This window comes from Natrix helvetica, assembly GCF_964273705.1.
Source record: "Natrix helvetica genome assembly, chromosome: Z".
Taxonomy (NCBI): domain Eukaryota; kingdom Metazoa; phylum Chordata; class Lepidosauria; order Squamata; family Natricidae; genus Natrix; species Natrix helvetica.
The window spans coordinates 65,203,205-65,275,293 of NC_138554.1; the positions used below are offsets into that span (position 1 = coordinate 65,203,205).

The window sequence follows — 72,089 nt, forward strand, 5'->3', positions numbered from 1 at the left end:
TGATACCCATTTTATTACCTTTTTGGCTCCACTCCAATTTGTCTTTATTTTCCAAGGGATTTTAAGCAATAATTGATGCATTAATGTTTAATGTTCAGGTGTTTTATGCATTTTAATTATTAATACATTATATTGTTGTGTTAGAATTTTTTGTGATAATCAACCTGGGAAAATAGTGTTTTGAAGAGCAGCATATGAATCTTTTGAAGAAGGTATAAATGAATCAATATATAAATAAGATAGAAACTATGACAACAATTGTTACCTTTACCTTTACAGAAGCATTCCTACATTTTCTGAAGCATTTCCTCATTAATTACTGCTTTCTCTTTGGAATCTGAACGATTCTGATACAACTCTTAATTTGAAGTTCAGGACAATTAATAAATGGATTCTATCTTTTAATATGGTCGATATGCAATGTTATCACAATAAACTTAATTGGAACCACAATATGTAAACTGTGTTCATCGATTAGGGCCATACATTTAATAAACTGAATACAAAATTACATAAATTGAAAGGAAAATGATCATACTGCAAAATGTCAACATCATCATTATTTTATGACTTGTTGCTATTACTAATAACAATAATTTAAGATTAGTTAAGAGAATTACTGAGAATGACTGGAATGTCAGGCAAGCAGACAGTTAAGAGCTGAAGCATACAGGTTATCCTTGAGTTACGAATGTAATGGAGACTGCCAATTACATTTATAAGCCGAGGATTCATTAATGGGATCACATTCATTTAATGTGATCTCTCCCTGCTTTACCCAATGCACTCACTAATTGCGAGTGCTTCCGATCACCCAAGGCCTCCCTGACCCACATATCTCATGCTTCCCCCCTCTTCGCCATGTTTCCATAGGCACTGGGCCTGTGGAGATTCATCTACCTTTTAGAGAACTTGATGATTAAGCTAATATTCCAGAAGATAAGTTCAAGATCTAGATCAGTGGTAGTCAACCTGGTCCCTACCGCCCACTAGTGGGCATTCCAGCTTTCATGGTGGACAGTAGGGGTTTGCTGTAACTCTGCTTTATAAATTTTATAAAGGAAAGTTACTTCCCTACTGTATAAATCACCATTACTGTGGAACCGGTGGGCGGCTAGAAAATTTTACTACTAACGGAGATACAAAAGTGGGCGGTAGGTATAAAAGGGTTGACTATCCCTGATCTAGATGGATCCCGAAAGATTAGTTCACTGAGTCCTATCCAATAAAATGAAATTTAACAATCAAAGTAACTTAGGTAAGAAAAAAAGCAAAAGTTCAGGCACAGACTACTGTAGGGGAAACCTGGCTTCACACTAGTAACTAATAATTCCTTTTGGGGCCAGGATGAAAAAAAAAAATCCTCTAGGACTGTGTAGTTCTTCAAAACTACAGAAAATGTAGTTTCAGAACTACAGAAAATGTTCTTCGAATTATGAAGACTGCACATGTTGCATTCCACTCTTTAATATAGCTGTACCTTTTCCCTACAATTACATGGTTATGACATGTTCTGGAAAAATAGAGGTTATGTATGTGTTCCTATGAACTCCAAAGTGCTCACATTCTTTTTGAATGAGTTTGAAACACTACATACTTCAACTTTTACCACATAAAACAGCTTTGTTAGGTGAAATAATGGAAAAACAATGGAGGAAAAAGTAAAATGTCCTTCACTGGCACATAGACTGTCAGATAGCTGTTATTTGTACTCAGTTGAGTTCAGATTCCTTTTCCTCTTTTCTAATAAGTGGCCCATTTGCTCCACTGTTCTTAGCTCAAAATATACCAAGATGCTAATTTAGTTATGTCTAGCAGAAGAAGATATTTAGAATAAATTAGTGTCCGGAATCAATTTTGTATTTGATAGTTTGGTCAAAACTTCAACAAATCAATAGTGGCAATTACAGTATTTCAGAGCTCTCTGAAAACCACTGGAATTCATTAGACTCCAGGAGCAAAGCTTTCTGATTCTTAACTCTTGCAGAACAAAAAAGCTGTTTAATATGCTAGACCAAAGGCTACTTTATGCTTATTATTGATCCATTAAATCATGAGCAGGTCATGTACTTAATACCTATACAGTGGATGATTGTACTTCAAACCTTTTAGGGAAGTATAGCCACTTACCCAAAGAAAAGGCAAAGATAAGCTGAAGTGCTAGAAAGCATTCTAGGGTAGTAAAAAGATTGATAAAGAACATTTATTTTTAAATGTTCTATGCCATGCTTCAAAATCAGGGGCCCCTCCACGGTAGCCATTTTGAGAATATGACTACAATTACATCTCAAAATTCCAAATGTACTCATAATCCCAAAATATATTGTATTTGAAAAATACATTAACTCCCATTTTATTACACTAAAAAAAATCAAATAAGTTAAATGTCTATTGCAGTCTGCATAATCTATTTTGTGAGGCCCTACATAAAATAAAAAATAAATTCATAACATAAAATAAAAATTTCTATACACACTTGCATGTTATGATTGCGCTTCTAGAATAAGGAAAATAACTTCAGGAGGCATACATGAAAAAAAATAGTTATCTTAAAATTATATAAATTAAAATATTTGTGCTGACTTCTAGAGGATTAATTAGAAGCAACAGGAAAATCTGATATGTACACTTTGCTACTTCAGCTAAATAAAAATGAAACATTCCATGCTTTAGAAACCTTGATTAAGCAGATTGAAGAGCTATAATTCAAAAGACTATTTACATATCATATGAAATGTCAGATAGGATGATTTAGTTAGGGATCAATGATTCATATAAACCCTGCAATCTTATTTTTTACATTTCTTACATATTTGGTTCAAATACAGCGTAATTGTATCTGCCATTCAGATGCTGACTAATACTGCATTAAATTTTATACTCTGGTTTCCCTTTACATCATATAAATCTTTATATTAAATAATATTAAAGTATCTTGGAGTCCTTGTAGACAATCACTTAAATATGAACCAACAGTGTGGGACAGTAGCCAAAAATCCTATGCTGCATTAATAGAGGGATAGAATCGAGGTCACATGAAGTTTTAGTATTGCTTTAAAGGTAAAGGTAAAGATTCCCCTTACACATATTTGCTAATCTTTCCTGACTTTAGGGAGCAGTGCTCATTTCTGTTACAATGCCGAAGAGCCAGCGCTGTCCGTGGTCATGAGGCTGGCATGACTAAACGCCGAAGGTGCACGGAACATGTTACCTTACTACCAAAGGTAGTTCCTATATTTCTAGTTGCATTTTTTACATGCTTTCGAACTGCTAGGTTGGCAGAAGCTGGGACAAGTAACGGGAGCTTACTCTGTTACATGGTGCTAGGAATTTGAACCGCTGAGATGCCAAACTTTCTGACCCACAAGCTCAGTACCTTAGCCATTGAACCACTGCATCCCTTAGTCCTAATATTGCTAGTACTAATACTAGTACAGTAGCCTAGTACTGTTTTACAAAACCTTCATAAGAACACACTTGGAATACTGCATCCTGTTCTGGTCACCACAATATAAAAAAGATGTTGAGACTGGAAAGAGTGCAGAGAAGAGCAACAAAAATGATTAGAGAGCCAGAGACTAAAACATACAAAGGACAGGAATTGGGTATGTTTAGTCAACAAAAAGGACTAGAGGGGACATGATAACAGCATTCCAATGTTTAAGGTGCTCCTACAAAGACAAGTTCAAATTATTTTCCAAAGTACCAAAAGGCAAGATGAAAAACAATGGATGGAAACTAACTAAGGAGAGAAGCAACCTAGAACTAAGGAGAAATTTCCTAATCAACCAATGGAATAATTGGATAATCATTTATCTGAAATGATATAGGCAAGTGATGGCAAACGTTTTTCTGCTCGGGTGCCAAAAGGGCAAGCATCCGCATGATAGTGCGTGTGTGAATGCCCGCACCCATAATGCAATGCCCACCCCCCAGCGCATGCACACACATACACACCCTGTACTCCACTGTGCATGCACGCAGGTCTCACTGAAGCCTCGGGTAGGCCTGTTGGGCTGTTTTTCACCCTCCCCAGGCTTCAGGAGAGCCTCCAGAGCCTGTGGATGACGGGCCCAATGGGCCCACCGGAAGTTCAGAAATGGACTTCCAGTAGGTCTATTGGGCCTGTTTTTCGCCATCCATAGGCTTCAATAGGCCGAAAATCAGCTGGCCAGCGCACACATGCATGCTGGAGCTCACATAGGGCAATGTCTCGCATGCCCTCAGAAATGGCTCTGCATGCCATCTGTGGCACGCGTGCCATAGGTTCATCATCACAAGTTTAGGTTCTCCTGTTTGAGCAGGAGGTTGGATTAGAAGACTCCAAGGTCCCTTCCAACTCTATTATTCTACCTGTGTTGTATGGATTTTGCCAACTTCTAAACAAGATGTAAGCATACCAAAAATGATTGATGTGCTGTCCCAGTTATCTATTTTTTTTCAGCGTAGTTATATGTTTCTTAGTATAAGAAAGGTACATTTAACAATAATCAAGGGCATTATTCTAGAAATATAATTGAACATATAAAGCATTTTAACTCTTACGGTCTGTTTTGCTGTGGTTGCCTTAAGTATTACACAATGTGGTTGCTATATCTCTAGAACCAAATTTTCCATATTTCACAGTACAATTCTTTCCAGAAATCATATTTTATATTCCTTAAGAGGATTAAAGTTGGAATCTTTATTATAGAAACATAATAGGTACAGTTTTACCACTTAAATATCTGAAACTGCTGCTTATTTCATTCATTACAGAACCTCTGCTCATATTTAGAATACAGAAAAGTAGCTTTTATTTTGCTCAGGATGCATGAACCATCTCTGTTATTTTTGCTTTTTTAAAAATAGATGCCAAAATGAAGCACAAGTACTTTTTTTAATAACTGAAATTGCACTTAACTCTCCATTAGATGGTGACCATAATTTATTACAGAATCCCAAAGCTATTCAAAGTTTTTTTAAAAAAACCCAGAACACTATTCTGCAGTAGTATACTAGTAAGAAGGAAGTGATCAATAGCATCTTTGTAAATCAGTTCAATCACATTTGGTCCCCTCATCTCTGGACTAAGCAATTAGCGACCTCTGTTGGCAAGTTCTCAGAATAAGAGAAACAAAGAAAGTATTTCCTGAATAATTCTGGAGCACTGACATTCATTTGTTATTTCTTCATCATACTTTAAAAGATAATTTCTAACATAAGCAATAATAATATAAACCAATTTGATATTTTCTCCTTCATAGAATGGTATGAAATGGTAGTTCGAACACACATTTTAAGATGGACTACTGTCATTCACTGAAAAACTGACTTCTAAAATGGCCTGTATAAAATTGCTATTTAAAAAGTAAGCTTTTAATTAAACAAAAGATCAGCAGAGATGCTATATCAAAATATTATTTTTTTAAAGTTAAAATGACTGATGAAAAATACATCAAATTCTTAATCTGAGGCGTGAGCACTACTAATTGATCTGGTTTGGAGATGAAACTAAACAATTTATTCATTCAATAACTACTTGTAATATTGATTTTTCAAACATTAAATATTACCAATACCAAACCAGAGCATTATCTATGCAGAAAGAGATGATTATCTTTCTTTTATAAAGGAGATAGATCTTTTCCTAAAATTAAGAATATCGTGCAGAATAACCATGATCAGTGTTTTCTTAATTTAAGATAGGAATTGGTGCTTAATTGATATAATGCTTAATTGTCTCCCGCAGCTGCCAAGAAGAAAGGCAGACTGGCAGGAACATGTATATAATCTTGCATACATTTCAGTTTCTTAAGGAAGTACAGATATCATATGAGGTGATATCCTAAACATTGGCTGCCATTAAAAAAAAAAAAACTGGCCTCTTGGGTTTAATCTCTTCTTTTAGTCAGTTCTACTGGAGACAAGAATTGAAAAAGAATTTCCTATTTGGAGCTCTTTTTCTTGAGTCGAGAAGCGGACGGGGCATTTTCCCTGAAACAAAGGCAAATGGAAAGGTTGGGAGGGGAATCGCGAGTCCCCTCTGCCTTCCCCCCCCCCAATACAAAAGTATCTACTTTAACAAAATTTCTAAGAAGTAACCTTATCATTATGAATCATTCGCCGATCCTCCCGCCTTCTTTACTTTCTTGACCGAAAGTCTTCCCCCTCTTTCTATTCGGCTGCCAATGGTATTCATTATTCATAAGTCCGGGGCGTGTCTTAAGGAGGGGATCTATATAAGGCACTAACTGCGGCTGAAGAAGAGATCAGAGCGAGCAAAGTTAGGAGAGCGAGAGCGAGTTGCAGGCAACGAGGAGATTTAAACGACAAAAAGAAAGGACATTTATCTTCTTTATATTGCTATTATTTTGCATCATCTTTCCTCTTCTGCGTTTCTTCTCTCTTCTCCCGTTCTCCAAAGGACATCTTATTTTATTGTTTTGCGGGAGGGACTCTTTAAAAAATTGTGCGGCAAATTGGGGGGGGGGGGGGGGATAATTTCCAAAGGAAGCAATTTTTGTAGCTTTGAAAAGGAAGGAGCTTTGGAAACAGACAAATCTATACCTCTGAATGACTCTATTAATATTAAAGGTCAAAATAGGGGAACTGTTTCTGCGGCAAAACTGGAGGGACTGAGACTTTTCTTCTAGCTTATTTCTGCGAAAGAGGTTGGTCTCTTTCAGGCTTTGAGTTTGAAGGTTCAGATCTCTAACCTCCTGCCACCTTCTTTAAACTTAAGGGGGCTCCCGCAGAAGCTGCAAGGAGCTACGCTTCTTGTCCTCCCTCTCCCCAGGCAAGCAGGACTCGTGCTTGTGCTCTGTCCTGGACCTAAAGAAGCGTGTGTGCAAAAGCGGGTGAAGTTGTGCGTCTCTTTTTGTGTTGGTGCTTGGTTGTTCTTGCCCTGGGCACGAGGAGTACCCGAGTCGGCCAGCGCACATTGCTCGAGGCTGCTTGCAGACCCTCTTTCCTCTTTGCCTGCCGCTCTTGATCTTTTCGTCCCTCCTCCCTGTCGCTGTTGCTATGGTGTCTGGGCTCTACATGCTACTCTGGGCAGTGGCGACGGCGCCGGCGCTGCTGAGCCGGCTGGCGGTGGCGGTGGGGCCGGTGGTGCGATGCGATCCGTGTGACACGCGGGCTCTGGAGCAGTGCAAGCCCATGGTGCCGGAATGCCCGGAGCTGGTGCGCGAACCGGGCTGCGGGTGTTGCTTAACCTGCGCTTTGCAAGAAGGACAGCCATGCGGCGTCTATACAGAGCGCTGCGGCTCCGGGCTCAACTGCCGGCCCCGAGGCGACGAGCCGAAACCTCTGCAGGCGCTGCTCGACGGCAAGGGGCGATGCAAGATCGTGGACGTCGACTCGGCGTCCGGCAGCAATAGCAGCAGCAGCAGCGGGGTCCGTGACTTCCTCCTGCGCGGGACCCACCGACCAGGTAAGAAAACAAAGAGCGGGTCGTATATGATTCTGTAATCGGGGATCCCGGCGGCGGCGGCCGCAATAGTGTGGCCTGCCTGCTTAGAAGATCGTAGTGCGCGTGCGCAGCTCGTAAGGCAGGTGAGGTTTGTGCAAAAAAAGCAGCGCCAACACTCCGCGGCTGGGTTGTTGGACTAGACTCGCCTCTTCCAGAAGATCCAGGCGAATGATGCAACCTCCCCTCCGATTTCCCCCCCCCCCCGGCGACGACCCGCCATTAATAAAGGATGGGAGTGAAGGCTGTCCAAGGTCACCCAGTAGTGATCTGTACTTAGCCGATACACGGCACTGTGTAGCAGGAGGCGAGACGGTAAGGTTGGTAGGATTTGTTGCTTTCGTTAATGTGTACATGTAAGTGCATATGAAGTCCAAACTATGGGGTAATAATACATTGTCTTTAGATGTTAAGTGCATAGCGTGAATGGATACGCGTGAATGGATACAATGAATATTGATATTCCTTATTATTAGCCCCTATTAGAAATAAGTATTGATACTTTGTAAAGTCCAACGCTTTGTGTTAAGTACGCTAAGAAAAGACGAGTCCGTGTTTCAAATAGTTTGAAACCCAAGTGAGTTCACTAATAGATGACTTTCGGTTTAGTCTGATTCAGCGTGTGTCTGCATGTAGGAGACTATATCTTAGTTCTACGTGCAAAGGCAATTCCTATATAGCAAACCAGCTGTGTGCCCTGATGGTGCCTGATTCCCATATCTATACGTAAATTTCCCTGGGTAATCTTGGTGGTTAAGTGTTATAAATATATAATATCCTATGAACTTCAAGTCTCTCTTGATCAGGAGCATTTAAGGTTTACTTGGCTATACATTGGCCAATGTATAGCAATGGTTAATAGCCATTAGCCAATATATTCTGCTGCCGATTTTTTCATTGGTGTTCCTATCTGAAGTAAGCTATTCTTGTTATAAAACAACTTGATTGTGCATAAAAAGTGCATTCTTGTATCAGTTTTATTTAAAAGTTATTTAAGTGAAGTAACAGTGACAGTTTCTTTTTGTAACACAAGAAGCCTTTACACTGAGACCCATGAATTATGCCACTTTGTATTAAAGTGTTATTATATGCGTGTATGGTTGCATGTGTAATAGACATATCCATCCTTAATGCTTCAGAACAATTCTTCTTAAATTAGTAGTTCTCCAAAATGATATCCCTTTGTCTCTTTGATTTTCTAAAAAGTGGAAGACAAAGAGAGGGAGTTGCTGCTCTGTCTCCTGTAATCAGCAGACTGACCAAGGCAATACAATTAGCTTATCTGATTTCAGAGATGGGAAACAAGAGAAATTTAAAATGGATAGACCCCAGGCTGCTTCTCTCCATTGTAGAAACAGTGCAATGTTTCATTGGTCACATGGTCAACTTCTGTATATATACATATTTTATTGGAGCACAGTGTAGGGATTTATTGACATGAAATATTAAGATAAATTTCACTGGAAAGCATTTGTAAGGTACTGATGTAAGCAATATTGTCCATCTCTAGCTTCCTCATCACATTCAGTTTGTGTACTTTGTGTATTTACTTAATGTCCATCTTTAGTTAAACATTTTCATCTCAGAACTTGGCTACAAATCAACTTGTATATTGTTTCCCAGAATTAACTCAAAATCTGTTTTGATAATTGCATATTTTCGATTCCCAACAGTCTCCGCATTATGACCATGGGATGCTGCAAAGGCTGGCCAGGTGTCAGTTGCTCAAAATGCAATCCCATTAGTGTGTGTGTGGGGGTGATTATTGGAACTTGGAATCTGGATTGAAAGTATCCATTTGGGGATCTGGCATAATCTAAAACAGTTGTTAAGTGACTAGTTGTAAATTCAAGGAGTATTTATTCACTCAGAATAAAAGATAAATTCAAGGACTATCAGTGACCAGGAATGGAAGAAATTATGAAGGGATTCACTCAAACACCTCTTTGTCAATGGGATTTAATTAAAATGCTCATTTAATCGACATAGAGGATAGAGCTGATTACAGATCTGTATCATAGTGTTTTCATTATAAATCAAACTTTTTAAAAAGACTGATCTACTGTGCTTGGAGCATTTAAAAAGAGGCCTCTAGAAGTGACCTTTAATTTAGCTATCCTTGATGGGAAATTAATAAATAAATACTATAGTCTGCATTGTTGTATATCATAGGCAGTTGGGCTTCAAAGTGTGCTCTCTGAATATTGAGATTGATCCAGGATTTTCTTAGTGAGAAGATCTACAATAACTGATAAGCTACCATGGGCAATAGAGTACTATGAGCAACATTCCCCTGTTCAGCTTCCCCATACAGCAGCATTTGCTATGTTTAGGACTCTCTTCTGACAAGATCAGATAGTGCTCCCCATCCCGAATCTTAGCAGACATGCATAAACCACACATGTACTATAAAATATGCCATACAAATCTCTGCAATATACTGAAATATCCCAAGTTCCTTGATAGATATTTCCATGAAAACAGAAAGCTGTCAAATTATTGTATTAGATGCTATTGTCTACTGATGAATGTGAACAAATGAAGGTCAATTCTGGGCAGCATTTGACACATAAAGAGAAATTAGGTAACAGACTTCTTGCTGAGGTGTGCTTATAGAACAATGTAGAACATAATGTTTATTAATTTATGAAGCTCCTAAAGTGGAAAAATGGTGAATACATTCCCTGTTAATCATTGAATATTGTGCCTTTTTTGAGCTATTGCCACAGGTGTTTTTTTGGCTGAAATATAAATATCCAATGAGCTTGGGACATACTAACTTTAATAAAATATACAGAGGAAGTGTAACCAGGTATAGTAGCAGCTGGAGAGAAATTAAGTGTATAGCTCTTAACTGTATAAGAACTGTTTGCCACATATTTGAAACACTTCCTTTATGAAAGTGACTTTTTTTTAAGTCCTGGGAAAAATCAAGTATGCATATTTGTTTTTAGAACGATAGTTCAGTATAATATTAACAACCCTGAAAGGAATTGCAAGTTCCTTCAAAATAGCAGGAAATATGAAGTAATAATCATTTAAAACAGCAATCCCCAACCTTTTCTGCTCCACACCTGGCAGCAGTGGCAGTGGGAAAAAGGGTGGTTTCATGCATACAACCTAATCATGCAGATGTGTAAATGGAACTTTATGTGCTTGCCCGCTGCTTGCGTGACACGGTTCTCAATGGGTTGTGGACCAGGGGTTGTGGACCCCTGGTTTAAGAGTTTTTTTAAAAATACTAATGATTAGTAATTACTATTTAATAATCCAATTTTATTATTACAGATTGCACTATGTCTACATCCATTTAGGAAAAACTTTCATGGCAAACTCAAAAATAGATACTCTTACAATAAATCCTACAAATAATAAATAGGCAAACTATTTCAATCCTTTAAAAGTCAAGATAACATCCCAATAGATTCTTGATGTAGGTCCAGATTTAAAGCAATTGAATCCTGGTACAATTCTGCCCTCTTCTGGTGACAGTTAGATATTATTTAAATATAGGGAAAGCAGTTTCTATCTATACAGGTAGTCCTCAGCTTACAACCACAATGGAGCCCAAAATTTATGTTGCTAAGTGAGAAATTTGTTAAGGGAGTTTCCCCCCATTATACGACTTTACTTGCCACAGTTATTAAGTCAATCATTGCAGTTGTTAAATTAGTAACACCATTGTTAAGTGAAGCTGGTTTCCCCATTAACTTTGCTTGTCAAAAGGTTGCAAAAAGTGATGACAGGTCTCTGGGACCCTGCAGCCATCATAAAATATGAGTCAGTTGTCAGGTGTGTGAATTTTTATCATGTGACCATAGAAATGCTGCAATGGTCATAAGTGTGAAAAATGGTCATAGGCCGCTTTTTTCCAGTGCTGTTGTAACTTCAAACTGTCACTAAGCGAACTGAGGACTACTTTGACTTAGGGTTCAAAAATACGACTGGGAAAACAAATTGATGTAGAATATTTCTACATTTTTCAAACATTTAAATATAAATGAAAGGTGCATAAGCCTTGCAACCCAATAATGATGTTGAAATTACCAGGTTCCTTCAGTCCCTAAACTCTAAGCAGGTGCTATTACCTATATGATGCCTAGGGCTGCCATCTTAAAATGATGTGCTCTGAACTATGTATTGCATTCAGGACACAATAAGTAGTTGTTTTTAAGTATTGTGGCATCAGTAGCAGATCATTTTCTATATGTAATACTTAAACTAAATATATGCACAAAATTTATTTAGATTTTTGCTTTGTTATGCTTCCTCAGAATTAAACTGACCTGATTTTTTGTTTGTTTCCTGTTCAGTAATGTTCTATGTAAATGATGGCAACATATAAACTTAATATTCAATATTCAAAAGCAGTACATAAGTTGCTATTTATTAGACTGTGATTGGCTAACAGCTTGTTTAACTGGTTCTTTCTTTAAAGGGAATTCCAGTGAATCAGATGAAGACCAGACTAGTAGTAGTTCAGAAAATCAGTCTGCTCCCAGCACCAACAGGATGTTAGATTCCAAGGCACATGTCCATCAGATCAAAATAGATGTCATAAGGAAAGAATATGCCAAAAATACCCAGCGTTATAAGTACGATTCGCAGAGCACAGACACACAGAATTTCTCTTCTGAATCTAAACAGGAGACTGAATATGTAAGTATTTAAGTTTGTTATATACTTGCTTGCTTACAAATATGTAAGCTTTTGTTTAACAATATTATGTAGATAAAATACTGTTTAATAGTGTCATATGCATCCATGTCTTCACTACATCATTTTAAATGGATACACTTTACAGATTTATTAATTTACTTACTTTGTTTATTTAATTTGCATAGTCACCAATTTCACGCAGTTTTACGGGCAATGAACAAAGTTAAAAAAAAAAGCAATAAAAATAATTGAAAAAGTTAAAATACACAGCCTGGATTTTACCCGAATTTTTGCTGCCATCAATATTATTAGAGTACTAATTTAATGGAATTGGAAGTTTTGTTTATAAATTTTACTCTGTTATTCTGTGATTATCCTATAGGTAATTTAAATATTTACTCTTATGGAATTACCCACCATTTATAGCTAAAGATTTATGTCATTACATTTATTTATTTTTATTCAACCTTTATTGTTTTTATAAATAATTTTAGGTGGCAAACATGCCTAATACAACTCCCTTCTTTTTTTTTTCACTACAACAACAGCCCTGTGGTTTTGGCTAAGAGTGGTGATTAACCCAAAATCACCCAGTTGGCTTTCAAGCCCAAAGCAGGACTAGAACTCATAGTCTCTTATTTTTTTAGCTTGGGGCCTTAACACTAGACCACATTAGCTTTAGTTTGAAGATGTCAGTAAACAGCATCTTCAATTACATTTTAGTAAATATAAAAGTTCTAGTTTGGAGAAAATATTGCAGTTATTTTAGAGAAGATGAAAGGAAAGACTTTTCTTGATTTACTTCCTTAAAAATATTTCATTTATTCATTATCTATTGTTAGTTACATCCTGCCTTTTGTTCAGAAGCTCCAGGAAGCATATGCAATGTTTCCTCCTTCCCTGTTTTTCCCATAACAACTCCTGTGAGTTAAATTGGGTTAGCTGGCCCAAAGTCAATCAGTGGCTTTTTGTGGCTGAAGGTAGTCTTGAAGCTGGGCCTCACCAAAGGAGATCCACCACAAATACCAAAGCTGTTGCCATTAGTGTTCCTTTACCTATTAAAAGTAGAAATTTTCTTCTTGGGTTTGTGAATACTGTCTCTTTAAAATAAGCAGACTAGTAAACAGTTAGATAGACAAATGTTGTGATTCCTATTCCAGAAAATGTCTAGTAATTTCACAAGATGTAAACCTTTTAATAAAGTTATCATTTAGAAATTTAAAGAAGAATGTGTACATTCATCCGCTTTGATTAACTTGGATGTTTTTACCTCCAGGTAATGGATCAATTCACTTTTATTCTTCCCAATAGGCAAGACTAATTATTAATAAATATAAAATTTCTTACTTCTTCTCTGTGAGCTTGCATCCCAAGCAGCAAATTCCAATGAGTATAGTGAATGTAAGATTCTGAATCAACTTTTGGCTGTCTATCAAAAGGTGTCTACTGCTCCTAAAGTCATGTCTGGCTTCATTAGTGATTGCTCTGCCATACTGAAATGCCTTTGGGCAAAATAACACATGAGGATGAAGTGGCTACTGTTTCTTGTTCCTTATGTGCAGTGTGCGAACAAAGTCTGCAGGCCAGCCGAGTTGTAGGAAATGTGAGCATAGAATACTGTGGTTCATGTACTGTTCTTGGCAGGAAATCTGCTTATCCCCCATGTCTATGCCAACAGGCGCACAAAACATTGCTGGATATTTCTTGGCTTTGCATCAAAACATTCATAGCTGATCTAGACACAGTGTTGTGTTGTTGAAAAGAAAAAAAAAATTGCAGGAGAGACTACTCCAAAAGCCTACAGAAATAAAAAATGTCTGAAAAAATGCAAAAAGTATCTGTCTTGCTAATTCTATCATAAAAAGTCTCTCTTTTTTCAGAGTCAGTCCATCGATGTTAGCTTTCAGAGTCTGTTTCCCTCTTGGACAGAAATAAAATAGGTAGAATAATTGTATTTCAATGCAATCACTTTTTAGCCAATGAAAGTACCCAAATTCTGAAATCAGAAGAATTCAATTGCATTGGTAGTGATGTACCTTTATACGTTTCCTGATATGAACTGCAGTTGTATTTATGATAAGGGAGGGAGAAGAAGATGATAGAGAATGAGACAAAGGATGACTGCAGGCTCTCGAAAGACTTTATGTTACTGGAAATAATCATGCATCATGATTTGGAAAAAAATATTTCTTAGATGCCAGATTCACCCAAACTGTTCACAAGATTTTAATAATAATAATAATAATAATAATAATAATAATAATAATAATAATAATAATAATAATAATAATAATAATAATAATAATAATTTATTTGATTAGCCGCAACCCTCTCCCGAAGGACTCGGGGCGGCGTACAATCAAAACAGATAAAATACAGATAAAGACAAACATACATACATAAAGAACAAAGACATATACATGTGCATGGAGGAGGTAGACTCATAAGTGAAAGACAATTAAAAAACACAATTTAAAATCCCATTAAATAAAATTACTGAATTAAAAAACCCATCAGGAGCGTTATGAAGTTATGATTGAGCCAGGCCGGCTATTTGGAATAGGTGGGTCTTGAGCTTTACACAGCTTTATCTAAAATTGCTATGGATTCTGTTTTCATGAAGTTCAGTGGCTCTGCTTCTGAGAAGATACGAGCAGGAATTGACTAAATATTTTATATTTCTAGGCTTAAGAAATTTCAAATTCAAAGATTTTAAGTCAGCAAACGGTTTATAAATCTGCAAAAGATAGTAAACATTTCATTTCAAATTTTTTTTTCAACCATGGAAGCTACAAAATTAGTTTTACAAATAAAATTGTAACATTTTTGAAAAATCCAGTCCTCTCATGTTTAGGGATTTACATATATGAGGAAAATAAGTTTTGTATTCAAGTTTCAGAAAAATAATGCTAATTCAAATGTTCTGATGAAATGCCCTGTTCTTACAATGTTTTAGTGTTCCCAGTTTAAAAATAAATAAATTATTTCCTAAATAATTTTATAATTATTATTTTATTATAATTTTATAAATAGGTAAAGTACGTCTAAAATAATTTTGTCCTTGGCCATTTTTTTCTGTGGGTTGGATGGAAATTAGTCCCTTCCTTCCTTCCTTCCTTCCTTCCTTCCTTCCTCCCTCCCTCCCTCCCTCCCTCCCTCCCTCACAGCAAGGCAAAAAATGACTACAAAAGTGAATTTTTGTTAGACTTGAGTGCCATATTTTTGCGATAGGATTCGTTAATGGCTGCTGGGGGAAAAAAGCAATAAAATGTCTCTTTCAAGTTTAGTTCAAATCTATCTTCCACAGCCTCAATTGCCCAATCTAACCTATAGGCCTAATAGTTTCTGGCTTTCTTCCATCTAAGTACTGCTACTTAATTCTGACATTAACAATTTTCAGAGCAATAAATACACTATTGTTCCATTTGAAATTTTCTGGCTTTATAAATCAGTAAAATTTGCTTTTAAAGGCATTGTAAAATAGCAACACAATAGAAGAGCTTGAAATGAGTGCACTTTCAAGTAATTGTCAACATATTACCACAGTTCAGGGATGGGTTCCTGCCAGTCCTAACCTCTTCTATAGAAGAGGTTCCACAAATCTACAGTGCCGTTTAGAACCAGTTCCAGCTCCCTTCCCCCGCCCATCTGCCCATCATCAAGATGAAGAGTGAGAGGCGGAATTCTGGGAGTTGAAATCCACAAGTCTTAGAGCTGTCAAGTTTGAACACCCCTGGGGTTTTTCTTCTAAAGGGTTAGGGGTGCAAGGGTCTTGTAACTTGACAGCTTTAAGACTTGCACACTTCAATGCCAGAGTTCCTGAGCCAACATGACTGGAGGAGGAATTCTGGGAGTTGAAGTCCACAAGTCTTAAAGCTGTCATGTTTGAACACCCCTGGTTTTTTTCTAAAGGGTTAGGGGTACAAGGGTCTTGTAACTTGACAGCTTTAAGACTTGAATGCTTCAAATGCCAGAGTTTCTGAGCCAACATTTTGGTTGCTAAGCAAGAACGTTGTTAAGTGAGTTTCACCACATTTAACAAGTTGGCCACTCCCACCCAGTCACATGGCACCCAGTCACATGGCTGGCAAGCCACTCCCATCTGGTCACATGGCCTGCAAGCCACTCCCACAAAGCAGGCCACACCTACAGAAGATGTTCTAAAAAAATTGAAACCCACCACTGCCACAGTTGTGGCCCAAAATCCAGTTATAATATTTCAGTCATAAGTCAAGGTACCCAAGTGATTGGACCTGTTTTTTTCAACATTTTTGTGATGTTTGTAAAGTTAAATACCCCCCCCCCAATGGGCACTGTTTGCCAAAAAGACAGTCACATGATTGCAGAATTTGCAACCGGTCACAAAGGCTAATCCAGGTGGCTGTAATACAGTCATCAGGGAGCATGGCATGACAGCTGGATGTGCTTTATGAGCCATAGTACCTATTCTGAGGCAATCGTAACTGAACAGTAACCAGTTGTAAGTCGTTTACTACCTCTACATAAATATCACAAATGAGGGGAAAAGCATGGAGGTCATAGATTAAAAAGCTCAGTATTGCAAGGCATAAGACCAAACCTCAGTAAAATAAGCAAAAAAGAACATATATGTGTGTGTGTTTGTGTGTGTGCATACATACATACCTTTTCTATTAGTTTGTTGGGGTTTGTTTTTCTTTTCTATCATTGAGTTTCCAAATGCACATGAAAATCAAAAGTCTGGACCCTCTAGATGAAATATTGCTAAGCCGAAGTAATATTGCTAGCATCCATTATTTCCAGCTGTGATAGATGGGTTTGATAGGACTTGTGATTCAACAACATCCAAAGAACTATACATTATAAATACACACAGGACTTCCCCTCCATATGAAAACATATTTAAACAAAAAGGTTTTATTAATGTAAGAATTCTGAACAGGCTGTGTTCTTGGTCTTCAAATTTCTGTAAATTATCTCATCCACTTCTTCTGAATTTGATAGTCAAATTCAGTTTGACTATCAAATATGTTCCCAAATAACCTAGGGCAAAACCATCAGACACAGGTGGCTTATAGTTCCCACCCAAGACATATCAAAATGCATGATTTGTACAATGAGTAAGAACCCTTGAGGGGATGGAGAAGAAGAAAAAGCTTTCATGTATGCAAAAAATGAGAAGGTTAAGGCTAAGGAATTATTCTAAATAAGATTTTGACATGAATTTAAGGAGGATCATGAATGTTCCTATGTTCTCCCAGGTTGCACTATCATAGAATTCACGAGCCTCATTCCCAACTCACATTTTTACAAAATCACATGTAGTTGTAGTAGGAGCTTTTAGAACAGTGTTTCTCAACCTTGGCGACTTTTAAGTCCTGTAGACTTCAACTCCCAGAATCCCCCAGTCTGGCTGGGGAATTCTGAGAGTTGAAGTCCACGGGTCTTAAAGTTGCCAAGGTTGAGAAACACTGTTTTAGAAGTTTGTTTTAAAAATGTTAGGTTTGTTTAGGATCCAAGTCTTGAATCTAAGAAAGAGGTGTATACCATATTTTTCGGAGAATAAGACACACCTTAGTTTTGGGGGAAGAAAACAAGAAAAAAAAATCTGCCTTTGCCTACCAGCATCCATCACTATTCATCTGGCTAGCGTCCTTACAGCAAATAGCAAACAACCAGGTCAGCTTCAGGACATTATCGCAGCCTGATTCAGCAGGAGCAGCTGATCGACCTCTTGGAATACCCCCAATCAGCTGTTCCAGGCTGCAGGGATTGCCACAGACCATAGGCGCCTCCATGCATCGTGTTTTCAGCCTCCAAAAGCTCAGTTTCAGACCCATTCTAGGTTGTGGGGATCACCAGAGACACATCGCCGAATCTGTGTATTGTGTTTTTGGCCTTTGCGCATCACGCTTTCGGCCTCCGCATGCCCTGTTTTTGGCCTCTGCGCGTCATATTTTTGGGCAGTTCCAGGCAGTGGGGATAGCTGCCACTGCTGCCGATTCCTGCTGCCTGGAATTTCCAGAAAACACGATGTGCAGATGTCAGTAATCTAATCCATTGGTCAGAAGAAAGAATGAGGGTTGGGCTATATCCTCCCAATAATGCATTTTACCCAGTTAATTATGGGTATTTCTGTTTGAGAGTACACATAGATTGTGGAACCATTAAAAAAAATAAAGTACCCAGATTCTTAATGTATATGTATGACAGTGTTATGTTCAAAATTTAACTTTTTAAAATCTTTCTTGAGTGATTCTTGCTATTTTATATAAATTTGCATATTCTTTATAATAAAATAAAATGCCAAGATCCCTTCTACATACATTATTCTATGTTCTAACATAAAAGAAATCGTTAATTTATAAAAATAAATTGAAATTGACAGGGTCCTTGTCGAAGAGAGATGGAAGACACATTAAACAATCTGAAGATTCTGAATGTTTTAAGTCCAAGAGGATTGCATATTCCAAACTGTGACAAGAAGGGATTTTATAAGAAAAAGCAGGTGAGACGAACTATTTAGTACTGTATTTCCATTTCTTCTTGCAGATGCAAATTCATTACCGTGTAATCATCCGTAAGCAACAACAAAGAAGAGTTCGTGTTCATTTCCTGGTTTTTTAAATGCAAAATAAATTGACAATAGTTTAAAGCACCTTTTGGTTTAGATCTAAAGTAACATCTAAAGTCAAGTCTGGTTGTTTTTATTTGCTATTATTAATAACAGAATAAACTTCCAACATGCAGCTGTGTGAAAAAGTCCTGCACGCTTTACGGTTTATTATATTTTTTGGATAGGCCATTGATTTTATGATATTTTATGCTAACTACTATGCAAATATTGTATTTAAATATACTGGTGGTTTTTTGCTATAAGGCAATCAGCCTGGATATTTCTACTTTTTACCCGAGATGCCTCTGATAAGTGGTAGCCCTTGCACTTGATTAAGTATTGGAGGGTCTGGGAGCTCCCAGGGTAGTAATCTCAGAGTGGATCTGACCACAGGTTTTAAGAGGCTACTTTGGAACACTGGGTGTATCTTCCTCAGCAGTTGAGGCAGTTTCAATTGCACTGTGACTGGGTTGATGATCTTTACTATGGGGAATGGTTCCATAAATTTTGGGCCCAGTTTCTTGATAGGGAGTTTTAACCTCAGACATTTTGTGGAAAGGTAAACCTTCTCTCCCACCTGGAATGGCCATTGTGGAGCTTGGTGTTTATCTGCCTGTTTCTTATAGGTTCATGCTGCTTTGGCCAGCACTTTTTTGACATTTTCCCAGGTTGCTTTTAGCATTGACATCCAATCAGTCAAGCTGACTGAGTGGGGGGATCCCCTAGATACTCAGGCATTGGGACGAAGTTCATGCCACTCACTACTTTGAATGGTGTGAGTCCCGTGCTACTATGAACAGCATTATTGTACGCAACCTCAGCAAAAGATAGATCTGCCCAATTGGACTGTTGATAGTTCACATAGCACCTCAGGTACGGTTCTACCATGGTGTTCAGTCTCTCTGCCCCTCCCCCCGCATTGGTGCTCAGATGAAAAGCTGAGGTAAGACCCTGGGATGACCCAACAAACTGCAGGAACTCACTCCAGAACTTAGCCGTGAACTGGACCCCTCTGTCTGAGATAATTCTTCGAGGTACTCCATGCAGGCGGTAGATGTGCTTCAGGAACAGTTTGGATAGCTTGTGAGCTGACGGTAGTCCACTACAAGGTATGAAGTGTGCCTGTTTGGAGAACATATCTATTACAGTCCAAATCACTGTGTTTCCCCCACTTTTTTGCAATTTTACTATAAAGTCCATTGCGATCTCCTCCCACGCCCTCACTGGCTCTGCTACTGGTTGCAGCAGTCAGGGTGGTGGGGATTCCCAGTCATCTCTTCATTGTGGCACAAATGATGCAACTTTTCACATAACTGTCCACATCTTTCTTTATGTCGGGCCACCAGAACTGCCTCTGGGCTAAGTGTAAAGTCTTTAGGAACCCAAAGTGGCCTGCCGGTTTGGCGTCATGGCTCCTCTGGAGAATTAAGGTGTGTAGGGATTCTGGGATGTAGAATTTCATCCCCTTCCATGCAAGGTCATCTCTCTTTGCCAAGATGTGTTGGTTGTGTTGGGTCTGCTAGCAGTTTGGTTTTGAGTCTCGTGGTTAGGTTGCTTGCTGGTTATTCTTGCCGGTCACAGCATTGTCGTCTGGTCGTCTGGTGGTCACTTGGGCAGCTATTTGAGTAGAGGGAATGATGGCATCCACCACCTGCTTCCTTTCACATTTGTACTGGGGCATGCAGGAGAGGGCGTCAGCTAGAAAGTTCCTCCCACCCGAAATGTGCTTTAAGTACAAAGTCGAAACGGTTGAAATATTGAGCCCATCAGATTTGTTTGGGTGATAGTTTCCCAAGGGGTCCTGAGAGCCTCCAGAATTTTGTGGTCAGTCCAGACTTCGAACGGTTTCTGGCCCCTTTCCAACAGGTGTCTCCAGCTTAGCAGTGCCCATCTCACCGTGAAAGCCTCCTTTTCCCATGCGGCCCATCGTGTCTCTTGTGTCTATGAGCTTGCGGGAGATGTAGGCACAGGATTGTAAGTTTTCCTGGTTGTTTCTTTGGAGTAGCTCCTACTGCCATGTCGCTGACGTCTGCTTGGATCACGAAGGGCTGCTCAGGGTCAGGATGCTTCAGCACTGGTTCCTTTGCAAACATTTCTTTTAGTATTTCGAATGCCTCTTGGCAGGTGAGGTCCCATTGTAGATGTTGTCCCAGGTGAGGTTTTGTTCCTGGGCTCCCTCTTTAAGAGTTCTGTCATGGGTTTGGCAATTTTCACAAAGGAGGGGATGAATTGCTTATAGAAGTTTGCGAACCCTAGGATGCTTTGTAGCTTTTCTGAGGATGCAAGGGGGTTGCCAGCCTAGGACAGCTTGTACTTTGGCTGGGTCCATTTCTATTCCCTCATTTTACACTCGGTAGTCCAGGTAGTCCAGACATGCATGGTGGAATTCACATTTTGATAGCTTGACATACAGGTTGGCTGCCAGAAGTTTTTTTAGTACCTGTCGGACCAGGGGTATGTGGTCGTCCATGGTCTCCGTGTAAATGAGGATGTCATTCAGGTAGACAAGAACCCCCTTGTAGAGGTGCTCGTGCAGCACCTTGTTTATTAACTGCATGAACACTGCTGGGATTCCCTGCAGTCCTAAAGGCATCACTTTGAATTGGAAGCTCCGTAGGGGGCAGTTGAATGCTGTTTTCCACTCATCTCCTTCCCTGATCTGTATTTGGTAGTATGCTTCTCTGAGGTCTAGTTTAGTGAAGACTTTTCCTTTGGCCAGGTGAGATAGCATGTCCTTCATGAGGGAGAGGGGATATAGGTTGGGTACACACATGGCATTGATTCTTCTAAAGTCTACACACAGTCTCATAGTTCTGTCTTTTTTCTCTTTGAAGAGGACTGGTGCCTCAACCCGTCGCTTGGCTGGCTCGATGAACCCTCGTGTTAGGTTTTTGTCTATGTATTTGCACATTTCTTGCACTTCCTAAGGCGTCATGGTGTAGAGTTTGGGTTTGGTGGTTTGCCCCGGGGATGATTTTGATGGCGCAATCTGCCTCACAGTGAGGGGTGGCAGAATGTTGCACTTGGTCTTGCTAAATACTTCTGTGAGGTCCTGATATTCCCCTGGGACTGCAATCCGCAATCAACTTTTATTGCTACTCGGAACCACTCAGAGAGTCAGTTTGGGATTTCATCGTAGGCAGTTTCTTGAGCAATCTGCTGGTCCAGACTTGTTCTGAAAAATACACTAACAGACACTGTGGTAAAGGAGCCTTCCAATGACTCCTAAATTCAAGGATGTGCTCTTTGATGGGACGGCCCCTCTGCTTTAGGTCGCTGAGCTCATCTTCTGCATACAGGTCCTCCTCCACCTCCTCAAATCTGGCCTCTAAGCAGTCGTAGGAAGTCATCTACACCTTGCAGTTGGAGGGCTCTCCTCTTGTGGAGGGCTGCTAGTCATTCCCTTGCTTCTCCCTCTAATCCATCTGTGATAGTATTCACCATGGCTCTGGGGGATGGGTAGAGGTGCCCATAGCGTTCAAGGTGGATATCAGCTGAATCAAGGAACAGAGCTAACTGGTCTGAGACACCTGAATCAGGGTGGGTTGTTCAGCCCTGCTCCTCCCACCTCCTGTCGCCCTCTGTATGCTTACACTTGATATGGTTGGCCATCTTCCTCACCTCTAGTTTGGAGAGAGGGAGGGGTTGTCTCCCCTGGGCAGACTGCCTGCTGCATGAGAGAGACACTGGCTGCAGTTTCCGGCTCTTTCTCCTTCTATGGGGTGGAGGAGGGGGGCTGCACTGCAGTCTGCATCTCCTCCTTTCAACAGGGTCGGATATCCCTCCCCTCTCTTTTGGACGGCATAATGGCCCCTCATCACGAAGGGTGGTCCGGTCAAAATCCTCCCTCAGTTGCTCTATTGCATTCCCCTGGGATTCCATCTGGGGCTTTGGGAACCTAGCTTGTTCCCAGTCCCACATCCACCCTTGCCAGCTTGCTCAGGACCCTTCCCTTTTCCTGGGCATTGGGGTAAGGGAACTCAACTTCAGCTGCTTTGGGGGCTAATTTCCACCAGTACTCATCCCTTCTTGCTTCTGCCATTGGGACAGGCATCTCAGCTTTGATATCTGGAGCTTTGATATTTGGAGCTGGCTGCAGTCAGGCTCTCTTCGGATAGTGTGTCCTCTGCCATGGTTGCTTGATTTTTACCAAAGCACCCCAAATATCGTCAAAGGTATGCATGGAATTCCCCCTCTTTTTCTTTCAATGTCAACTTGATAATAAGCATGGAAACACTTTACAAGTTGACAAGCAGATCATCACGTGCAATGGATGCTTCACAGATAGATTCAGGCAGGGACGTGCGGGCAAGGGAGGCAGAGCCTCACCTCTCTTCATGAAATAATATATATATATATATATATATATATATATATATATATATATATATATATATATATATATATATATATATATATATATATATATATATATATATATATATATATATATATATATATATATATATATATATATATATATATATATATATATATATATATATATATATATATATATATATATAAAATATTAAAATATTATAAACATCCGCCTGGCCGCGCCCGGGAGCTGCGGAGGCAGAAATGTTGTCGGCGCTCCCGGATGACGAAGCCACGAAAGCGACTGGGGGACGTTCCAACTACAGAAATTTTCATCAAAGTACTAATTTTGCGTGGTTTCTATGAATGAAAAGTTGATTAAACATGTAAATACAGCTTAAAACTGAAAGCGTGCAGGACTTTTTTATGTCGCTGTAAGTCACAGATCAGCAGAGCCAGTGCCCTTCAGTTTAAAAAAGGCAGCAGCTCTCTAAAGAAAATTTTAAAAAAAACAAAAGAAAGACAGCAAATATTTCCATCAACATATGACTGTACTAGGTCAATTACTTTGAATTATAAATATATTTATAATATATATTTCCATGTCTTTGATTCAATATATATCATTTTGAATAGCATACATTTTCTTCGAATTGATTGTCACATTAAGCTGAACAACTGGGGGGGGGGGAGCTTTTATATGCAGATATAAACAAGGTAATGAATATCCAGTAGCACAAACTGAATGGGAAAATGTTCAGATCAAAAAGTTTATGAATTACAATGAATGTACATTTAGAAAAACTGATGAAAGATCTCACTGGTAACAGAAGGATACCCTGAAAAGCAAGTATTTTTAATTGATGCAGATCAAAATAAAGTAAAAAACTGTTATGACTAATCCTGATTCAGGCCTAAACTGGAGTTCTTTGATGACAATCCTTCTTCACAAACATTTTTTAGAATTCCATTACTTTGTTCAATGTAGCAAATTCTTCTCTGCATAATCTTCCATTAAGGAGAAGATTTTCTATTTTACAGGCCAGTTCTCTTTGAACTAGCAGCTAGGTTATACTACTTAATTTGCAAGGTTCATATGATCAAATGTTCTTCCATATACATAAAACTCCTTAACCATAACTTTTTAAAGAAAACATTAGAATGAAATATCCCTGATGATTAATTTTGTGGTGTGGAAAAAAAGCTTTCTTGTTTGCTTTAGGTATTTTTCTTTCTGAGGATGAGTGATTATGGTGAAGGATTTCTTCCATCTGATCATCAGATCAAAGCACTACAGATTAGAGTGGAATATAGAGAAAATTTAACAGAAATCCTGACTTCTAGTTGTGTAAAAACAATAGAAATGAAGCTAGTATAAAAAAATAGTTTTGAGATTTGTGAAACAAGTGTAACTGTTTATATTGAAGAAATGTGTATTTCTGTTCCCCAGAATAAGTTCCTAGATTGAGAATTTATGAATTTATCTCTTACCTTATCATGAATCTTCAAGGTTTAGGTCTGTTCAGTCTGTAATCTAATTCAAGCTTCCCTAATATGTATATTCACGTTTATGCTGAGATTCTAGAAATCATGAGCAGCTCCAATAAAGGTTGGCCTAGCCCAGTGGTGGGCAACCTTTTTTTTCAACTGAGCCAAATCTCGCCAAAACCACGATTGAAATTTATTTTGAGAGCCACATTTTTAAAACTGAAAATACATAGGATGGTACACTGTTTTTAGTTTCAATAAGTTTTTATTGAGAATATTCTGCATGCAAGTATCCACATAGGTCGGGAGGTTACAAATAACACAACTAATAAAACAAAAACTTTAGAACGATATTATTTATTGATAACGTTAAATTCCGTAAAATTTGCCTTACAATGTAGAGAAAATTACATCCTGACAATGACTGACAAAGTCACAACCACTAATGTGAACATTGGCCTTGCATTTCCTTGGATAGTTTGAGTAAGTCAGGTTTGTATGTTGTTGTTTTTAATTTCATCTCTCCCACTTTCTTTCTTTTTTTCTTTTTCTTTCTCTCTCTCTCTCTGGCTCTTTGTCTCTCTCTCCCTCCCTCCCTCTCTGTCTCCCTCTGTCATTTTCTCTGGGTGTCTATCTGTCTGTCTCTCTCTCTGTATCTCTGTCTCTCTCTCCTCCTTCCCCCATCTCTGTCACTCTGTGTGTGTGTGTGTCTGTCTGTCACTCACTCACTCTGTGTGTGTGTGTGTCTGTCTCTGTCTCTCCCTCTGTCTCTCTCCCCTCCCTTCCTCTCTCTCTGTCACTCTGTGTATGTGGTGTGTCTGTGGGTGTCTCTCTCTCTGTCTGTCTATCTTTCTAACCCTCCCTCCCCCTCTCTGTCTCTCTTTGTCTGTGTGTGTGTGTGTCTGTCAGTCTCTCTCTGATTCCCTCCCTCACTCCCTCTCTCTGTTCCTCTCTCTGTCTGTCTGTCTCACTCACTCACACACACACACACACTGTGGTCACCTTGTTGAGTGTTCCAATCACATTTGAAACACTCAACAACTGGCCTGCATTTATGGTATTTTGCAGCATTCTGCAGTCATAGGACCAAAATTGGTCCTATGACTGCAGAATGCTGCAAAATACCATAAATGCAGGCCAGTTGTTGAGTGTTTCAAATGTGATTGGAACACTCAACAAGGTGACCACAGTGTGTGTGTGTGTGTGTGAGTGAGACAGACAGACAGAGAGAGGAACAGACAGAGGGAGTGAGAGAGGGAATCAGAGAGAGACTGACAGAGTCTGACAGAATTAGAGAGGTACTTTTAACTACCTGGCAGCGGCGTTTTGCCTTGGGGGACTCCTCAGAACATCCCAAGACTTCGGAGGGAAGCTTACAACCCGGAGCAGGAGCAAAGCCCATTTCCCAACTGGCCCTTCCTCCCTCGGAACGCTTCGGAGGGAAGCTTCTGCAAAAGCCTGGGCGAGTGACAACAAGTTCCCGCCAAAGTCTACGAGGCTGTAATTTTCTGAGCTGTGCGCGCGTGCCTGTTTTCCACGGCGTAGAGCAGCGGCGAGATTCTGCACGGCGAGCGATGATTCCGGGGGCCATCTGGGAAGATGAGGAATGCAAGGGGGGACCCTGCCCCCCCACTGATGGCCTCCGGAATCATCGCTCGCCACTGCTCCACACCGTGGAAAACAGGCACGCGTGCACAGCTCAGAAAATTACAGCCTTGGAGACTTCGTAACGGCGGGAACTTGTTGTCACTCGCCCGGGCTTTTGCAGAAGCTTCCCTCCGAAGCCCGAGAGGAGGGAGGGGAGCGGGCGCCCAGCACACAGAAGAGCCGCATTAAAGGGTGTAAAGAGCCACATGTAGCTCGCGAGCCGCGGCTTGCCGACCACTGGCCTAGCCCATAAACATCCATATTTTTTTCCAAAGATTTTTATTTTTTTATTCTCTTACATATCATTTTAAGTATACATTCGCATGTTTGTTATTTTGTTTTACATTTATCATCCTTATACATGTATTATTTCATTTAATAGGTTATAATATACAGTTTGGGTTGCTTTATTTACTATCCCTTCCTCCTGTTGTAACACCACCTTGTTTTCCCTTTTTTTCTCCCTCCCTCCATTCTCTACTTCCTTCCTTCCTCCTCTCCTTCCCCTTCCTTCTTCCCTTACCTTTCTCCTCCTTCTGCTCTCCCTCTTCCCCTTCCTAATCTCTCTCCTTCTCTTTCTCTCCCTTCTACCCTCCTCTCCTCTCCTTACCTCTTTCTTCTTTCCCCTGTCTTCCTTTCATTCTCTCCTCCCCTCTCCCTTTCTTTTTCTATTGTTGGTGTATATTTCAAAACTCAGTTCCATAAACTGAATAGGAACAAAAATATAATATCAAAGGTTATATAAGTAAACTGGATTTGTGATATGAAAACCGATCAAACATTAAACATCAAACATGGAACTTCCCTGTCAGGTTCTAGATCAAACCCACCACAGGTATAGCAATTATTAAAGTTATATTTATTTTTCATGGATTATTATATTTACAAACTTGGCAGTCATCCATTTGAAATTTATGGGAGTGATGTCTGGATCAGAAGTTGCAGATAGCTCAAAGGTATGACTGCAAAGTCATATCTTTTGTCAGTTTTTAAAATCAAACACATGGGACAGATGAAGCTGTACATCACAACCTCTTCTTCCTCCTCCCTCCTCCTCTTCCCCACAGCATAGATTGTACTTTTAAAAGAAAATTTTGGTTGGCTGACAACCTATCTTCTTATGATTGATTTTCCAGGAAACACTTCCAGGGGCCATTTTACAATTATGCAATTTTGACTCCCCTGCTTTTATTAGAGATTATTAGTAAGGCATTCAATATTTTTAGATGGACTTTTATATGTTTGGAGAATTGAAAAAGAGGAAAGTCATCATCAAGTTATCAGCCAACTTCCAGTGAATTCTGAAAAGTCCAGAGGCTTTTCTTTTTTAAAAAAATCTGCTCTTATTGCTAATATTACTCTATTTTAATTTCTCTCTACATAATAGTTTAGAAGCAGCTCTATCAAATCTTTTGACATCATGTTTAACATTGTCTCCTGGTGCAATCTTTTTTTTTTTACATTTTTAATAGATTTTTCTGATTTTAAAAAATTCACCTTAAATTCCAGCCCTTAGCAAATAAAATTTCATTGACAATATAATATTTTTTCCGGTTTTTCAAACTTGAAAATTAATAATTCTTTGTAACTGATCAGTTGGTATGCATGATTTTTTAAAAAACAATGTGCTAGCATATATTTATACATTAAACCTAGGCTAGAAACCAGGATATTGTAGATTCTAGTTCCACCTTTGGTTAATTTTTGATCAATAATTTTCTCTCAACCCTGAAGAAGATGGCAAACCATTTCAGAACAATCTTGCCAAGAAAACTTCAGGGACTTGTTCAGGCAATTCAGGCTAATTAGAGGAAGTAAGGGAAGGGAGGAAGTTTGGTAATGTGTGATCCTCCAAATATTACTGAATAAAAACTTCCATTAAGGTCAATCTGCAATATAATGGGAGTCGTAATTCTACAGAACATAAAGCGTTAAGCATATCTCTCTCCTGAATAATGAGATTCCAATTGATAGTCACTGGTATCTTTATTAATCAGTCTTTGTATGTAGAACAGATAATATTTTCCCTGCTCTATGAAGTTCAAGTACAAGTTAACTTCCCAAGAATTGTGATTCCATTCAGCAGGAGGGTGGAATATTAGGAATAAGGATTAAGAGTGTCTCCCAATGAAATGTAAAATTATTGCTCAAGACCAAATGTTCCATGACCAAAAAGCTGACAAAGATAATTCATATAGTCATATATGCCTTTTTTATACTTTTTACAGAATTTGGAAGCTACCTTCAATGTGTAGAATACAGAAATAAGTATGCTAATTTATGAAAAATGAGCAGGGTGGTAGCAATTCAGAGACACAGAGAAACAGACTAGCTTTTCAAAACTTGTCATACCCTTTGCAAATTTCTGCCAAATGCTTCAAACAGCACCAGGCATTGCTCCCTTCCTTACCTGGGGAAGCATAAAACCCAATTCCCGTTTGAAAGAAATGCTTGTCAGGGCTACATATTCTTGCATAACATAAAGGAAGAGAAGAGGAAGGTTTGGGGAAATGGACAAGCAAAGAGCACGGAAGACTGTACAACATTGTTCTTCATCTGACAAGACAGACCTCCAAGACTCAAAGTTTCATCAAATTCTGATGAACTATTCAGTGTAACCATTTAAACATTCTGTCCTCTTGGAGCACAGCTGTGGGGATTTCAATACCCCTCTTTTTGTGGAATGTATCCGATGCTTACACCAATATGGAGGGCAGCAACAGCTGCTACCACATGATGTCTCCATCTGAAATTACTGCAAATGATAGCTATGGCAGCAGCAATGATTTCAAGAAACATTTTACTATTGTTCTCACTGGTAGCCAGGGAACAGCTCCAAGTAGTAGAAATTATATTTATTGCCTATAATTCATTGTGTCTTTACTACAGCAGCAATCAGAATATGAATCTCTTCTGAAGATTTCTGATCTAAAGAATGAGGAGTTTTCAGCAAATAATGATTCAGTTTTAACAATGATGTCAGGATTCAAAAAACAGTTACTAATATTTAACACACAACTCCAGTGAAAACCGCACAACTTCCCCTCTCTATTACCTGAACTTTGTGAGCCTCCATGACTGAAGGAAGAATAAAAATAAATTATCAAAATTCAAAATCATTGCTCTTCAGAGCTATGGTCTTCAGTGAGAAAAAGAATAATTTGCACACAATATTCAAAGTCTCAATATTTGGATTCTAAAAAAAGCAAAAACCTTTCATTGTAATAATTAGAAACCTCTCACTATCAGCATAAAAACAAGGAATGCTCAACTTAAAATTTTAAAGTCCCAAATAGACAGATGATTTTGATGCAGAGATATCAAACTTTCTGGAAAATGGAACTGCTTTAATACGTTGAGGAAGATATTTCACTTATGCCTTGTCCTCTGCAATACACATATTTATACTGGACCTACAGTTTTCTGACAATGGAAGATTTTTGAAAAGAAGCCAATAAGGAAAGGACTGCCTCTCCCTGCTGCTCCCCCAATTTCTGTGCACTTTTGCCCCATTGCCCCATCCTGTAGCATTTGAGGATTAGCAGATTTTTGTTCTGTTACATGCAGTTATGTTTAGCATAGATAATCTCATAGTGTTAAGACATTTCCTCTGTCTTATGGATTCAAATTTTATTTAAATTTGAAACTCCTCTGGAACCTTCTAGACTAGATTGGTACTTAAAAATATATGATTATATAGATACATTAGATCATTTGAGCCCTCAGTTTCAGTTTGTTGACAGTTTGTAGCTAAAATGCACAAACTAGGAAAGTAGATTAATAGCACCTGGCACTAGGAATTTATATTGAATCCAGGAAATAAAGGTATAATAAGTGACTGTATTAAAATGGATTGTTAAATTTATACCTCCAACATTTAGAAAAAAATTGAAAGTAACAGAAGAAAGCTTAATGGGGAAAAGGACTTTGAATTCCTTGTACCAATAATTGACTTGTGAGAATTGAGAGTGATAAACTAGTCAGCATTAGTAGCCATTGACCAGCATACATTGAATTTTTGGGATAAACATGTAAAAAATAAATTTGTATTTTAGTTGAGCTCAAATTCTGATGACCACACTGACTTTGTAGTTTTTTTGGCAATAGCATGGAAATGGGAAAGAAGGAGCAGTATAAATGGAAGTCTTCTTTCTCTCTTAGCTTGACTATTTTATTGTTCCTGTCCTATTGAAGCTTTACTTGCTACTTACTTTCTTTTGGCATTGATCTGTCTGAGTATTATTTCAAAAAGATATAGGAAAATAATTTACTTTGTTCTCTGTATACAGTTATATGGATATGTTTCCTAAATGGGGAAAAAGACTTCGAGTAAAATTAAGATTTGAAAGCGCCATGTATTTCCTAGAAAGAAAAAGGATTGAAGAGAAGTTGAAATTGTAACAAAAAACATGGATTGATGGATATACAGGTGAAACTCGAAAAATTAGAATATCGTGCAAAAGTTCATTTATTTGAGTAATGCAACTTAAAAGATGAAACTAATATATGAGATAAGACTCATTACATGCAAAGCAAGATTTGTCATAATTGTGATGATTAGGCATACAGCTCATGAAAACCCCAAATCCACCATCTCAGAAAATTAGAATATTACATGCAATCAATAAAACAAGGATTGTACATAGAACAATATTGGACCTCTGAAAAGTATAAGCATGCATATGTACTCAGAACTTGGTTTGAGCCCCTTTTGCAGCAATTACTGCCTCAATGTGGCGTGGCATGGAAGCTATCAGCCTGTGGCACTGCTGAGGTGTTATGGAAGACCAGGATGCTTCAATAGCGGCCTTCAGCTCTTCTGCATTGTTCAGTCTCATGTCTTTCATCTTTCTCTTGGCAATGCCCCACAGATTCTCTATGGGGTTCAGGTGAGTTTGCTTGCCAATCAGGCACAGTAATCCCACAGTCATTGAACCAGGTTTTGGTGCTTTTGGCAGTGTGGGCAGGTGCCAAGTCCTGCTGGAAAATGAAGTCAGCATTCCCATAAAGCTCGTCTGCAGAAGGAAGCATGAAGAGCTCCAAAATCTCCTGGTAGACGGCTGCGGTCATCCCTGCTGCTTGTGCACCTTTTTCTTCCACACTTTTCCCTTCCACATAACTTTCTATTAATGTGCTTTGATACACATCCAACTTCTTTTGCAATTATCTTTTGAGGCTTTACCTCCTAATGGAGGGTGTCAATGATGGTTTTCTGCACAACAGTCAGGTTAGCAATCTTTCCCATGATTTTGATTCCTACTGAACCAGACTGAGAGACCATTTAAAGGCTCAGGAACCCTTTGCAGGTGTTATGGCTTAATTAGCTGATTAGAGTGAGACACTTTGAGCCTAGAATATTGCACCTTCTCTGTGATTGTAGATTTGGAGTTTTCATGAGCTGTAAGCCATAATCATCACAATTATGACAAATCATGGCTTGAACAATCTTGCTTTACATGTAATGAGTCAATTAGTTTCACCAATCAAGTACAGTAATCCCATGGTCATTGAATCAGTTGTTGGTGCTTTTGGCAAAAGTTGCTCTCATCCGAAAAGAGGATTTTGGACCAAGGAGCAACAGGACTTTGGACCACTGTGCTTCATTAAGACCAGGGTCAACGCAGCCATCTACCAGGAGATTTTGAAGCACTTCATGCTTCCTTTCGCAGATGAACTTTATGGGGAAGCTGACTTTCATTTTCCAGCTGCCCACACTGCCAAAAGCACCAAAACCTGGTTCAATGACTGTGGGATTACTGTGCTTGATTGGCCAGCAAACTCGTCTGACCTGAACCCCATAGAGCATCTATGGGGCATTGCAAGAGAAAGATGAGAGACATGAGACTGAACAATGCAGAAGAGCTGAAGGCCGCTATTGAAGCATCCTGGTCTTCCATAACACCTCAGCAGTGCCACAGGCTGATAGCTTCCATGCCACGCCGCATTGAAGCAGTAATTGCTGCAAAAGGGGCCCAAACCAAGTACTGAGTACATATGCATGCTTATACTTTTCAAAGGTCCGATATTGTTCTATGTACAATCCTTGTTTTATTGATTGCATGTAATATTTGCATTTGCATGTAATGAGTCTTATCGCATATATTAGTTTCACCTTTTAAGTTGCATTACTGAAATAAATGAACTTTTGCACAATGTTCTAATTTTTCGAGTTTCACCTGTATATAAATAGCTGAGGCTGAAGTTCTGAATGGATGACACTGACTTGCCCTTAAGAGGTAACCACAAGGTGGAATTGAGACCTTGGGCTGAAAAAAAGGTCCCTTGCTTTTGGAGTGGATTGTTTATTTGTTTTTGCAAGTATGTTGAAAAATACTGCTGAAAAGAAGGCATTTTAGAACTGCTTTAAAACAGAAGTAACTCAGGTTTTTTTAAAAAAATAAGTTGTTAGTATATGATTACCGTATTTGTAATTATTTTGATTCAGTCTAAGTAAAGACCTTAGGGATTGGTTGATAATTTGAAATTTGTTGTCAGCATTTTTTTTCTTGCATTGGCTTGTTTTATTTATTTGCCTTAATGGGAATTTTCTGTTTTTCTATATATCTCAACTAACTTTTCCTTCTTATTTTATTCTTTGTTTACAAAATGCCATACAGTAATCTGAATAAAGTTAATAGATCTTTTGAAGATTGCTGTGTGCAAGACATTGTTTTGTGCAAAGATTGTGCTTTGTTATCTTTAGTATTCTCTAGATCTTTGATTCTGATTTCCCCAAAAAGATCTGTTTCAGAATCCATTAATGTGGGTTTTCTCAATCTCCCTGTCCTTTATTTACAACAGGAAAAAATGTCCATATATTTTCCTATTTAACTATGCATTTGTTTTTGTTATAGGGCAATTGCTTTTGTAGGATGACATTTCCATTGCCTTACCAATAAGATAAAAAACTTTCTGCAATTTTACTATTGTTACCATTACCCTACCATTAAGGTACAATAATCTAGCAGTGAGATTGCAGAAAGGTTTTAAGAAGAAATAGCTAATTTGAAACATTTGCTATTTCAACAGCAACACTTCCTAGAGCAATACAAATGCATTGGGAATGTGTACCTGTCACAGTGATAGATATTGTGATAATGTATTCCTTGCATTATCCCCCCTTTCCCCCATAATCTAAGTTTTAATAAAAATGTAAAATAAAAGTTATTACAGTTATTTTATCTGATAGTATTAGTAATAGCTCAGTTAGTCCATTATGAAGAATGGGACATCATAAAACTCTGTTGGAGAATCTTTAAAGTTTTTTTTTTATTTTAACAACATTTTACAATGTTACTTCTAAATATATTCTGGTATTCTACTGGACAATTTTGATTCTATAAACAATATGTTTGCATGACAGTTACGTATGGGTTTTTGGATCAGAATAATGATTTCAATATAGCAGATATTTATTGTAGACCTAGACTCTATTACAATTAGTAACTTTGCTTTTATGTAATTCTTTTTTTAATAATCTTCTTTTAAAGGAGATATTTTTCAAACAAACTTTCTGATTTTTTTTCAAGAGTTTCTCCAGTATGTAATTGGATGAAAGTTGTGAGTTAAGATGACTTTGTCAAAATCTCAATAGTTTATACTCTGAACCCTGTATAATTGAATCTATCTATAGTTAAAACATCATTGGTGAGCTGTGTTAATTAGATGGCTAATTTGGAATATATAAGCTTGACAGTCTGTTGAAGCTACAGATTTTCATTTCTGTGGATAATGGTATATTTAATCTTTATTTGTAATATTTAACATGAATAAGACAATAAAGAAAATGCCATTGCCATTTATTGTTTTCTCTGAGTCACAAACATTGCCTAAATTATATTAAAAGAATTTGATTTCACTGAATATTATCTATTAAGACAACTGCATGCATAGGGTTTACACAGATTTCCAGTATACTTAGCAGGTGTTCAAGTGATAACTCTGTTGCAAGAGATTATATATCTGCCAATAAATGTCCACTACAAGTATGGAATTCCTCTGACAAACAGATGCAAGTAGCGTTGTCACTGTAACCAAAGCTGCTTGAACAGGCATGTGTTCTCTTTAAGGCCTATCGAGAAGCAACTGCCTTTCTTTCCCAAATAAATCTCATGCATAATTCCCATGAGATTCCATTGTATCCATTAAAGGTTGATGAGGCGCTGTAATGGCAAGACAGCTGTGGTGTGTAGTGTTACGTTGCATGATTTAGAATTTTTTTGGGGGTGAATAAGAATAGTTCTTTCTTTAAAAAAAACTTTATTAAATTTAAAAAAACTTTATTAAATTTAAAAAAGTAACAGAAAAAAGGGGGGAAAGGGAATGAAAATGGCAAAAGGTTAAAAAAAATTAAAAATGTGCAGGAAGCAAAAAAAAAAAAAAAAAAAGACCTGACTTTTTTCAGTACCGATAAAAATGAATAATCAGGCATTTTCTTACTCTAAGTTAAACATAAAACCAGTTTCTTATTCTAATAACATATATAATGTTTCTGCAATCTTACATGAACTTGGTCATTTAAAAATTGGTTCAAAAATACTTATAGATCATTAATAAAAAATATATATAAATAATCTTAATGTTTAAAAACAGACCTAAGCAAAATGCTAAAATAACCAAAGTAGCCGATTTTAACATCTCCATTAATTCATTTTTCCAAATCCACTCTTTTGTCACTAATTTTACATTAATTACATTTTTGTGCATTATACTATATTGCCTGACTAATATAATCCTGAAAAAAAGAAATTTCCTCCACTATATTCATCCATTATAACAAGTTTCTTAATCTCAATTGCATATCCATCCTTACATTATTTAAAAAAAACTTGTACTGTATTGAAATTGTTTTGAAAATGCCTCAGTCCTTAAACTAACATATTTACTAATAATCAAGTTAATTCTATACCCCATTCTTAGATGATTAATTTTGCAAACTATCAATTCAAATATATTTATATCTTAACTTTAAAATAACTTGTTCATACATACACCCCTTATTAAAATCTATTTATTTTCTAAATTCTCTATCAAATGTATTATATATACAATTTTATTAACATAAAATTTTCTTATATGTTATTCTCTTGTTCTTTCTAAATCAAAATTTCTTTCAATCAAAATTATTCAGCATAATCAGTCCAATTTAAAAAAAAATGTGCATCATCTTACTGTACCCAATCTTCAGAACAACACATCCAAAAAAATCAACTATTAAAATCTTTATATAACACATCTTAAATAGGCATGCCACTTTTTCCAACATATGCCTCCTACTTTTCGTGCGCGGGTCGTGTGCGGGCGTGCCACACCCACAATGCAATGCGCAACTCCCCCAGTGCACATGCGTGCACAACAGGCACTCCCCCCATTTTTACATGCTTTTTTCGCCCTCCCCAGGCTCCAGGGGGTTTATAGGAGCCTGGGGAGGGCGAAAAGAGCCTCCCCTGGCCCTCCGGAGGCTTCATGGACCTTCAAGAGGCTTCCCTGAAGCCTTCGGAGCGCTCAAAACGACCCTCTGAGCAAACCAGAAGTCCGTTCCCGAACTTCGGGTTTGCCCTTATGGCCAGTTTTTTGTGCTCCTGAAGCTCAGGGAGGCTTTATAAGAGCCTGGGGAGGGCGAAAAGAGCCTCCCCGCCCCGCCGGAGGCCCTCCGGAGGCTTCAGGGATCGTCCGGAGGCTTCCTTGAGGCCTTCGGAACGCTTAAAAAGACCCTCCGAGCAAACCGGAAGTGACTTCCGGTTTGCTCGGAGGGTCGTTTTGAGCGCTCCGAAGGCTTCAGGGACTGTCCGGAGGCTTCCCTGAAGCCTTCGGATTGCTTAAAACGACCCTCCGAGCAAACCAAAAGTGACTCCGGGGGGGCAGGGGGCTCTTTTTGCCCTCCCCAGGCTCCTATAAAGCCTCTGGAGCCTGGTGGGGGGCAAAAAATGGCTTTTAAAAATGGTGAACTCAGCTGACAGGGCAGCGTCTCGCGTGCCCTGACAAATGGCTCCACGTGCCACAGGTTCGCCATCACTGCTCTAGTTCTTCTTTTCCCATCATATTGAGTAGCACATTCTAGTGGCAGAGGATAATTGTAATTTATGATTTCTTAGTAAAGGAAGAGGAGGCATCATAAAGAGCTCTTCCAATTACATTCATCAATAGATCCAAACCAACCGACATAAAACTAAGTAAAAACAAATCAATGTCCCAATGGAAGGCTAAAAGTAGAGGGGGGGGGGAACTATAGACACAGGTTCTTCAAAAATCAAGTTTTAATCCTATTATTTTTAAAAAACATGGAGCTGTTGAACCCATGCCTCCCAGCTCCAAACCTTCATTTTGCAATTCTCTTGTAAGTATATTACCCAAATCACTAGGAAACATATACATTTTTCTCCAAGTGCTTGGGATAATTTTAATATCAGTTTGAAATGTTTAATAAAAATAGTTATTCAAAGAATGCAATTTATCTTTGTTGTGATTTCTCTGTAGAGAAATACCACTATCTTTATAAAGTTCGGGCATAGCTCTAAAACTATTAAAAACGTTTAGATTTTTTAAAATATCACTAAAATGTTACTCTTTTCTTCTCTGTTTTTTAGTGTCGTCCATCTAGAGGCCGGAAGAGAGGCTATTGCTGGTGTGTGGATAAATATGGGCAGCCACTCCCTGGATATGATGGGAAAGGGAAAGGAGAAGTCCATTGTTACAATTTAGAAAGCAAATAAGAGGAGGCCACTATCTTCCATGGAGTCTGTATATGGCATCTTTACCAGTCAAAGGCCTTGGAGTGACTGGGCTACAGCATGGAATGCACTGGACTTGGGAATTCTGAGTTTTGCCCCCTATCTATATTGGGGAGAGTCAATAGCTCTGGATTCCGCAGCTGCATCCTGCCACTGATTCACTTTCTGCTTTCCATAGATTTATATAGGGAGCTCTGAAATCCCAGATAAATCTGCACTATTGATCCCCAGAATGAATAAGAATAGCGAAAAGAGGCACTTCAGAATGGATTCAGGGAGCATCCACTCACTTTGGTTTTCATTTTTTAGATAATGGGCCTGTGACCAATTTGATCCCGAAAGATAATCATGCTTTTATTTTGAAGAATTTGTAGACTGTAATCATTGTGAAGATATAGCTATGACACAACCCAAGCTAAGCACTTTTAAGTTACATTGGCTATCCATATGTTTAAACATCTTCCATTGAAATAAAAGAAACTTACATTGCAATCTCTAAGCTTAAGAAAGAGTCCCATTAAATTCAGTGGGAATTTATAATTGATAAATGTGTAGGATTGTGTTATTAATAGTGCTTATCTTGGGTTGAATCAAACTCAAGGTTTTAAACTAAGCTGTTTTTTTTATACAGGTCTTACAAGAACTTTATTTCACGGGTAAAACATGTTTTATTAAAAGAAAAAGCTCAAAGAACTTTTAAAAGACACATGTTTCTACTTGGTTATTTTTCCTGTCAAAATATACTGTATTATGACTATTCTGTTAGTCTGTATTTAATATAATTTTTTAATAAAGTATTTAAATGTAACATCAACATCAAATGTTATCGAAATCATTATAGTGTATGCTTCCAAATTGTCTTTCACAGAGACTTACAAGGTCGATGCATGTTAAACAGACATTGTAAAAGTAGACGATCCACTGTTTGTGGATCAATCAATATTTACAAAATTTTAGATTCAGAAAAGGCATTACTTTTCAGTAGTTAAAGTGCAATGTTCATTAAATTTTAATTAGCATTACTCACAAATCATTGTCCAATACTGAGTATTAGAATAACAGAGTTGGAAGAGACTAACAGAGTTGGGAGAGACCTTGGAGGTCTTCTAGTCCTACCCACCTGCTCAAGCAGAAAACCAAAGACCATTCCAGACAAATGGCCATTTAGTCTCTTTTTAAAAGTCTCCAGTGATATAGAACACCACAACTTCTGAAGGCAAGCTGTTGCACTGGTTAATTGTTCTCACTGTCAGGAAATTTTTCCTTAGTTCTAGGTTGCTTCTCTCCTTGATTAGTTTCTATCCATTGTTTCTTGTTCTGTCCTCTGGTGCTTTGGAAAAATTAATTGACCCTCTTCTCTTTGTGGCCACCTCTCAAATATTGGAACACTGCTATCTCAAAATTACATTTCTTAACACTAGTCTGAATCAGTTTCCAAATATTGATTAAATCAATTGAGTAACCATCAGGCAAAATTAGAAATGGTAAATAAGGAGATAAGGATTTGATTACAACAAATACATATCAAGTACCATACTAGATCCTTAAATAGAGTTTAATCATAGGACATGAAAAATGCTTTTCAAAGTGACATCTGATCTACAAAAGTTTATAATTTATTAAATTTGTCAATTTTTAAGGTGCCATGATATTCTGTCTTTGTTTAAGCAGATATCTGAATAGCCTGTTTAAAGGTTTACCTATTTGTTCCTTGCTTCCAGTATTCATATTAAATGGATTCCAAAATTCTTGACATCACATCCTAAGTAAATAGATGAAAATAAAGACAATTTCGTGTAAGATACTGGACTATATGAAAATTAATATGGGAAAGGATTATGTGTTTATTTGTATTTATTATTTTTAGTTAGTTTTTAAAAGAAAATACTAAGCAAACAATGTCAAAGCTATCTCTTAAAATTCATAGAAACTATAAAATTTTGTGGCAATGTTTCTGGTTTTGACTTGTATATTATGAGGAGGTTACTTATGAGGCAGCAGTTAATCCAGTTAGAAATAAAAATAATTATCAGGAATTGAATTGATTAATTTTCAGTTTACTTTGAATTACAATTAAATTAAATTGGACTATTTATACAATTAAATGCAAATATCCAATTAAACTAAATTGAGATATTTTGTAACTTATTCCAATTCTTTAACAATATAAATAGAGTTAGACTCACTATCAGTGTAGAATAATTGTTTTGCATTCTATCAAAAATGTAAGTTCTATTTGCCAACCATAATTAGCATGGGATACAATTCAGTAAAATAGGTGGAATCGATTATTTTTGGCATGCAGAAAACAGTGTTATATATAAAATTTACTGCTGGTGTTTGGACTTGATTGGTGCTCTTAGTGAGGAAAGACTTAATGTTTTAGAACCGGGGTGTCAAACTGGCAGCCAGTGAGCTAGATGCAGGCCACGCCCATCCCAACTCTGCAAAGGCAAAAAACCATGACAATATATCACAATACATCACATGACACGATCAAGTCTGACACCCATGCTTTCAGAATGTAATTCTGACATTTCAAATGAACACGTAAAATATTTAAAATTATACCCAATTACTGGTAATCATTTTAGATAATTCTGGAAAATATGTGAATATAAAATACCACAAATATGCTTTATGTTCCATATTAAGAATGCATGGGTATTTTCAAAGCCATTTCATTTAACATGGAGCAGAGTGAAATAGGTAGGAATTAGGTAATGAAAAGATAAGATATAGCACGTTATAATGAAGTAGGAAACACACTTAATATTCCAAGCTAGCCACAAAAGTCAGTTTATTGATTTGCTGAAGTGGCTGTTGTTCATATATAGCGATGGCGAACCTTTTTTGGCTTGCATGCCATAAGTGGGAGGAGTACAGGGGGTCGGGTGCAGGGGTGCCTCACCCATAATACAATGTACGACCCCCCCAGTGCGCATGCACACACTATAGGTGCGACCCCATTTTTGCATGCTTTTTTCGCCCTCCCCAGGCTTTAGAGGCTTTATAGGAGCATGAGGAGGGCGAAAACAGCCTCCCACGCCCCTCCCAGAAGCGCTCCAAAGGCTTCAGGGACCTTCAAGAGGCTTCCCTGAAGACTTCGGAGCGCTCAAAACGACCCTCCGTTCCCGAACTTCCGGTTTGCCTGTAGGGCCATTTTTTTTTGTGCTCCTGAAGCTCCTGAAGCCTCCAGAGGGTGGGGCAGGCTCTTTTTGCCCTCCCCCGGCTCCTATAAAGCCCCTGGAGCCTGGGGAGGGCGAAAAATGGCTTTAAAACAGGGTGAACTCAGCTGGCCAGTGCGCGCATGCGCACTGGCCAGCTGACAGTGCAGTGCCTCATGTGCGATGAGAAATGGCTCTGCGTGCCACCTGTGGCACGCATGCCATAGGTTCGCCATCACTGATATATAGAATAGGAAAGAAAGGGAATTTAGTAAATGTAAGCTGAATTAGTAATTCAAAATAGGAATTCAAGAACATAAACGGGTGGGCTTCAAAAATTTTAGCAATGAGTACTCTGCCTGGTTGCTGGGAGGGTGTGGCCATGGTGGGCGTGGCCTAGTTGGCCTCCTACATCACAGCTGGGGGGGGGGTAATTTTGCCCTCCCTGGGCTCCGGAGGCTTCGGGAGTGTGAAAACAGCCTTCCCAGGCTCCAGAGGCCCTCTGTTTTCAGCCTTCCCCAACCCTCCATGCGTACCCTGCACTTACCTGCAACCAAAAAGGGCTGCATGGAGACTCCTGGGGGGAGAGGGGTGGGTGGGGCCAGCCAGGAGTGGGATTTGGGGGTTCTCCAAACTGCACAGAATCTTAGCTAGAGGTTTTCCCGAACCCATGCGAACCCCCAGCAGCCCACCCCTACATAAAAGCCTGATATTTTTGGAATTTATATTGAGGGAGCAATAAATACATAGCTATAAAAATTACCACTTTAAAAAGCTAATACTGTCAATAGATGGATCTATTATATCTCAGTTCCTCTAGAAAAGTACTTTTTTCATCCACATATGGTGCAATAGTCTCTGGAGCTAACCTTCCATTTCTCTGGCATGCACAGGTAGAATACATATTATTTATTTGTGCATAAGGAAAAGGAAGGTTCAATGCAGAGCTAAATCCCATAATTAGTTTTAGTACATTCTAAACTTATGATTAAATTCTATATACACAGCACAATGTAATCCTTTATTAAGTAATGATTTTATAAATCTTTTGGGAAATCATGTTTGGTATCTCTGCAAGCATTAAAAAATAGATAACTCCACAGATTTCTGTATTAACTATTCAAATTATATTTAAAGAATGAAAAGTGCTGAGCAATACAGCAGAAACTTTTTTTATTGAAAAATGATTTATATGGGGAGCTGTTTTGAAAATGGGGGATTTGTACATTTGAAAGTTAACTTGACTGCTGGGGGGCGGGAACTAGACTTAATCATTCAGAATGCCTAGAACAAGTATCCCAATGAGCCTTTGACAGAATTCTCTAAAAAGAGGTAGAAAACCAAAACTTCCTATGCTAAAAGTTACTGATCTTGTCTTATCCCATCACTTGTTGCTAGAAGAAAATGTGTAAATGAGGGTAAACGTTCATTGTGGACTTATTTCTGAAAGTTTCGTTATCAGGCTAGGTAACATCTTCAGCAGAGTTTAGGTGATGTCTACTGAAGATGTTACTAGCCTGGTAACAAAACATTCAGAAACCAGCTTATAAGCTTGGAGAACAAACCTTCACCCTCATCCTATATCCAAGCTACAGATATTCGCCATTATTGCAAATTGTATAAATCTTCCAGCACATCTGAACTCCATTTAAGCTTTGAAGGCAGTAGAGAAGGTTGGATCAAATAACCTACATGTTTGGAGTAACATTCTTTTCCAAGAAGACACTATCTATAAAAGAAAATTGCAATAAAGAGGAACCTAAAAAAATATTGGGATGGTAACACAACTCAGATTGTCTTTGTCCTTAGTCAGTCTAAAGTGTTGGAGGATGATGAAAACTTGCAAACTTAAAAATAAATAAATGGGGAGGACTGTTTGCCAAATTGCTTTTTCTGCAGTCTTCACAGCAATAATTAAGGGGAAAGTCTTTCTTTGAAAGAAAAGTCTTTGGTATAAGACATTACATAGAAATTACCTTTACTGAAACAAGCCTTAATGTTGTTTAAAGTCAGCTATTTTGGTTTTCAATCCATGGAATGTCCTTCCCAATGATGTCTGAATAAAGTCCAGCACATTAGAAGGAAGGTCAAAGTTCTGAGTTGCATCAATTCTGCAATTCATTCATATAATTTGCTGATGTGATGGGAGATAGTACTGTGGATTGGAGATAGCAATAGCACTGAGACTTATAGAGATTTGAACTGCCAAATTGCAGTCAGCAGAAGTATACTGCAATACTGCACAATCGGGTGTCAAACTTACCCCCTTGACTGCCCTGGAAACAGCTGCACCACCATGGCTCATGGGATGGGAATAAACAATGCAACAGGCAAAATCTTCATCATGATTGTAATTTTGTCATGGTATTTAGTAGAGGCAGATATTCTCTATTGAAAGGACTGGAGGCAGGAGAAAACAATTGCTATCAATTCCTTATTTTAGATGATTATATTAATTCTTCACTTAAATTATAAATCTCTGAATAAAAGGTTCGGCTAGAGAAAGGATTTCTTTCAGCATTCCAAGCACTCATCTTTTGTTCATCAGTTTTGCAGGTCTTCACCATTTTCAAATCCTGATATATTTGCATACCAAGTGATATAGAACAGTGATAGAACTATCATTCCATTGTTTAAAAGTCTATAAAATTATTGTATGCTTCTAATCAACTGGCCAGTTGTAAAAACATACTTTGTGATATACTGCAGCATTTATCTAGTAAAATTGTATTTAACTTTCCTAATTAAAACAACCTTTGTAACAAAACCTAATAAACACAACTTTGCTTAAGGAAAAAAAGAATTCACTCATAATACATATATGGAAATTAAAAACAAAATGAATTGTCAGGAAAGAATCAGAAATGTGTAAAAATAGAAAGTTAGTAGAATAGAAATTGAAGATTAGAAAGTGTTTGGTGTCTAATAGGAAATAATCATGTCCTTCATTTAGAACAGGGATGTCAAACTCCATTTCATTGAGGGTCACATCAGGATTGTGCTTGACCTTGGGGGCGATGACCGGGGGATGTGTGACATGGCCTGGGCGCATGGCCAGCTCAATGTCACTCGTGTTGCGGGGGGCATCTGTGGTGGCCAAGTGCTAAGGCAGGACTTCCTCAGAACTTCCCTCCCTCTCATTATGATCTTCCTTCCTTCCCTCCTTCCTTTTTTTCTTTTTCCTTCCCTCTTCATTCTCCTTTCTTCTTCCTTCCCCTCTTATTTTTTTCCTTGCTATCTTTCCATCATTCCTTCTTTTTCTTTGTCTTTCCTCTATCTTTTTCCCCTTTCCAGTCTCTTCTTGGATGCTCAAATGCAAAAGGGGAAACATATCTCTTTTTGTTTTGTTTTGCTTTAAGTTTGTTTTGCTAGCCCTCTGCCAGTGAAAATAGAGGACTACACATGCCCCCCAGGCCCCATTTTTGGCTGTGATGGCCTCCAGCCCTCTGCCAGTGAAAACAGAGCTGGGGGGGGGGCACACGTGAAGCCAAACTCCGTTTTCACTGGCAAAGGCGCTGCAGGGCGATCCAGTGGGTGAGATCTAAGCATCCCACAGGCCAGATCTGGCCTGCGGGTCTTGAGTTTGACACCCCTGATTTAGAAGGAAAAAACAAGGTGGCATGATAGACATATAAAACCTTTTTTCCAAGACATTCTACAGAAAGTGTCTTGTGGAATAGACAGCATAACCACTAGCTGGATTCACAATTGCACTGTACATATCTTTAATGGAATCTAGAAGGAGGGAATCATGCAATAGAGTGCCCTGAAGTTCTGTCTTGGAGCCAGTGCTCTTCAACATTTTCATAAATGATTTAGATGAGTCACTAGAAGGGGAATTCATCAAATTTATATTTGACATCAAAATGAAGGGAATAGCCAACAGTTTGGAAGACAGACTCAAAGGTACAGAATGATCTTGTTAGACTTGAATACTGGGCCTAATCCAATAAAATGCAATTTAGGGTTGAAAAAAATAAGCTCCTACACTTAGACAAGAAAAACCAAACGCACAGGTATAAAATAGGTGATACCTGGCTTCACAGCAGGTATTGTGAAAGAAACGTAGGTGTCCTAGAGGATCACACCTTAAATATGAGCCAGTAGTGTGCTGCAGCTGCCAAAAAAAGCCAATATTGGAAGATTAGTGCTCCATCACTGGAGATTTTAGTGCTCCATCACTGGAGGTTTCCAAGAAGATACCGGTCAACCGTTTGTCCACAATGGAATAGGGTATTCTGTTTGAGCAGGAGGTTGGACTAAAAGGTCCACTCCAATCCTATTATTCTATGTTTTAAACTCTCCAGGTGTTTGTTTATGTTGCACCCTTAAATTGCACCCTTCTGCCAAGTAGATCAAATTTTCCTATTGTCATCAGGCTAGTCTCACTGTATCAGACTAAGGATACATCTTGTGTGCAACCAGAGGTTTTTGGGATGTAAATGAAAAACACTTTTCCTGCACTGGGAATTAAGAGAATGTCATCAGTGTTGTTAAATTCATCCCATTTTCATAAGCTTTGGAAGCAACAACCAGAAGTACATAGTCAAGTAAGAGACTTGAGCATTTTCATTTACATCATACTAAATAAGAGTTGTGAGAAAGAAGGGTACAGATACATGTTTCCTTTTATCTGTTACTTTAAAAATGCAAGATTTAGGCATTTTCTAGCAGAGATACTGTATAAAGAAATTTGGCATAGGTACTACCTAGGGTGGGTTTCACAATTTTTTACTATTTATTGTAAAATGGATTTGGCCTATTTAATGGGCATGGCTTGGTGGTCATGTGGCCAGGTGGGCGTGGCCAACTTGTAAAAAGTGGTGAAAGTCACTTAACAACACGCTTGCTTGGCAACCAAAATTTTGGGCTCAATTGTGGCCATAGGTTCTCTATCTTTTTCTTTCTTTCTTTCTTTCTTTCTTTCTTTCTTTCTTTCTTTCTTTCTTTCTTTCTTTCTTTCTTGTGTCTCTCTCTGTCTACCTCTTTCTTTCTTTCTTTCTTTCTTGTGTGTGTCTCTCTCTCTCCCTCTTTCTTTCTTTCTTTCTTTCTTTCTTTCTTTCTTTCTTTCTCTTTCTCTCTTTTCTCTCTCCCTTCCTTTCTTCTTTTCTCTTTCTCTCTTACTCTTCCTCTTTCTTTCTCTCTCTCCCCCCCTCTCTCTCTCACACACACATCCCTTCCAGTTGGCAAAAAATTCTGTTTTGCCAGCTGGAAGGCTGGCAAAGAAGCCTCCCTTTCCCCATCACTGCCAAACGGTCCATGCCCTCCTCCTATGGATTGACACTGCAGGAGGGAAGGAAAGAGCCCATGTTGGTAGAGAGGAGGTGGCCTGGTTGAACATGGGTGGGCGGTTTGGGGCCAGCACCTCCTTTGCTCATTGGGGCAGGCGGAGAAAGAAAGGAGGCCCATGATAAAGCACCCCGCCACCAAGGACGAAGGGGAGCACCTTCACCCTCTGCTATCATGAGCCTTTCCCAAGACTGGCAGGACACCTCTCCTCACTCCCTGCCATATGGGGCTGCATACACCCCTGCTACACCCCACAAGAGATTTCCTAGCCTGGGATCCTGGGAGAAGTTTGTCTGCCTAGAGTTGCCAATCCTGCCAGCCCAAGAGGAAGCTTCTGCTGCTACCTTTATAGACTTGGAGCATTGGGAGGGAGACCCTGGTTTTTTTTTGCAAGGTCACCAAAAAAGAGAAGGAGAAAGCACTTTTTGCTTTACTCAGGCTGCTGCCTAGTTGGTTGTGTTGCTTTGCAGCTGGAGAGAGAATCCAGCCATGGTGGCATCCTAAGAGCTCCAGATCTGCACCGTTGAAGGAAAAGCCAATGGAAAGTTCTGCGCCTCTGCAGCGCCTGTGCCAGCCCCAAGCTGCCTGCCTGTGTTCAACCAGCCTGCCTCCTCTCTCCCAGCATGGGCTCTCTGGAGTGGGAGGGAAGGTCCCTCCCAAGACCTCGCTTGTCCTGGCGGCACCCCAGTGATAGCAGCTGAGTGAGGGAAGGAGGCGCATGATAAAGCAGCCCCAGCCCCAGCCCCACCACCAAGGACGAAGGGGAGACCCTTTGCCCTTGACTATTGTGCACCTCCTTTCTTTATCCTCCTGCCCCAATGAGTAAAGGACGCACTGGCCACTAAACCACCCACCCACGTTCAAACCAGGTTGCCTCCTTTCTCCCCACATGGGCACTCTGAAGGGGGAGGGAAGGTCTCTCCCAAGACCTGCTTCCCTTTCCTCACAGCGCAGTTCCAGGATGGCAGGATATTCTTTCTTTCACCGGTATGGGGGCATGGCCAGGCTGCTACTGGTCTGGTCTGGTACGGCAGATTTTTCACTACCTCTTGTGATGGATCGTACCGTACCAGGAGGAACCCACCTCTGGCACTATCTCACTGCATCTCTGTGTTGCCAGAGACACTAATGCCATGCAATGTGTAAACTTTTCTACCTACTTCTTTGAAAATGTATAAGAAAAAGTTCTGAAGGACAAACTTTGAACAAATTGAACAAAAAAGGGATAGGGTTCAAAGAAAAAATGTTTAATAAATGTTTAAATAACATGATTTATGAATGTTTACATCCATCAAACATATATTACAATTTCTTATTTTTAGTTTGTTTATACTTGTTTGTAAAGTAACTACATTTATTAAAACACAGAAATAACTTTCCTTTTAAGGTGCCTTTGATATTTCTGAAGAACATTTCTTTAATAAGATTATTCAGAGTGAGAACTCCTTGATGATGAAATGAGAAGCAATATGAAGTAAAGCAACAACGTAATACACATACATACACTTTTTAAAATAAATTCTTGAACTCTGTCATCCTCAAACACTATATTTGCAAATGATGTTAGTAATATACTGTATTCTTTAAAAACAGAACACTGCATATTCTTGGAGATAATATTAAAATGTTTTCATACAAAGTTTGAAGTTTTGAAGTACACAGATACATAAATTAACATACAAATAAAATAAAAATACTTGTTGAATAAATAATTCAATAATCTTTTGAACGTTATATTGTGTAGTCCATAATCTCTTCCTCTTTATTATCTTAACGGTACTTCTGCTGCTTAACTTTTAGGAATATAATAGGATACAATAATAGAATCCTCATCCCACCAGTAATGCTGACCACAGTGCTATAATATCCTGAGGCAATTATTCTGTCCACTCACAAAAAGACTAGCAACTACCAAAAATATACAGGATGCAGAATGCCCTATTTTTATAAAAAAGAAACATATTTCCAGCCCTTCACATATCTTAAAGATGCCAGGATTGAGAAACACTAATCTATATTAAATGTTGCTTTCTTATCTGGAAGTCTGCCTTCTTGCTAAAATTCTTTTGTTATAAATTTAACCCTCCTTCAAATAAATATTATTAATCAGAACTGCTAGATTCTTGTTCCTTGAATTAAGTGTTTTGAGACTGAATTGTATAGCAGGAAATCTGACAGTATATTTGAATAGACTCAATCCAATTGGGATCACTGGAACTTCACAAAATGAAAAAAGCAGATTATTATCTAACCACATACTTAAAGTTCTGGTAAACAAGGTTAACACACCCTGATGCTAGAAACGCAAACATTCAGCTTGCAAAAATACAATACATGTTTGTGTATATATATAAATATTTGCATTATTTTTGTGAGCTAATAAATTGTTCACATTCAGGATTGCCCATCATTTCTGGAGATTCAGGAATCCTCTTTCCATTCTTTGGATACACACACCAGCAACTTGCAGGATTTCCATCAAGTGAAGTTTCGCACTAAGGGGATTTTTAAAAGAATATTAAAATAAGTATTTTTTTCAGTAGGAACTAGTTTAATAATTAATAATTAATATTTAGAGAATAATTTTTATCCAGTTCCTATTCCGGTTAAATTTTACTTTTATTTTTTTACATTTTATATATAGTTCAATCTTTTTCATCCCTATTGTACTTAATCCAACCATTCCCAATATGACATTGAAAATCAGTTGACTTTGTCTGGTCTTTAAAAAAGGCAATTCTTTGTTCTGCTGTTATTTCTTGGCTGAATTTATACAGGAAAACTTTCCCAAAAGATGGAAAATGAGAAAGTTATTTCATGTAAAAGAGTGCATGTTGACTTTACACTAGATATTCCATTAGGTCATAGCCATTTAGAAATACATGCTGGACTTTTTTGTGTATGTGTGTGTGTGCGTGCGCGTCAGTGACGTGCAGTCAGGTGAGGCAAGTGAGGCACAGCCTAACCTCTCATCATCAGGGCAGCGAGTCATTTGATGGGAAACTTGCCTTTTGGGAGGAATGACCCAGCTTGGCTCCCGCTTTCGATCTGCCGCCCAATGACCAAACGGAGAAGCGAAGAGGCAGGAGAGAAAAAGCAGGAGCCAAGCCGTCATTCCTTCCAAGAGGCAAGTTTCCTATCGAATGACTCGCTGCCCTAGACTTGAGGCTCCAGAAGCGGGGGGGGAGAGGCTTCCTCTGCTCCGTCTGCTCCCCACCTGCGCTGTCCTCGCCCGACAAGCACGCCCCGGATTCCGCGCAGCTCTGGCAGGCGGTGTCGTGGCCGAATCTCAGGGCGGAGGGTGGCAGGTCGCAACTGAGCATGCCTGACTGTGGAATTCTGGGAGTTGAAGTCCACAAGTCTAAAAAAATTGCTGCCTCACCAGCTATAAACCTCACCGCACGTCACTGGTGCACGTGCATGCACGCACACACATATACACACATAAGTGCATGTGTGGGGGGAATAAAGGAAATTATCAAGCAAATCTATTTAAAGATATAGCTGAATAATCATGATTTTAATTGTCCACTGTAATATATATAAAATTGTACCAGATCTGTATATTAACGTAGCATTGTCAAAAGTGCATAGGTTCATCTACAATTCTGTGAACTTTGTTCCCCCTTCTCCATGGAAAACCAGTGCTTCTTATGGGAGCGTCTCTACTTCCTTCAGATCTTTTCTCTTTTAATATACAACTGAAATTGTTCCCTCCGAACAGAAAATTTGTTCTACTTCCTCCATCTTTATTTTTTTCTTACCAAAGTATAAGTAGACATAGCTATACATAGTCCACCTGCACCTGTTATCATTATAAATGTATCACACCATCTATGAGATTTGTTGAAGATCAAAAAAATCTGCTTTTGAACATGTTTCTGGTGCATCATGAGACCTAGTAGTGGATTAAGGCTCACTGGTGCCCTAAGCACTGACAAATCTTGGTGTCGTCGTCCCCCCACGCTTCCTTTGAATATTCTGTACAAATCTTCATTGGGTTTTTTTTCTTTCTCAACTTTGTGGTGCCCTCTTGGGCCTGGTACCCTAAGCATGTGCTTAGCCTGCTTAATGGTTGATGCACCACTAATGAGACCTACAGATGTTTTGTTTCAAAAAAGTGTAATATCCTTAGAATGATATTTAACTCTGAACAGTCTGCTTTTGTTCTATCAAAAAGAAAAAGGTTGAGCTGCCATCCTTAAAACATTTAAGGATGATAAGAGTTTCATTTCTGAATTAACATATGGGATGGGGAGGCTTGACTTCTATCATTTTCAAAGTAAGGGGTTCTAAGCAGGTTTCATTCAATGAAAAAGGTAATAAACCACGTCATCCTTCATTAGTTTGGAAATATCATTCCCATCCTCTACCACCCAAATTACCTGTTTACTATGATAAAATCCATTTTTATTACAGTTGGGTAAATAGAATCTATATAATTGTCCTCCTGTTGTTTGTTGAGCTTTTGCCAATTTATCCAGTGCTTTGTACAGTTCTTTTTTACATGGTCCCTGAAAGAACAGTGATAATAAACAGTGAAGCATTAGAATAAAGGCTGGCATGCTTTTGTCCCGTGCACATTCAATATTACATCTAAGTACTTCCAAAAGTCAAATAAATTAAAAGTAAGTCTGTCTTCTATTGCCTTACAAATAATATCTAATTCTCTACTGTCTTTCTAGAAAACAATAACGACAGAGCTTTCCCAGAAAACATTGAATGATGTTCTTATTTTTCCCTTTACTGTACTTTTTCTTTTTCACTTAATGCATTGCTTCTCAAAGATTTCCTTCTCAAACTCCCTCTCAGAGAGTTATTTCTACCCTATGTAGGTAAAATCCTTTAAGTCAATTTAAATGCCCCTGTTATGATTGAGTAATCTGTTTGTTGCCATTATACAAAGAAAATTTCATTTATGTAATTTTGGGTAATTTACTCAGATGTTAGACAGTTATGCAGGCCTGGGAAGCATTGACAACGCAGTTGCTAAAATGTTATTTATTATAATTAATTTATTCCTTGCAATGCTTAGTTGCTAGCTGTAAACCAGTGTGAGTTTCTGGTAGATTTGACAACATAGAAATAGAATAAATGAATATATGTCCCAGGTATATTCCTAAAATAAGAATGCTTGAAAGCATTTGCTCTTTCTTCTAAGTAAATAAACATTGTCAATTGTCAATTATAGCCAGAGCAGAGACACTCGTCATATCTATAAATATTAGCTCCAAATAGAAAGAAGGATTTTCCTGATTATAACAGCTATAAACCACTTGCTTTATGAAGTGGTATGTGCTTTTTCATTGGAGGATTAGATAGTCATCCTCCTGAAATGCTATAGTAGAAAATTCATCAAGTAGAGAGTTAAACTAGATGACCTCTGAGATTATTTCCAACTGTCTTGATTCTATGATTTATGCATATAGTTTTAATAAAAGCAAGAGAATTTACTGGTGAATTCTACGAGCATATGGACTGCATGTATAATATAAGCCGTATGACTGTAATATGTTATTAGACTTGGAAATGACATTTAGGACTTCTGTACCATGAAAAGTTAATATGTTAAGTCATGTATAGTGCACTTATGTTTTGATATTCTAATTAACTCATCACTTTTAGACCTTTGGTGCCATCAAGTGGTTCTTCAGAGTATACTCTGGTTTCTCTTCAGATCGTATAAATCTTTCGCCTTTTACCAAAACAGATCCTTTGTCACTAATGAAAAAGAAAACTCTACCAGAATCTTCAGATTTACCCTGTGAGGGAAATTCCATGCTTTTCAAAACAAATTGCCCCCTATTTTCAGAGTAACGACTAATAAGAAATTGCAATATCTGTTTTGAATGTGTCTTTTTCTTTTCTTTTCCTTTATTTCCTTTCCTTTCCAACAACCAGGAAGTAGATTCCTAACAAAACCAATGTAGCTCATAAAGCAATGGTGTTACAGGAGCCATTCTTGGGATTCCCAAAAATACCCATGTTTCCGCACTCCTTACCAACTGTAGCTTCCAAATGTTCAGGTAGCCTCATGTAGAGTGCATTACAATAATCCAGCCATTGGATGACTGAGCGCAGGGAATCTTGATCCAGGAAAGGCCACAGCTAGTGCACAACACAAGGTTGTGCAAAGACTCTCCTAGCCGCAACTGCCACCTGCCTCCTCAATAAATGCCTCCTCCACAGAATGCGCAGATCTGAGGTTATTTGAAATTGCTGTGTGATGACAGAGAGGTCTTACCTGTTCCCTCTGCTTCTTAACTTCAGCAAGTTTGTCTGCTCTCAAACTTTCATAAATGTTATTAGCATCCCATGACGCAGATTTATCTTGATCAGCTGAAAACGCCACCTCATAGTTGACCAAGTGATCTGCTGTTATTTCATCACCTTCAGTGGGCATATCTTCTGGTTCTACAGATTCTAAGAGAAGAAATCAAAACAATAGTGTATTGTATGATAGTTCATCTAGAACATAGCTTTATTGGAACTGAGTTAAGGTTGTCAAATAAAAAAATTGTAATGGGCCATCAAAACTTATTATCTCTCTGTGTTCATTAATGCTATATATCTAAAGAAATATAACAATTACATTCAATAATAATAATGACAACCACTATTATTAGAATATTGCACAGACCAAATATAAACAACAGCAAGACAAAGTAGCAACAATGGTGCATTGGAAGATTTGCAAGAAATACCATTTCTCTGAAAGCAAGAACTGGTGGGACCATAAAATAGAGACACTAATAAAAAATAATGAAGATGCTAAAGTGCTCTGGGACTCTGGAATTCATACAGACAGGTATCTGCCACATAATATGAACACCATCAGCATTGACAAATTCACCATCAATCAATTGCAAATAGCAGTTTTATTTCAAACAGCTTATATCTTCTTAGAGGATACCTCTAACACCAGAGGTGGGTTCCTACTGGTTCAGACTGGTTCAGCCAAACCAGTAGTGGTTTGCCAGCCTGGGTTGTAGGAACCAGCAGCGATCCAGACCTGCTATGCCTTCAAACCCAGTCAGCAAGGCATTTTTTCTCCTAGACCTAGTTAGGGGGAACTGCGCACATGCGCGGAGCAAGAGCGTGCACACAAAATTGTGCACGCACTGAACAGGCAGTAATGCTGGCAGCAACCCATCCCTGTCTAACACCACAAAATATCAACATCTGCAGACAATATATGCAGACAACAGGACCTGCCAAGGGCTGTAAAAGACTAAGCCTTAAGAATAAATGCACACAAAGCCAGAATTGGGAAGACAACAAACAGCAAATAATACCTCTGCAAAAACAGTGAGCGCTTGAACAGCAGCTGCAAAAAGATTGTATAAACTGCCTACAAACAATGCACAACAAAGTAGAAATAAAGGACAATCTGCAAGAAATACCATTTATCTACAAGCAAAAACTGAATGGGCCCATAAAATAAAGAATATAATGGAAAATGAAGCAACTAAAGTGCTTTGGGACTTTCAAATTTAAACAGAATAGAATAATAACAGAATAACACTTGTAAGGGACCTTTGAGGTGTTCTAGCCCAACCTCCTACTTGAGCAGGAGACCATATCCTATACTATTCAGGACAAAGGGCAGTCCAAATTCTTCTGGAAACCAGTGGTGGTTGCTTCCGACATTACTGCAGGTTCGGTGTGCATGCAATTTTGCACTGCTGTGAGAGCAAAATGAAAGGTTTGTTGCAGGAAGAAGCACATTGAAGAATTAAAATTTTACAATTAAATATAATAAAAAGTCTGTACAAGGGATGTAGTTATAAACTTTGGGGTTTTTGTCATAATATATGGGTTATGTTGATGTTGAAATTGGTTTATTTGGTGTTCACGCAAGCTGCTTTTCAAAATACTACCATCTGATTTTTTAAATAGAACGTTCAGCATTTTCTTTGAAAATGCAAATGACATAACAGAGATGGTTTTTAAGAATGAGAGTTGAAAGTAAGTTTCTAGTAACTGCGGAAAAAATGCTCCTCTCCTTGTTTCAGTTTGCTGAAAATTCAGTTTAGGCATGATCTCTTTAACATTGTCAATAGTTAAATGCATTAATGAGGGCTGAAAATATAACATGCATGTAACAGGTGATTAGGTAATACAGAGGCCAAGGGTCTAAATGTAGAATATTTTATTCCTATCTGAATGCAGACTTGATGACAGCTATGGGTTTCTACTATTTAATCTGTAAATCAAAATCAACAAAACTTTAATAAATAAATTTTCAATCACTGTATATGAGACCATAAGTAATTAAGAGGGGGATCAATGGGTTAGAGAATTTTACAGAAATATTATTTCATTTCCATTTAGTTCAGCAGTACTAACGTGTCCCTATGTAAAGGAGATGGGTAGTTTCTAAATTTGATAGGTAACAAATAAACAAATGATCTTGTCTTAAAACAAAACACGCATGTACAAATGCTTTCTACGCAAAATTTTAAGAAGTTATTGCTTCCTGTCTCATTGGGAGACAGATAACAAAGCAAATCTCTCCCCCCCTTTTTAAAAAAGTTTTCTCCTAGCTATGACAGTCAACCTCATATTTTCTTGGTCCTCCGCTCAAACTAGGAAACTATGCTTTTGATTTTAGGAATAATCTTATTTTGAAAATGTCATTTTCTGATTCCTATAGCCTTTGAACCAGTTCTTCAGTGCCAGATATTGGATGGCAAGTTATGAACTGTGTTTTCTTACATAATGTTTTTGTCTCTATTTCCCAATCATTGTTTTTCAACCTACCCCATAAACTAAGAAATTTCAGCCACGCTGAAATAAGTTAAAATTTCAATCTTGTTACAAGATCACTCTAATCACTGTCATTTTTTTTGCCAGTCATCAGCCTCAACCAGCATTCTGAGTATGAGCAAAAAGAGAAACAGAAAGATATATTTCTTACCTGCAGTTTCTGTCCTGTGAGCAATGGGGAGGCATGTACCTTGCCCCTGAGTGAGAACATAAAGAGGTCGAGCTTGATCTACCTGTACCTGGCAACTAAGCCCCTGGCTACACCTTGCTGTGTATATTCCACAAGGCTCCCCCAGCTGAAGGGCACAACTATGACAACAACTGCAGCCTGGTTGATGTGATGTCTCTGGGCAGCTGGCTGACACTGGTGGACACAGCCTGAGTTTTTCTTCAGTACAAGGGGCACAATGCATTAAATGGAGAGCAGCACCCAAACTGAAGCCAGGCCCAAGAAATAAGAGCAGCAGCTGACAGCTGAAGCCTGTGTAAGTCATGACACCTTAGAAGGATTGTAGAAGCAGAGTCTGGTGCTATTAGAGATAGAGGGAACACTACTCAGCTTTCCCATGCAACTAGTCCTGAATTCTTCACAGTGGGCCATTTATACACTTTCTTGAGAGTCTGTTAATCTTTAAACCTAAGTTAACTAATATTTGAAGAGGAGGGACATAAAAACAGAGTTTGATTGGTAGTTTGTATCCCATCCCCCTTATTTAATTATTTTCCCGTTTTATTAAGAGTTGCAATAATTCATCACTATTCCATTCATTCTTAACCTTTTCAGGACAGTATAAACATGTCTATAGAAAAGGGATGGGTGTTTCCATTCTTATTTTTGCCTTTTTGCCTAGGGAAGAAGGGGATAAAACTTTTTATTAGAAAAGAAAAAATGGAGGGGTTGAAAGGATAAGTATTTCCCACACTCTCATCCCAAAACATCAAGAGATGACTTCATATTTGCATGAGAAGGGATGTAACAATCTCTTGTTTAATTTTTGTCATGTGGCTGGAGGTTATTAGAACAATGACGTACCAACAGAGGCCCTGGAGAGTCATCAAAACTCCTTAGATCCAGTAACCTCTGAACGTAGCACGTAGGAGCTAATGTCAATTTGTGTCCTAGCAAGAATTGTTTGGAATAATTTCCTGGAGAGGTACTTGTCCTCAAACAGAGCTTAATGTGAGCACCTGATCCACTGAGCATGGGAAGGGGTTAGATCTGTATCTAAACATCAGGAAAAGAAAATCCCAATTATTTAACCCTTCATGGCAATTAATATCCTCACATTTCAGAATAAGTATACAAAACCTACATCCTAACACACCTATACTAGGTAAATGTCTAAGAGACTTAATTATAATTAAGAGAGTAAAGCTACAAAAGAGAAAAGAGAGAATGCCTGGAAGGGTTCAATGAAGTATGGAAGCAATAAAACCTGATTTTAAAAAATAGAGGAGGGCAAGAAATGGAAAATTTTATAGCTGTGGGAGCAGCATTAATTATTACAAACATGAGAAAATAGCAATATTTTAAAATCTGACAGTATAAAGTATTGAAAGTATTAAGTGAATAGTTGCAGCTTTAATTCAGTATTGGGAATAGTGTATAGACTGGAATAGAGAGTTAAAAATGGTTGGAGTGCTATCAGCCTATCACATAATAGATTAGACCAGCGTTTCTCAACTTTTGCAACTTTAAGATATGTGGACTTTAATTTTCCAAATGTTTTAATCAGAATCTGGGAGTTCACATAAAGAAAGAATACAGAGAAGAGCAAAAAAGATGATAAGGAGTTTGGATGCTAAACTGTACAATGAATGGTTGTGTAACTAGGTATGTGCAGTCTAACAAAGATAAAAAATAGGGATAACATGATAGCAGTCTTTCAATACTTCTCCTTCTGCTTTGTTTTTAGATTGTTTTGGTAGTCCTCTGCCAATGAAAATGAAGTACCCCATGGACCGGATCTGGCCCGCAGGCCTTGAGTTTGACACCTTGGGACTAGAAGATCTCCAAGGTACTTTCCAATCCTAATATTTTACATTTTATATTCTAATATTTCTAGAAATATTTTATTATTGAATTATTTGATTGGGTTTATATGATGAGTTAGTTGCTAACATAATAATGTTATGTTATAAAAATAATAACATAATAATATAATCTGCAAGGCGTATTATTAAATTTGCACAAATCTATTGTACTTAAAACTAACTCCTGCTGACTTTACTAGGTATATTTCAAAGTATTTTAATATTGCAGCCTTAATTTTGTTTTATCCTATGTTGAGTTTTCTTACCTAGCATCCAGCCAGATTTGATTTTAATCAACTTTTTGCCATAAATGTTTCATTTCTTAATAACAACATTTAAGAAAGGAACAATATCTCCACCATGATAGTTTTGAAAATATTGGGAACTCAGGAAATCAGACCAGTGGTGGGTTTCCATTTTTTTTTACTACCGGTTCCCTTGTGCACGCACGGCACTTCTGCACATTCTGAACGGAACCTCCTGCTGCCGCCACTACTGGTTCGCCCAATCCGGGCCGATCCGGGAGCAACCCACCTCTGGCTCAGACCAACAAAAATAGGGTATAGATTAGTATGGTCTCCATATGTAAGGGTGTTCTAAAGATATCTATGTTTTGGGGACATAGCATCATACTGCAGAAAACATAATATGTTCATTTTATGTTTAAATAGAAATTATATAAGCATTAATTATATTTTGGAAGTAGTTTGCTCTCCAAGCTTGTTTCCATTTAACTTCTGAACATTTCATTACCAGACTAGGTAACGAAGGTAGGGTTTTCTTGTTTTATTCCCCTTAGCTTATAAATGTTTTGTGTGCAGTTTGGTCAGTTGTTTGTGTGATTGGTTCTTCATTTGGAGTTATATTTATATTAATTATATTTTTAGAATTTTTTTTCTTACTGTAGTTGTCTTACTTCCCCCTTTATATGTATTTACTTCCTTTGTTTGTGTTTATGTTCATACCTATACTTGTTATCTTATACATGTTTGACAAACAAACAAATAAATAAATAAAATTTGGAATTCAGATTATATACTTCACATGAGTTATTTTTATATTAGCACAGGGGTGTCAAACTCAAGGCCCATGGGCTGGATCCAACTCATGGGGTGCTTAGATCTGGCCTGCGGGCTGACCTGGAAACAGCAAAAGAAAGGCTCACGGCCCTCCTGAACATCATTTTCGCTGACAGATGATTGCAGGAGGCCGTCACAGTTGAAAATGGATTTTGGGAGCCTGTTTTCACTGGCAGAGTGCTCGGGTCATCACAGGCACCCCCAACACTAGTGATGTTGAGCTGGCCATGCCCACACTGGTTCCCCCACAGAACCCTGATGCAGCCCTCAATGAAATCGAGTTTTACACCTCTGCATTTATCAGGGCTCAATTTGAATGTATGTTCCATTTTATTGACACTTAAAATTGAACCAGAACTGGGCAGTTCTTTATCCCAAAAGATGTATTGACCCTTGCTGACCACCTTGAATAGGATTTAAGAAAACTTGATTTAAAGCCCCATGTAGTAATCTGACATGACCTCTCAAGAATATTTTCAACCATATCCTCTAAAAGCAGACATCATTATAAACCTCAGAGTGGGGAACAAAATGTTAGCAGAAAAAAAGGCCTTGTAAACATTTATTGTAGTGACTATGAATCATGTGCTCTTTCCTATGACTCAGAAAATATGTGAGAGCAGTCCAGAAGGAACACCCAGTTATGGTCAGAACATGTTACACTATGACCTAGTGGCCCAGATGTTCATTATTTTTATTTGTTTAAAGTAATGTCAAGGCTAAAGGGTGGGAATGAAGAAGATATAATACTACTACCTCAAACAAATACACATAAACATTTCTCTCACTCTTTTGCTACGTGATATTTTGCATCCTGTGTACTTTGCTTTGAATGAAAGCAAACAGGTAATTTGTTTTTCATCACGGACCTTTACAGTAAGTCTGAAAATTCCAATAAGAATAGTTGGGGTCTTTATGCGGAAAAGTGCCAATATTGCCAAAGACATTCTGTTTTTCAGTTGCTTACTATGTAGTTGTGTAAAGAGATTTGTAAAGGCCATCTCCTATGGAATGTTTTACCTCATAACATTGGACTAGTTCCAACCTTGCTAGGTTTTAGGAAAAAGAGAGTTCATGCTCATTATTCTGCTTTCCTTCTTTCTTATATGGCAGTCTCATCTCATCTAATTCAATCCAATCTAATCTCCCTATAATGTACTTCCATTGCAAATAGTATAGAAATTCAAATGTTTTAATTGCTCAGTTTTGACAAGTTTTACCAGCTGTTCTTCTTGTGAGGTAAGCAAGAAGTATCTAGATATAGAAGATATGTGATTTGAATTTATGATCACCTTCATGGCATGATATCATAGTACAGTAGATCTGAAGCTCATGTACCTCTGTCCTGAAAATGCCAATGTCAAACCAGATGTTGTATTGAAAGATATATAAATATCTTTGCTAGTGCACATTCTTATACTCCTTCAAACATGAATATTTCATAATAATAAATATAACAGTGGTGAGTTTTTTGTAATCTTTGTATGATGGTGTCAGACAGACAAGAAAATCATGCCCATTGGAGGGTTAAAGCTCTAATAACATAATCTTGCAGGTTTGATAATGCTGTACCTCCTTTTCCTCCTCTTTCCTCTTCCTTCTTATAGTTCGGTTCAGTGAATTAAGGAGGCATCTGCATGATTTGCTAGCAAATATTTTCTTGTAATTCTGGGCTTTAAAAATGCCTCAGTCAATTTTCCTTAGGTAACAGTTCCTGCATAATACTTCCTTACTTGTCTTTCTTACTTTTTATAATTGCTGAAAGCACAGACATTACACAGAAGGCTTTTGATCAGTGAGAGCTGCCAGCATATAGATCACTGAGCTCTTAAACATTCAGAAAGCCATAAAAAGCCTTTCCTCCAAGGCATTGTGTAGTAAAGTTGAAGCATGGGATAGTGTAGATAAACTGAGTTTTAACAAATAATGAATTGGATATGGTTTTTCTTCAGTTTTGGTTTTATTATTGTTTCTGAATTTATGATTATTGCTAGCTGCCCAGAGGTTTCTGCCACAAGGATGGGTATCCAAATCAATCAATCAACCAAATAAAGCAATATAATTATTTTCTAAGTACAAAAATTACCTGTCCTGACTTGTTCATAAGGAGAGGGAGTGATCAGCTATTGATAGTAGCTGTTTGTAGACATGAGTTTCATCTCTAAAAACATCACCCACATTCCTATCTTGCCCTTTTTCTTTAAACATTAATGAAATGAATTTGCTGAATGTGGAAACTATGTGTAATCTATATTCTTTGTATTGATATTTATCTAGTCTGTCAGGCAAATAGTCCTATAATGTTTAGAATGGTCTAATTTTGAAATATTAGATCATATTAACTCAGGTTGCTTAGTCTTACTTTTCACGTTTTTGATAAAATTTACTTTCTCACTTCAGTACACATTGTCTTTCTGATCCATTCTTAACTCCTAAATGGTCTATAGCATAAAGTAGATAATAGAGTAGACAAGCCTATACCGGACCTGTTCTTACTAACAGAGAAGAAGAGGAACATATAATAAATAGCCCGAACTTGCAAAAATGAAGTCAGGAAAACTAAGGCTCAGAATAAAGTAAGATTTGCAACAAATGTCAAAAAACAATTTTTTAAAAATTCTTTCAATGAGCAAAGATTACAGGGCAGTAATAGTAGAGATAAAGCAGAGATACTTAATTTGTTAACTTTAACAAATTCAGGCTTGTTGAAAACAGATCAGGCCAAACCAATCTCATTTCATTCTTTGACAAAGTGACTAAACTAGTAGACCAGCAAAATGCTGTGGACATAGTATACTTAGACTTCAGCAAGCCATTTGACAAAGTAGACCACAACCTACTTCTTCATAAAATAGAAAAAATGGGATAGACAGCACTATCACCAGATGGACTTGTAAGTGGCTGACAAACTGAGTAGTTTGATGATTAGTCCTTAATGGTACCACATCCACTTGGAGGGAAGTAAGCAATGGGGTACCACAAGGGTCTGTCTTAGGTCCAGTACTTTTCAATATCTTCATAAATGACTTACATGAGGGAATAGAAGAGGAACTTATCAAATTTGCAGATGACACTAAGCTGGCAGGAATATCCAACATCCCAAAAGACAAGCTCAGGATGAAAAAATATCTTGACAGACTTGAACAATGGGCCCTATCCAACAACATGAAATTTAATGGGGATGAAAACAAGGTTTTACACTTTGGCAAGAAAAACCAAAGGTACAGATTAGGTGAAGTGCAGATTAGGTGAAACCTAGCTCCAAAACAGTAACTGTGAGAGGGACCTTGGAGTCTTAGGTGACAATCACTTAAACATGAGTTAGCAGTACGCAGCAGCAGCCAAAAAAGCCAATACAAACCCTGGTTTTATAAACAGAGGCATAGAATCAAAATAACATGAAGTATTAGTACCACTTTATAAAGCCTTGGTAAGACCATACCTGGAATACTGCATCCAGTTTTGGTCACCACATTACAAAAAGATGTTGAGACTTTGGAAAAAGTGCAAAGAAGAGTAACTAAGTTGATTAAAGGCCTGGAGGCTAAAACATATGAAGAACAGTTGGAGGATTTGTGTTTGGCTAGTCTAGAGTAAAGAAGGACTAGGGGGGAAATGATAGCAGTATTCCAGTATTTGAGAGGGCCACAAACAAGAGGGGATAAATTTATTTTTCTTTTTTTTTCAATATTTTTTTTTATTTTCTATTTTCAAAACAAACACAACATATCCTTCTTTACATACTGTAGAAAGTGTATCAGTTGGTTATCAAAGGCTTTCGTGCATCTCTTCCACAGTCATCAAGCATAATTCATATTAACTCAAGTGTTTTAACTCAGATATTTATACATGTTACCATCATCATACCTCCATTTTCATTTGACTATAATTGTTTAAACGTCCTTCATCATAAAATATACCAAGATTTAATACATAATCACATACTGGCATTTCATTTACTATTTCTAAAATCCTCCAATAACACTGAATCCTTATATCCTATTCTAGCTAAACATCCATAATATTTAATAACAAAGTTTTCGAATCCTCCTTTCCAAATCACTGTTTATAATTTATCTCCAGTTTCCTTTTGTTGTACCCATACCTGTATATATGTTGTTATCATTATCCCTCCTTTATTTATCTATATCCTGCATCATAACATTTTCCCCCTAATAATCAAGACTTAACTGTATCTAACTTAGTTCTTTTTTTTTTAACCTTTATATATAATCTAAAAGGATTTCTAATCTTCCTTTTATGGGTACCATTCAATATTCATATCCAATTATTACTTATAACACTACACATTGTACACATTATTACCATTATCAATTATTTATTTAACTATATCTATTATCCCTAAATTTCACTAACTTTAACTAGTTTTAAATTATATTCTACCATCTATCAACCTGTATCTTTCCAGTAGCAAAACAGTCTCATATCTTCTGCCATTTGTGGTGTCAGTCCTCTAATCATCTCCTTAATTAAGTTTGTGTGGACTCCTCTTAGCAACTCTTTGCTTATAAAATCTCTCATGTAATTTCGATGCCCTTTTTCTGTTTCCTTAATCAGTTTATCTTTGATTGTCGGTAGTGTTATCAATGATATTGCTAATAAAATTTCTCTCTTTAAATCCATAAATTCTTTCACATGCCCCTGCCAGCCAATCATGAAAATTGTTGATTTTTCTAGATAAATACTCCATATGTTGCTAATTATATCAACAGGATTGTTATCCTGTGGCTTCAAGAAAATTCATCTTTAGGATTAAAAATATCCATGTGGTAATATTACATAAAATTCATGACAATTCTGTAGAATATAGAAACTCTATGCTAGTTTTTTTAATTTATTATTTTTCTTTGCCTTACTGATTTTCAAGACACTTGAATTACAAACCTAGCCTAGGTGCTAAAGGCTAATATTTATTAAAAACATTGTCTGTGCCTTCAGGGGTTTTCACCCAATTTTACAGGTGCTACTATTAATTAGGAAAATAAATTTTCATCAAGTAAGCCTATGCTATTTCTTTTTGGTTTTCAGATTGGTTCCATTTCCTCCAGATCAATAAACAAAGCAAAGAGTGCTTCATTGGCTTTTGTGGTTACAACTGATTCAATAATTTGGCAACACTTGCAAAATGAACAGCAATGGATCACAGAAGCTGACCATGTAGAGGATATTACTTATCTAGTTTGGTCCTAATAAGAACTAGAGATCACATTATCCATATGGCCATGAAAAAACTGACCAGAACTTCACAGGAACCTCTCAAAATCCTACTTAGCTTCTTTCTTTCTCTCTCTCTCTCTCTCTCTCTTTCTTTCTTTCTTTCTTTCTTTCTTTCTTTCTTTCTTTCTTCTTTCTTTCTTTCTTTCTTTCTTTCTTCATTCCTTGTTTCCTTCTATAATTTTAGCTAATAGATAGAGAGAAATAAAAACCAAATCCTTTGGTGATCATCCCAATATTGGGAAAGGTGAGGAGCAAAGAACATTATTTAGATATATTTTTCAGAAGAGTATCAATTTGTGTTTGATCTTTTAAAGTTTTGAAGTTCTACAAACTTTCTTAGATATTTTCATAACATCTGCTGGCCATGTGTTTCTGTAGCCTTTGGAATTTTTTCTTTAGATATTCATACACTTGAGAGAAATATTTTCCCCCTCCTAGAATCTGGAGATGAGTGGTTTTTTGAGATGGTGAGATATAGATAACTGCAAAAAGTTAAATGATCCCTTCATTCTTCTGCTTTGCCAATGTTCTTACTCACTATCCCTTCACAGTACCATTTATTTTTTTGGTTACCCTTTTCTGCACTAGATTTTCTTAAGAGATATAGAATGACTAGTCCTAGGTCATTGTGTTCATTCTAGTGGTCTATAAAATGTCACCATGACCCTCTGGGGGAGACTGTATTCCATTGTGATATGTTTATTGCTACCACATATTAGTGGAGTAAACACTGAACTTCCCACATGGTATACAGTCAAGCCCTGCAGCAGGACTAAACCTTTTTGGATCTTTTAAATGCAGTCTGCAATTTAAACAATCAGATAAAATTTTGGAATGTTTTATTCAAAATTAATTTATTCTCTCTTATCAAACAAAATTATCTTTACATGCTGTGGCAGAAAACCAAGTTCAGGTTGTTATTTCTTCTCAATCCTCACTACCATATAGATGTGAACATTACTTTAAAAAAGGATAAAAATAAACTGCTACTTTATTGATGAAACTGTGAGGAAGAATATATCCGGGCCTAATCTTTATAGAATTTAAGTGCTCATCTTTAAATCTGACATTGTCTGAAAAGGGTGACTGTTATCTAAGTATGGAATTGCCTGGGTACCTCAGCCCTTCTCTCTGAATGCAAATACATCCATTCAATTAAGCTATATAAAATAAAGCACAAGCAGTATTTTAGAAAAGATTTGCCTAACTTGAAAATAATATGTTGAATGAATATAACTCTTATTACCATTGTTTTTGTAATTGGATAGCTAAGAAACATTACTGGGGACTAACATAACCTAAAGTTATTCTTGAATAATCAGAGTGATTCCAGCTAATTTAAGTAAATAACAACAACAACGACAATAATAATAAATATTATTTATTATTTATTATAAATAAATAAATATAAAGAAAGTAAACAAAGGAGGCCTTTTGAAGACAACTAAGTCAAAAGCTGAATATAAGAAAGAAGTAATTGAGAAGCGGGCTGAAAATTGGAAAAGCAAAGCTATGCATGGCCAATACTTGAAAGGTATTGAAGGCAAAGCTGACCAAAAAACTAACTTGGAACTGGTTAAGATCAGAAGTACTGAAAAAAGAAACAGCTGGCAGCTCAAGAACAAGCCTTAGCCACAAATTGAATGAAGACAAAAATTCAAAATGTTACCACCAACAACAAATGTCGCCTCTGTAATGAAAAAGATGAGACAGTCGACCACTTGATCAATGGATGCAGCAAAATTTCACAAACTGACTATCTACAATGCCATGAACGTGTTGCTAAGATCATTCACTGGAAATTGTGCCAAAAGTTTGGATTTGAGTACAGCAAAAACCACTTGGACCAACAGGTTGAGAAGGTTTTAGAGAATGAGAAAGTCAAGATCTTGTGGGACTTTGGAATTCAGACTGACAGGCACTTGGCCTCCAACACACCAGACATAACAATAATTGAAAAGAAAAAAAGTTTGTTCATTGACATTGCAATACCTGGTGATGCGCGAATTGAAGAAATTGCAGCAAGAAAAAATCACAAAGTACCGGGACTAGCAAATTGAAGTTGAGCGACTGTGGAAAAAGGAATTGAGTGTTGTCCCAATTGTAATTGGAGCCCTTGGAGCAATATCTAAAGGGCTACCTCACTATTTGGAAATTCTAAATTTATGGGACTTGAACTTTCTGACTCTACAAAAAACCACCCAGTAGGGAACAGCTTATATCCTCCAACGTTATCTTAACAGTTCCTAGGTCCTTGGTTAGGACTCGAGCTGTTAGGCTACGAACGAGCCCCAAAGGCTGTGAATCTCACCAAAGATTAACATAATAATAATAATAATAATAATAATAATAATAATAACAACAACAACAACAACAACAACAACAACAACAACAGCAACAACAACAACAAGAACAACAACAACTCCACCGTTGCAGGTCCCAAGCCCGGATGAGAAAGGAGGAGGGTTGGGGTCAGGTTGGCAACCTGGCCCCATTAAAAAAAAAACACCAACCCATATAACATGGTGAAAGAAACAAATAAAAATTCTATACTGCATCGGTCATCGCGCAGGTTAACAAGGGCCACGGCAGATGTTGAGGTCCCTGGGCATCCGTCGACAAGTGGGCTACAAGTGGACCAGCCAACAAAACGACAAAAATATAGTGCAGATGAAAACCGTGCCATAATGGCTTGTTACTACAACTCAGAGCCTGGAAGAAGAGGTTATTTAAAGTGAATGTATGAATTATGGAAACAACAATATCCAGATTCAAATGTTAGTGAACAACGACTTGCAGATCAAAGGCGATTTATTACATGGAATAAAGTGTTTAGTGAAGTTGAACTTGAGGAAATTCAGGCAAATTGTAAAACTAAGAAAAAAACATCACAAGCAGAAATAACTGATACTCAAGACACACCTAAAGACATTGTAGTAGAACTCCCAGAAGAAGCTGTCGGGGAGGAAATAACAACACTATCACCAGAACCAGTTATCACTGAAACAACTGATGAACTAACTCAAAAACAAAAAGAATTGAAGGACAAGATCATGGAGCATTTTCTGTTTAATAAGGAACGGCAACGTTTACCATCATTAAAAACTGTGCCTAAGAAAATTTTGGCCCCTATCATGAAAATGGTTAATGCAGTGCTTTCAACAATTGAATCGGGATCCATCTTGGAAACAAACCAGTTAATGTACAGCGCAGCTGCAATAGTCACTAATGAACTAGGCATTAAAATCAAGGCACCTAGTTACACAACGGAAAAAGCATCAAAGCCAAAGTGGAAAATCCGATTAGAACAAAAAGTCAAAAAATTAAGGGCAGATGTTAGCAACTTGAAGAACATGCGTGAGCAACGGCTTAAAAACAACAAAATTATAGATCAGCTAATCAGAAGGTATAGATTGGATACAAGAAACATCAATGAAGCCGTTGAGATTGTAAAACAGCAGATAACAGCAACAGCTAGGAAAATTGAAAGATACGAGGCTCAAATCATCCAGTATAAACAAAATCAGCAATTCCGATCAGATCAATGGCGTTTTTATCAAAGTCTTAATATGAATGGTGACACCAAAAGTCAAAAACCAGAAAAGCAGCCACAGTTGAATTCTGGAAAGAATTGTGGGAAAATGCAAAGGACTACAATAAGGAAGCAAAATGGATACATGACTTTGGGAAAAGCATTGGCAACAAACAAATGCAAGTATTAGAAATAACAACTGAGATGGTAAAAAAAGTAAAGAATTGGACATCACCTGGAAAGGACCAATTACATGGTTTCTGGCTCAAATATCTGACCACTTTACATGCAATATTGGCCAGGCAACTGAATGAGATTTTACAAAATGGCCAAATTGATGAATGGTTGACAACTGGAAAAACATACTTGATTCAGAAAGATGCAACTAAAGGAACAATACCTGAAAACTACAGACCAATAACATGCTTGCCAACAACCTTCAAATTACTCACATGCATTATTGCAGATAACATTATGGATTACTTGGAAACAAACAACATCTTGCCAGTAGAGCAGAAAGGCAACAAAAGAAGGAGTAGGGGCACAAAAGATCAGCTCCTAATTGATAAAATGATATTAGAAAATTGTAAGAAAAGAAAAATGAACTTGAATATGGTCTGGATTGATTATAAAAAGGCATTCAACTCATTGCCACATAGTTGGATCATAAAATGCTTAGAAACAACTGGCATTAGCAAAAATATTACATCCTTCACTGAAAAGGTGATGAAACAATGGAGAACTGAGTTGGCAGTAGGGAATGAGAAGTACAGAATGGTTAATATCAAGCGAGGAATTTTCCAGGGTGATTCACTTTCACCTCTTCTCTTCATCATCGCGATGATCCCACTATCAGTAATCTTTTAAAAAATGAAATTAGACTACCAAACAGCCAAAGAAGCTGAAAAAATTCTGCATTTATTATGTATGGATGATTTGAAACTCTATGGAAAGTCAGAAATAGAAATCCAATCACTGACAAACAGTATTCAGCACCAATATTTCAATGCAGTTTGGCATAGAAAAATGTGCCACTGTATCCATAAAAGGGGGCAAAATCACTGCATGTGAGGGAATTGAAATGCCCAATAGCCAACTAATTAAATGCAATGAAAATGAAGCCTACAAATACTTAGGCATTCTGCAGTTGGATAACATCAAACATGGAGAAGTAAAAACTATTGTCAGGAGAGAGTACACCAACAGAATTAGGAAAATTTTGAAATCTACATTAAATGATGGAAATACAATCAAGGCCATAAATACTTTGGCAATACCAGTTATAAGATACACAGCTGGTATAGTTAACTGGATACAAGTTGATTTGGACATTTTGGACCGAAAAACCAGGAAACTAATGACAATGCACTACAGTTTACATCCACGTGGTGATATTGATAGACTATACCTACCCCGAAAATCAGGTGGCAGAGGATTATTACAAGTGAAGCAAATAGTTGAAGAAGAAAAACATGCACTGGCTGATTATTTAAAAGAAAGTCAAGAACATCTATTAATCGAAATAAAGAACAAAAATCTACTGAGGGCCCAACAGACAAACCAAGAATACAGAAAAGATGTGATAAAATCAAGAATGGAAAGTTGGCAGAACAAAGCATTGCATGGTCAATTTATGGAAAAAATAAAAGATAAAGTGGACAGTGAAAAAACTTGGTTATGGTTAACAGCAGGTACATTAAAGAAAGAAACAGAGTCACTAATCCTGGCTGCGCAAGAACAAGCTATCCGAACAAATGCCATTAAGGCCAAAATCGAAAAATCCTCTGATGATGCCAAATGCAGACTCTGCAAAGAAGTTGATGAAACTGTTGACCATATACTCAGCTGCTGTAAAAAAAATCATGCAGACTGATTATAAATTGCGGCACAATTCAGTAGCACAAATGATCCACTGGAATTTGTGCAAAAATTATAATATTAAAACAACAACAAACTGGTGGGAACATAATACTGAAAAAGTCACCGAAAATGAGATGGTCAAGATCCTATGGGATTTTCGTATACAAACAGACAAAATACTAGCGCATAACACACCAGACATCACACTGATTGAGAAAAATAAGGTTACAATCATAGACATCGCAATACCAGGTGGTAGCAGGGTCGAGGAGAAGGAACATGAAAAAGTCATGAAATACCAGGACTTAAAAATTGAAATTCAACGATTATGGCACAAACCAGCAGTGGTAATTCCAGTGGTAATCGGCTCACTGGGTGCTATTCCAAAAGCACTGGAATTACATTTAAAACAGTTAAAACTTGACAAAATCACCATCAGTCAAATGCAAAAAGCTGCACTGCTTGGATCTGCACGTATATTACAAAAATACGTTATTATTATTATTATTATTATTATTATTATTATTATTATTATTATTATTATTATTATTATTTCAAGGAAAACTAATAGTTCAGAGCAATTCAGCACCAGTTTTATAAGAGCTTAGAAAATGGAAAAGGAGTAACAACAAATGAAAAGCCTGATAAAGGGAAAGCTCTGAAATTCTTGAAAAATTTGTGGGAAAACAACAAGAAGCACAACAGAAATGCAACATGGATCAAGCAGGTTGAGGATTCTATTAAAGTGCATAAAATGGAAGATGTGAAAATAACAAAAGAAATGGCGCAAAGGCAGTCAAGAAAAGTGAAGAATTGGAGTGCACCTGGATCAGATGAGCTACATGGTTTCTGGCTAAAGGCACTTACAAGTATGCATGAAAGATTGGCAGCCCAAATGAACCAGATCTTAAAAACACCTGACAATGATGAATGGATGACAACTGGAAGGACATTTTTGATCCAAAAAGATAAAGAAAAAGGAAAGGACCCTGGAAACTATAGGCCAATCACCTGTTTGCCAACAACATACAAGCTCCTTACTGGTATCATTGCAAACCGGTTTCTTGGAAAGAAATGACTTGCTTCTTGTAGAACAGAAAAGATGCTGCAAAAATTCAAGAGGAACAAAGAACTAACTGCTGACTGATAAGCCAAGAACTAACTGCTGACTGATAAGCTAATCCTAAAAAATTCAAAGAAAAGATGAACCAAGCTGTTCATGGCTTGGACAGACTATAAGAAAGCATTTGATTCAGTTCCCCACAGCTGGATCAAGAAATGCCTGAAAATCTTTGGCATTAGCAGCAACATACAAAAATTCATGGAAACTTCAATGAACCTCTGGAAAATGAAGCTTATGGCTGATGGAGAAGAACTGGGTGAAGTTGAAATTAACTTCACCCAGTTTTCCAGGGTGATTCCCTTTCACTACTTTTTATACTCTCAATGCTACCACTGACAATCATTTTAAAGACGGTGAATTGTGGATACGAACTTGCAAAGAAAGGACTGAAAATTTCACACTTGGTGTACATGGATGATTTGAAGCTGTTTGGTAAAGCAAAAGCTGAGCTGAATTTATTAATTGAAAGCACAAAAGAATTTAGCCAAGACATTGGTATGCAGTTTGGAATTGACAAATGTGCAACAATGGCAATTAAGGCAGGCAAGGTCCTAGAAGGTGATGGAATACAACTTGAGAATGAAGAAATGATAAAGGTAGTAAAACCAGAAGAAGGCTACAAGTACTTGGGGATTTTAGAGGCCTCTAACTTAATGCATAATAAAGTCAAGGAATGAACCTCAGCCAAGTACATTTGACGAATTCGCAAGATATTAAAGTCCAAACTGAGTGGAGGAAACAGCATAAAAGCTATAAATACCTGGGCTATACCTGTAATTCGATACTCTGCAGGAATAATTGACTGGACCCAGTTGGAGTTGGACAATTTGGACAGAAAAACAAGGAAGCTTATGACAATGAATCATGCTTTGCACCCTAAAAGTGATGTTGACCGATTGTATCTACCAAGAGCAGAGGGTGGTCGAGGACAAGTAAAGCAGTCTGTGGAAGAAGAAAGATACAACTTGAATGATTACATCCAGAAAAGTAAAGAACCAATGATTAAGGAAGTAAATAAAGGAGGCCTTTTGAAGACAACTAAGTTAAAAGCTGAATATAAGAAAGAAGTAATTGAGAAGCAAGCTGAATATTGGAAAAGCAAAGCTATGCATGGCCAATACTTGAAAAGTATTGAAGGCAAAGCTGACCAAAAACTAACTTGGAACTGGTTAAGATCAGGAGTACTGAAAAAAGAAACAGAAGGCTTTATTTTGGCAGCTCAAAAAACAAGCCTTAGCCACAAATTGAATGAAGGCAAATATTCAATATGTTACCACCAACAGCAAATGTCGCCTCTGTAATGAGAAAGATGAGACAGTCGACCACTTGATCAACGTGTGCAGCAAAATTTCACAAACTGACTACCTACAACGCCATGACCGCATTGCTAAGATCATTCATTGGAAATTGTGCCAAAAGTTTGGATTTGAGAACAGCAAAAACCCCTGGGACCATCAGGTTTAGAAGGTTTTAGAGAATGAGAAAGGCAAAATCTTGTGGGACTTCAGAATCCAAACTGACAGGCACTTGGCCTCCAACACACCAGACATAACAATAATTGAAAAGAAAAAAGTATGGTTCATTGACATTGCAATACCTGGTGATGCGCGAATTGAAGATAAACAGCAAGAAAAAAATCACAAAATACCAGGACTTGCAAATTGAAATTGAGCGACTGTGAAAAAAGAAATCATGTGTTGTCCCAATTGTAATTGGAGCCCTTGGAGCAATACCTAAAGGGCTACCTCGCTATTTGGAAATTCTAAATTTACCTGACTTGAACATTCTGACTCTACAAAAAACCACCCTACTTGGAACAACTTATATCCTCCGACGTTACCTTAACAGTTCCTAGGTCCTTGGTTAAGACTTGAGCTGTTAGGCTACGAATGAGCCCCAAAGGCTGTGAATCTCACCAAAGATTAACCATATAATAATAATAATACAAAGTTTGAATGATTATGTGAACCAAAGCACAGAAAAATTGCTATGGGCTGTGAAAACAGAGAACAGCATAAAAACAACAGAAACAAAGGCAGAATATAAGGAAAAATAGCTGGATGACAGATTAAATAGATGGAAAACGAAAGCTTTGCATGGACAGCACTTGAAAATCATTGAAGGAAAATGTGATGACAACTTGACATGGACATGGCTTAAGATGGGAACTATCAAAAAAGAAATGGAAAGTTTAATACTGGCTGCTCAAGAAAAAGCACTACAAACTAATGCCATGAAAGCAAAGATACAAAAATCCACTGACAACCCAAAATGCCGACTGCAATAACAAAGTCAAAACTGTTTCACATTTAATATGGGAATGCAGCAAAATCACACAAACTGATTACAAAGCTAGATCGACCGAGTTGCTAAATTAATCCACTGGTCATTATGTAAAAAATATCATTTATCTGTATTGTCATTTGGAGCACAACACACCAGATATCACAGTTGTAGAGGGCTGAAGTGTACAGTTTATTGATGTTTCTGTTCCAGGAGATGCCAGAGTCGAAGAAAAAGAACTAGAAAAAATAATGAAATGTCGTGACCTGTCCATCGAAACTACATGGCTATGGATGAAGCATGTAATAGTGATACCCATTGTTATCAGGGCACTTGGCACCATGTCCAAGAATTTCATAAGATACATCAACAAATTGCAGCTTCCTGTAATAACAACAGCAGAACTTAAAAAAACTGTACTACTCGGAACATCTTATACTTTAAGAAGGTACTTGGTTAATATCTAGGACGCTGGTAGCAAACCGTATCAACCATTAGCACCAGTCAATGGTATTTGTAATGCATTTTTGAATGTTTACTTGGCTGAATTTCATGTTCAATGAATAAAGTATATAATAAATCCCTTGACACTGAAATTAAAATTAAAATGTGAAGACAGTGCAGAATTATTATTTTTTTAAAAGCACCTTCAAATAATAACCTGAGGAAGGGGGAAGAAAGCCCATTCCTTTCTATGTGCATTCATTGATGGTTATACAAAATGTATGGGCTTAGAACATGGTACCATGACCCATTCTGGGAATGCTTCCAAAGCAGTCTGATATATCATTGAACATCCCTTCCAAGAACACATTTTCCCCATACC

General features: G+C 37.7%; 2 protein-coding genes across 2 annotated transcripts; one reads left to right on the top strand and one right to left on the bottom strand.

Annotated features, from left to right (window-relative positions):
* The first annotated feature begins 6,265 nt into the window (after window positions 1-6,265).
* Window positions 6,266-37,718, top strand: IGFBP3 (insulin like growth factor binding protein 3). Its single transcript, XM_081969995.1, has 4 exons — window positions 6,266-7,414; window positions 11,889-12,109; window positions 18,477-18,596; window positions 36,746-37,718. Exons 1-4 carry the CDS (start codon window positions 7,006-7,008, stop codon window positions 36,869-36,871), a joined length of 876 nt encoding a protein of 291 aa, XP_081826121.1. The 5' UTR covers window positions 6,266-7,005; the 3' UTR covers window positions 36,872-37,718.
* An 8,853-nt stretch (window positions 37,719-46,571) lies between these two features.
* On the bottom strand, window positions 46,572-54,668 carry IGFBP1 (insulin like growth factor binding protein 1). The gene is made up of 4 exons (XM_081970847.1): window positions 54,266-54,668; window positions 51,590-51,768; window positions 49,731-49,859; window positions 46,572-47,840 (listed from the first exon to the last, which is right to left on the bottom strand). Exons 1-4 carry the CDS (start codon window positions 54,606-54,608, stop codon window positions 47,709-47,711), a joined length of 783 nt encoding a protein of 260 aa, XP_081826973.1. The 5' UTR covers window positions 54,609-54,668; the 3' UTR covers window positions 46,572-47,708.
* Between the last annotated feature and the right edge of the window lie 17,421 nt (window positions 54,669-72,089).

Bases quoted from the DNA above. Each gene is read 5' to 3' on its own strand.
- IGFBP3 (XM_081969995.1), top strand. From the start codon at position 7,006: ATGGTGTCTGGGCTCTACATGCTACTCTGGGCAGTGGCGACGGCGCCG. The intron at 7,415-11,888 runs GTAAGAAAACAA...CTTTCTTTAAAG, and splicing joins GCGCGGGACCCACCGACCAG to GGAATTCCAGTGAATCAGAT. The intron at 12,110-18,476 runs GTAAGTATTTAA...TGAAATTGACAG, and splicing joins CTAAACAGGAGACTGAATAT to GGTCCTTGTCGAAGAGAGAT.
- IGFBP1 (XM_081970847.1), bottom strand. From the start codon at position 54,608: ATGACTTACACAGGCTTCAGCTGTCAGCTGCTGCTCTTATTTCTTGGG. The intron at 49,860-51,589 runs GTAAGACCTCTC...CTGTTCTTTCAG, and splicing joins TTAAGAAGCAGAGGGAACAG to GGACCATGTAAAAAAGAACT. The intron at 47,841-49,730 runs GTAATTTGGGTG...AAATCCCCTTAG, and splicing joins GATTTTATCATAGTAAACAG to TGCGAAACTTCACTTGATGG.